This window comes from Chinchilla lanigera, unplaced genomic scaffold, assembly GCF_000276665.1.
Source record: "Chinchilla lanigera isolate Chin_1 unplaced genomic scaffold, ChiLan1.0 scaffold00014, whole genome shotgun sequence".
Taxonomy (NCBI): Eukaryota; Metazoa; Chordata; class Mammalia; order Rodentia; family Chinchillidae; genus Chinchilla; species Chinchilla lanigera.
This window is the reverse complement of record NW_004955415.1, coordinates 14,557,447-14,618,514: the sequence shown is the minus strand read 5'-3', so window position 1 is coordinate 14,618,514 and position 61,068 is coordinate 14,557,447. Positions and strand designations below refer to the sequence as shown.

The window sequence follows — 61,068 nt, the reverse complement described above, 5'->3', positions numbered from 1 at the left end:
AAAAAAAAAAAAAAAAGAAGAAGAAGAAATGAAAATAAAAAGTAGTGATTACTCTTACTGTGGTCTGAGTCTCATCCTTGTGTTAGCCTGATCTTAGGTTAACATTGGCTTCAGCCTGTCCCAATCCATCCTTTTTGTTTTTAAAGATTTTTAAATTTATTAGTATATGTTTGTCATACAAGTAATGTTTACATTCCTTGCATGCAGTTGGTCCATGTACATAACACATTTTAATTTCATTTTTTGTCCCCTCTCCCTCACCTCCTTCCCCTCCTCTATCTTGTGGTCCCCTTCCCCTTTGAGAAAGATCTGTCTCCCTACTTTCCATTGTCTGTCCTTTATTTTGCTCTTTATTTATATTTTGGGTTTCTCATATTGTTGTAGGAAAAGTCCAGATTCAAAAGGAAAACACTCCGCAAGGAGATTTTGGAAGGTGACTTTAATGTAATGCTAGCAGGCTGATAAGAATCAGTTCCAAATCACCAGCCCAGAGTCAGGTTTGAGTTCAGTTTAAAAATGGTTTGCAAGCCAGGTGTGGTGGTGCACGCCTGTAATCCCACCACTTGGGAGGCTGAGGCAGGAGGATTGTTGTGAGTTCGAGGTCAGCCTGGGCTACAAAGTGAGCTCAATGCCAGCCAGAACTGCATAGCAAGACCCTGTCTCAAAAAGACAAAAAAAAAAAAAGGTTTGCAAGTAGGAAGTACAAAGCTGATAGCAGGTTATTACATGATTGGTTACATGGAATACAAGAATTTTTTTTCCTGGCACCAGGAATCGAACTCATGACCTTGTGCTTGCCAGGCAGGCACTGTGCCACTGAGCTAAATCCCCAGGCCCTTGAAATACAAGAATTATGTTATATGTTGTCAGGCAGAATTACACAGGAACATTCTGGGAGTGAGGGGGTCTGAGAAGAGTAGGTAGAGTTGAAAGTGTCCTTGACTGGCCAGTCTTCCCCAAACATGATATCCTTAAAGCAAATTGGAATAAATGCATATTCTTTTAACTAAAGGAAACAGTCAGTTTTGACCCAGCACATTATTAAAGGAGAACAGCTGGGTCCAGACAGTCAAGACTTTAGCTGAATTTAGCAAGTTAGCTGGGGACAAGCAGCAGGAGCCTGTGGTCACAGGCCTCTAATTGATTTCTAACCTTTGCTATAATATGTCTACAAGTCTGCTATTCTATAAATGTGCCCTTACAGTATGAGAGACCATGCAATATTTAAGCTTGTGTGTCTGAATTTTTTCACTAAACATTATGGCCTCAAGGTGCATCCATTTTTCTGCAAACAACTGACCTAACCTTTAGTACCTCACACACAGCTGTAACACCATTATCTCCTGTTCTTACTGAGGCAAGTGCTCTACCACTAAGCTACATACCCAGCCCGCCCTTATTTCTTTGTAGCCTCCAGTCGGTCTCCAGAGTTCTATTCTCTGAAAATTTCATCCACTTGACCATAACTGTAGGCTACTCCGAATGGCTTATGGAGGACCTTGGGGACCAGCCAGTGAGCTAGAGTATGGTTCTGCCTGGCAGAAGCATAGTGGACCCGGGATACAGGTCCAGTGGCTGGGGTCATCCTCCAAGAAACTATTGGCCACTCGGTGGCAGAGGCTGGGCTGGGTCCTAGAGCTTCTTGAGCCTTCTCCACTTCTGATATCCAGGTACACTTGGCTACTCCAACCCACAATCATATCCCCCAAACCTACAAATCAAACCCCCAAAGCAATTGGAGAATTTTATTGGATGTTTCTTGGGAATATGAAGAAGGGTTACATCACACATTCTAACTGGGTATCTCTTCCTTAGACATTTCTTTTGTTCCTCAAGATTCTCCTTGGATAGCCACTGTCATATTTCTCCATGTCCATCTTTTTTTTTTTTTTTTTTGTCTTTTTGAGACAGGGTCTTGCCATGCAGTTCAGGCTGGCCTTGAGCTCACTTTGTAGCCCAGGCTGGTCTCAAACTGGCAATGATCCTCCTGCCTCAGCCTCCAAAGTACTGGAATTACAGGCATGCACTGCCATGTCCAGCCAGTGGTGGATTTTTAAAAAATAAAAAAATAAGAACAAATATAAGCAAACAGGCACACTTAACTGTTATCCTACCATTTCCCACCTTTTTACATAAAGGGCATACTATATATTCTGTTCTGCATCTTCATGTTCTCCTTAAGAAAATCTCCTATAGATCTGGTGTGATTAATTTTATGTGTCAACTTGATTGGGCCTCAGGGTTCCTAGTTACTTGGTCAAACATTATTCTGGGTGTTTCTATAAGTGTGTTTTGGGATGACTTTCACTTTTTTTTTTTTTTTTGCTTTGTTTTGTTTTCCGGTACTGGGAACCGAACTCACAACCTTGCACAGGCGCTGTGCCACTGAGCTAAATCCCCAACCCCTGACATTCACATTTAAATCACAGATAAGTAAAGAAGATTGCCATCCTTTATGTGGGTGGGCCTCATCCAATCAGATGCTGGCCCTCCCCCAAATAAGGGAGAATTCCTACTTCCTGAAGTTGGATATCAGCTTTTTTCCTGCCTTTAAACTCAAATTGAAACATTGGCTCTTGCTCAAGTCTGGCAATCTATGGATGAGAATTATACTATCAGCTATCCTGGTTTTTAGGCCTTTGGACTGGACTGGAACTGAATCATTGGCCTTCCCAGGTCTCTAACTTACAACTCACCCTGCAGATCTTGGGACTTGGCAGCCTCCACAACTGTGGGAGCCAATTCAATAACTGTGTGAGACAATTTAGCCTTTCCTCTGGTTCTTTTTGGAGAACCTTAATACAAGATATTTCCAAATCAGTACATTGCAAACATTCTCTTTTCCTTTTTCCTGCTTTTGCTTTGGAGAGAGAGAGAGAGAGAGAGAGAGAGAGAGAGAGAGAGAGAGAGAGTGTGTGTGTGTGTGTGTATGTGTGTTTGAGACAGGGTTAAACAGGGTCTGTTTGTAGCCCAGGTAGTCCACAAATTTATAATCCTTCTGTCTCATTCTCTTGTGTTTGTAGATTATAGGAGTGCACTACCATACCCAGCTGTTTTTTAGTACCCTAAAATTCTATTTTATCAAATTTATTTAATCAGTCCTCTTTAAACATTTAAGTCTTTTATATTAATAAGAATGGAACAATTAATAACTTCAGGCTATATATTAATAATTTAGTATTATGTACAAATATATCTGTATGATAAATTCTAGAACTAGAGTTGCTAGGTTAAATAATATATGCCTTTGTAATCTTTTTTTTTCTTTATTAAATTTTTTTATTTTAAAGAGTAAAAGAAGGATAACATAATAATGGGGGGGCTTACCAAATTACAGACAAAGTGGTAGGAAATTGTCAATGGTTATTGTTTTACATATTGTTTATCTACAAGATAGTTTCTCAGGAAAACAAATAGACAAATGATAGTGAGTTACAGACAAAAGAGGTAGGAGATTATCAATAGTTGTTGTACTATACTTAGGTATCTTCAAAGTGGCTTCTAAAGAATATAATAGAACTATACATGAGTGACCTACTGAAAATCATTCAATAATTCTCAATGGTTGTTGTAGGAAACACATAATAATAAACATTGATCCATTTATGAAATAGGATAGGAACAATACAAACATTACAGAGTTATGGATAGATTAGTAGGAAAATATCAATGACTGCTGTAATACATGGTGGTATCTTCAAAGTGGTTTCTCAGGAAGACAGAGATACACAAGAAGGATCTAACAAGTAGTTACAGCCTAAGGGTTGTCAAAAATCAAGTGAGCCGTCTGGGGCGAAAGCCATTTTTTTGTAGCGTTTTCTCTCCAGCCTCCCATCGCATTGGGACCCCATGCCTTTGTAATCTTTTGATACTGGGAAATTGTCCTAGCCACAGCCATGGTCCATAGCAGAGGCTAAGACTAATGGCCTGTTGCTTTGCTTTGTTTGGTTTACACCTTGGGTTATTTTTATATTGTTGCTGATTTTTATATTGGTGAGGGTGTGAAGCAACTGCAACTGTTACACGCAGCTAATGGGAATGTAAATGAGAACAAACAGTTCAGAAAAGCTTGGCAGTTTCTTGTAAAATTAAATGCATGCTTATGCTATCAGTATCAGGAAAGGTTCAATCAGAAAAGTTGAAGGGATTTCTGCCAGCGATTTGACTGCAGGTAATTATCAGAGCTGGTTCAAGAGTCTCTGTAAGGTTATAGATTTTTAATCTAAGGGTAGAGCTTCAAGTTTGTAGGTCAGGGAGTTGGGAAGATGGACATAAGATAGGGGACAGAATAGACTAGAATTATGAACATGGACTGGAAGCATCAAGGACAAACTGGAACTCATGTCAGCACTCACCGCCTCCAATCTCAGTGACTGCAGGAGAGCTGCCCCTTGTCATTGGACCCAGGAGGAAGAGAAGTGAAGAGGGCTCCAGGGAGAGGCAGAGCATTTACAGGCCTCGCTGCTACCCCAAGTCAGTGAGGTGTGTGTGGGCTGCAAAGCTCCTGCTTGGAGCTCACAAATGTCAAATCCAGTATTGCTGCTGCTTTTCCTCAGATCTCACACAAAATGTCTGCTGTGACCCCTCCTAATTGGAAACACACATGAAAGGGAATTTGGGACATGCAGTTCAGATTATAAAGCTACCATGGCTGTGTCCCAGCAATTCCATTTATAGATATATTCTTAAATGAATACATATGTTTACCAAAAAAACATGTACTATATTATTTTTGTGTCTGGCTTCTTTTGCTTGACACTGAGAATCATCTGTGTTGTTCCATGTAGTCAAGAGGTCTTTGTCATTGACCCACAATATTGTACAAACACACTGCATTTAATATCCTCAAAGGCATGGTCCCCTCACCAGGGTTATTAGGAGGTGGTAGACACCTTAAGAGGGAAGTCTTCTTGTCACTGGGGTTGTGTCCCCTTTATGGTTTGTGTCTAGATGTCCCCCCAAAGCCTCATGCAGTCATGGAGTGGGTTTCTAGAGGTTTTGATTGATTCATGGTCCAATGCTGGATTCTGGGTGTGAGTGCTACACCCACCCTGGGGCAGGTAGCCTACATACAATATAAGGGAGGGAAAGAGGCTTGCTCTTATTCCTCCCTTTTTGCTCTTGTTGCTTTTGCTGTTTTCCGCCGCCATGAACTGTTGCCCTCTGCCATGTGCCACCCTGCCTTGGAGCCAGCCGAATATGGACTGAATCCTTCCCAAACTGTGAGCTTAAGTAAACCTTTCCTTCCTTAATTCAGGGCATCAGATATTTTGTCTCAGTAACAAGAGAAAAGTAACCGAGACAGTCCCTAAAGAGGACAGTGAGACCCCAGCTCCTTTCTCTCTTTAGCATCCTGGCCACGAGGTGATGGCTTTACCACACACTGCTGTGATACAGTGCTGCTCATACCAGGCCCCAAAGCAGTGAGGCTCAACAGTCATGGGCCAAAACTTTCAGTCAAAAAAAAAAAAACCCAAAAAACACATTTATTTTTTTATTTTTGTCTTTTTGAGACAAGGTCTCACTATATAGTTCAGGCTGGCCTTGAGCTCACGTTATAGCCCAGGCTGGTCTTGAACTTGCAATGATCCTCCTGCCTTAGCCTCCTGAGTGCTGGGATTATAGGCTATTTATTTATTTTTGGTTTTTTGAGACAGTTTAAAGTGGCCTTGACCTCGAGGTTATCCTTTTGTCTCTGCACCACCATGCCCAGCTTACTCTTTAAGAACACTGCATTCTATTTGTTTTATTGTTGATGTACATTTAGTTTATTTTCAGTTCATCTATTATAAATGCTGCCACAAATATTTACATACATGTCTTGTGAAAAATAATTGAGAGTTATTACTCTGTAATAAGTTTGGCATTTATCAGTCTTATTAGATACTCCAAGCAGTTTTCCAGGGAGTTTGTAGTTTAATTTTTATTAAATAGAGTCCAAACCAGGTGTGGTGGTGTAGGCCTATAATGCCAGCACTTGGGAAGCTGAGGCAGGCAAATCAGTACAAGTTCAAGGCCCGCCTGAACTACACAGTGAGACCCAGTCAAAAAAGAAGAAAATTAGCAGAGTCCAGAATACTATGTGTTTGGAGCTGGAGTGGGCGTTTGCCTTGTGCTCCATCTGTTCTAACTTAAAGTTACTCTTCTTTCCCCGGCTGCCTCCATCTCCAGGGAAGCAGGCAGGGGCCCAGGGCTTTCCTTACTACAGGCTTCTAGGTTTGGTAAGGCCTTTTGTGCTGCTAGCCTGGGCATCTCTGGTGATGCTCACAGCATACCCTCTTCTTGGTGCACAGGCCTACTGAACAGCAGTGGGGCAGCCATAGAACTTTTACCCAGACTTTCTCCTGGTACTATCTGTTGCCTTCCCTGGGAACATGTGGTATCAGCAGCATGGGAACCTCTGTACTGTAGGTCCTCCCAGGTAGCCAGACTGCCCAGGGTCTAGGAGTATGAGGAATCTTTTGCAGGGCCAGGAGACCACAGTTTTTTTGTGTGGTGTCCCCCTCACACGCTTGTGGGTGTCTTCTCCACAGAGCCTAGCACAGTAACATTTGCTGAAAGGAGTGAACAATTAGGAAATGACCGTAGGCAGTGGACAATTAGCTAGTTTGTGTTTAAAACACACTACACTAGAGAAAGTTTTTCCAGGTGGGAAGGTAGCATAAAGATACATGAAATCAAATACGTGTCTGCAGAGCCAGATGATAAAATAAACATAAAAAATAGGGCTTGGTAGGGACTATGGTAAATTGATGTGCTTCTAAAAAGGCAACTACCATTTAGCGAAAGCCTTTGGTGCTAGGCTGAAATGTGAGTCCATGTCGTTAGATCTGGTATTTCAAAAGAAACCTGGAAATCGGATGAAGGGGTGGGGTGGGATTGAAAAGCCTCATGCGGGGGTAAAAGCCTTATGTGGGCTAAACAAAATACATCTGCAGGCTACTTTGGGTCCACTGTCTACCAACGTGGACAAGAACAGATATGAAATACATGGGGGATGGTAGATAATGGGGTGCCTGGAATGGTGGGAGCGAACAACGAGTGGGCAGGGATGGGTGACTGGGGAACAGAACGTGGAAAGCTTTCAATATCCTCGCCACAGGGCAGGCTCTTCTCAAAACACCAGAGAGCGCACAATTCACCCGAAACGCCGTTAAAGTTTTCAAAACGTTGGAGACTGTCCTGTAGCAGAGAGCTTTGGAGCAAGGGGCGGAAGCAATGGAGACAGTTCAGAAAGATTTAATCTGTCAAGTGCACAGACCGGAGACAGGAGACGGGCCGGGGGCCACAGGGATCCAGCGGAGAGTGAACGCCTAGACGCGGCGTTCTGTGTCTGCGACCCCAGCGCTCTGGAAGAGCAGCGGGTCCCCGGCCGCCCAAGCCCTCTCTCCCCTGATTCTGTCGGAGGGCGCCGCGCGCTCGGGAGCCCTCCCTCTCGGCACTTCGGGGAGACTGTCCCCACCAGCAGAGATGGGGGTGGGATGTACCTCGACCGGCTGGCGGAGCTGTGGCACGAACCTCTGAGGACACGCGGCCATGCCTCTCTGCTCCTAGGTTACGTGGAAGAGCCCACATCCCACCGGGAGGGGCTGCACTAGGCGCATCCCGCTGCCTTGACGACCGCCTCCATGGAGACCGGGGGCAGAGGCTGCGGTCCCCGGGGTCGACCGCACAAGCTCTCCCAACCCCCATCACGCATGCCTTCTTTGTTCTGATGCTTATCTGGGCCGGGCTGGGCTCCCAGGACGCGTCCTGGTCCGCGTAGGCGCACTTTCTCTGACGCAGGGTGTTGGGGTGGAAAAGGGAGAAGTCGAAACCCAAGGGTCGCAGAGAGGGAGGATGTTTGGTCAGTTATTAGGACTAGCGTGGCTCGACGCTGGCGTGGAAGCCTAGGCAGAAAGGCCAACTTCCCAGCTCCGCCTATCTCCCGCAGTCCCATTTTAGGGCCAAGCGAGGGGGCTAGGCCCAAAGGAGGCCCCTCCCAAATTAAGGCGGAGGCCGGAGGTTCAATCCCCCTCCACCCCCCGCTCAAAAGCGGGGTTGGGCGGGACCTATCCGAAACACTCCTATCGCTCCTGTCTGTCGGACTCTGGCCCCAGACTAAAACCGGAGACCGGCAGCCTTCATCGCGAGAACTCCCAAGGCCGGGGGAAGTTATGGGCTTGCAGTGCGCAGCCGCAGCCGCGGTGCCCTGCACGTGACGCAGGTACTTCGTAGCTGGTTGGCGGTTCTCTGGATCCAGCTCATTCGTCCGAAGCAGCCCTGGCCCCACCCCCCGATCTACCAATGGGCGGAGGCGGGGGCGTGCCTTGAGGCGGGTGGCCGTGGCGTGGGGCTCCTTTCCCGGTGCTCGGCGTTGAACCCCGGCTGCCACCGCCGCCGCTGCCACCGTCGCGGTGGTCCCTGCCCTGCCCGGTCCCAGGGTGCGCCCGCAAGGTGAGACTGCTTTTCCTCTCACCGCCTCCCGGTGCCCCCTCCTCCGCTCACCGAGGTTCCGCTCCTCACCGCGTCCCCCTTTTAAGCAGTCGGTGCCTGGGACCCCACCCGCTGTGACAGGCGACTTGGGCTGGGGGCTCCGCTGTCGGGCCCAGGCCTGGAGGACTGCCCAGTACTGGATGAGGGATGTCAAGTTCTGGGGACCTGGGTGACCGTTAGCTGGTGCAGCAGGGGTGTTTCCCGCTGGGCGCTGTCGCGGGGCACGAGTGACACAATGAAGGGGGCGTAATGGGAGCAGTGTCGCTTCCCCTGCATCCCCGCTCTTTGCTCCGCTTCGCTGTGTGACCTTGGACGAGTATCTTTGCGCCTCTGGTGCCTCAGCACCCTCGCTGCGGAAGGCGGTGGATGTCTGGTTGTGCGGGCTCAGGAGGCTCCTGCGTCAGCCGAGGTGAAGGCAAGGGGGCGCAGGGGCGCAGGGGATTATCTCGGAGGAACAGCAGCAGCCTTGCTGCTCGGGATGGGTATGGCGGGGCACGTCCTCCGAGTACACGAGTATAGAGTGGGGATTAAAATGCCACACCCACGGGGATGTGGGCAAGAAAGGGCACAGAATTCCTCACCTGGGCCTCTGAGAACTTGGCTGCCGCCTCCTCACTGTCACGCTGCAGAAATGATTTGATTTAGGTTCCGGACCAGTGCACCTATTAGTGAGCAGGGCTCTGTTAGACTGAAAAGGGCGCCTCAGCTTGCCTTTCCTCCTGAATCTTGGCATTGGGAAGTGGTTATAGTACATTACTGCGGGAAGCTGAAGAAGGTTGGGGCAGCTGTCACCCCCTGAATCCAGATTGACTTCTGCTTCTTAGGCGTGCCGGCCCAGGGTGGGGTCGGTTGGGGCAGGCCATCTGGAGGCTAGAGGACTCTCAGGACCCTCGAGCTGAGGGCAGGCGGAGTGTGGGGACAGGATGCTGAGCGGGCAGCACTAGTTGGGGAGACCGCAGAGGTGGAAGGGGCCTTTTCCCCACTTCACCTGGCTGCCCAGCACACACTGTTTCTGAGGGAAAAAACACCCATACCTATCCTCGGCCCTTTGCTGGAGGCAGGAAGAAATGAAGCCAGGTCAAGGCTGAGTTGCTGCTCCCAGACCTGACTGCCAGCCTTATCCTGCTGTAAGTATGTGGTCCTGCTGTGTGTCCAGTCCCAAGTCAGGTTCTGGGTGGCAGCTGGCAAGCGTGGCCCTATCTCGAGCGTCAGAGGGTGTTCTTTTTACAGGCTTGGGATTTAATGAGAGGCTGGGGTGGTTTCTGCTGAACTGAGTGTTTTGAGCCCTGGGATGGGCGTAGGGGAAGGAAGTGGGAGGAAGAGTAAAATGTTGTTTTTCTGGCCTCACACAGAGAAAGGTTTCTAGCCAGGCTGAGAATGGGAATTGAAGAGTAATTGAGAAATGAGTCTCTAAGAGGTTGGGGACATGACCCCAGCCAAATAGCAGAGGAAGCTGATGGAGCTGGCCCCATGATGCCTATGGGGTTTGAGGGCTGCCTCTGAGATAGAGAGGTGGTGTGGACTGGGTGGCAAGGGAGTGGCAGGTTCAGGAGCAACGCTTTGCCGTGCATCAAGTGTTTTTGGCCTTTGTGTAGTATGGAGGTTGGGATCTTCTTAGAGCAGCCTGGAGTAGCATCCAGCACTCTGGGGGGCAGGACTCTAGGGTGCTGAGAATGCTGGGTCCCTGGGTTGCCATCTAGCTGCCTCTCCACGTGCGAGGCCTTGGGTAGGGTAGCCTCAAAGCGGCCTTTTCCAAAGCCAAGAGGAGCCTGAGCCATCAGCTTTCTGTTTCCTGGAGAGAAGGTCCCCCAGTTTCTCCGAGAGCAACCAAATGCCAAAGAAGTCCTCAAGGCCCTGTCCTAGCTTTTCAGCCTTCTTCCCGCTGTGATGTTCCAGGGGCTCCCCCTGACTTATTGATAGCCATCTAAGGTAGAGAGGGAGACAAGATACGTTTTTCCACACTTTTGAGCCCTTCTGGTTGGGGGAGGGGGTGGGCAGAGAGCTCCCCACAGTCTGCTCTCTGTTCCTCCCTCAGGGCCTAGCTGCCCTGGGAGTAAAAGGAGGGGGGTGAGTAGGACAGAGATCCTCTTAGCCCTTGAGCTATTTTCTCAGAAGCTGAAGTCCCTAGAGCTTACTCTGAGGGCCACTCCTGGCTCCTCCAGGGCTGACCTGAAGTGGCTCTCCTTCTGTGCCTCTCTTCCAGTGAAATTGCTGTTGCTTTAGAAACCAGGCCCTTGGGGCTCTGCTTGCGGGGGTCATGGTAGGAGGGTAGAGGGGTGCACACATTTTCGAAGATCCTCAGGCACAGCTGCACCAAAACTTGGGAAGACAAGGCCACTGCTTACTCTGGAGTGTCAAGAAGTGACAGCAAGGGCAGAATCTGGATTTGAACCAGGACTGCTACCCCTTGGGGGGTACCTTGTAGCTTGGGCCATAGTGAGGACTTGGCTGGTGCAGGAGCAGGGGAGAGGTAGGGCCGCGCTAGGCTTGCAAGGTGGCGAGGCAGCTCTCTGTGAGTGTGCTGCAGCAGAGGAGGCCTGGTGCCCTCTTTTCCTGCTTATAATGAAGATTTTGTATGGATGAGAATCTGGCTCCCCCAGGAGAGCCACAAGCAGATTCTCTGTTGCAAAACGAGTTTTGGTTTTTCCACCTTCCTGTGGGCCCCTGCAGTCACTTGCGTCCCCATTCTGTGTTCTCACAGAGGGTTGCAACAGTTCCTGAGTGATTGCTCTGTCCTGAGTTCCGGGCACTGCAGGAGACATGGTCCTGCCTTCAGTAGCCTTTTCCATCTCAAGATGGGTACAGGCAGGCAGAGAGATCTTGAGAATTGCGGGTGCTGACCACATCTGCCTGGGAGGCTCTTTTAGGGGTGGTCACTCATTCACTCAACAAGTATAAAAATGCTGTCAGGTGCTATGCTGGGTGCTAGGGACGCAGGGTTTGGGAAAACCACAACCACTGTGCTCTTAAAGTAGGGAAGATAATCAACAAATGGTCCCAGAAGGTGAAAAAGGGGATCCTTTAAAGAATTTCAGGACTTTCCTGGGATTTGGAGTGGGATGGGAGCACTTCTCTGAAAAGGAGATGTCAGGGCTAAGACTGAGATGTGTGGCTTGGGGGGACAGAGGATGGGCTGGGTGGAGCTGACAGGGGCCAGGTAGTGTGTGTGGGGAGACAAGGAGAGACCTTGGAGGTACTGGGTGGAGTGTTTTGTGAAAAGAGCCCTAAGAGCCTTTGCTGCCCAGCCACTAGTTAAGAGTTTCACCTTAGCATCCAGGAAGTATCCTGGGGGCTGGGGAACCTTGGGGCCACTGAGCTACCACTGATCCCTGGCTGCATAAGTGTGGTATAGCAGCCTCTGCAGGGAAAGAAGAAGGCCTGGCACCCTTGCATTTGGCCATCTGTCACATGTCCCAAGTGCATAGCTTCAGGGGATGTTTAGGGTGGGCGGCTTTCCAAGGCCGAACTTCCTCTAGATAAGCTACTCAGAACAGCCGTAGGCAGAGGTAAAGAGGGTACATTTTGCCTTCTTGAATCATGGGGCCTGGGAGCTGGCCTCTGGGGAAGCCACTCCTGTGTTCCAAGGCTTGCTCTTCTGCCAGGTCCCTAGGCCTTTTACCAGAGGCCCCAGGACTCACACTGTCAGTGCCTTGTCCAGGAAGCAGATTGGGCCTAGGTAGACTTGTCTGGCTTAGGGAAGTTGGGAGGGAGATGAGATCACACGTGTTCCTAAGGCTACTCGGCATCCAGAGGATTTGAGGTCATGTCCTGGAAAGGCTGAGCCCCTGACTGAGGCCACTCTGTGGTTTCTCTTCATTCTCAGGACTGGCCAGGGTCCCTTATGGGTCACTTATCTCTAAACACTTTAATGTGTTTCTCTGAAAAACTAAGAACATAACTTCTTAGTATAATCCCATTACTTCAGCTAACAAAACTCACTTCTTCGTGTCATCTATTCAGGCCACTCACATATCCCAGTATCCCTAAAAGGTGTTTTTATAGGGAGTTAGAAACCTCCTCTTCCACTTCTTTGTCTTCTTGCAGATATGGTTAAAAAACACCAAAAAACCAAAAACTCCCCAAAACTAACAGGTCAGTTTTCCCCTAGATTTTCTTGCCTTCTTGTCCCTTAAGTGTGTGTTAATCTAGAATAGGATTTGGCAAACTTTCTGAGAGGGCTGGATGGTAAATATTTTAGATTTTGCAGGCCATATGGTCTCTGTTACAACTACTCTGAGTAGTTTTGTTTTAGTGCAAAAGGTGTCAGAGACAACTTATAAATGAATGAACAGTTGTGTTCCAGTGAAACTTTATTCAGAAAAAAAACAGGCAGTGGCCCACAGACTGCGTAGTTTGCTGATTATCTATCTAGAACACTCTCCCTTCCTTTTCTTTCTTTTTTTCTTGCATTTTGAAAAAAGCGGGTCAGCTGTCCTGTGGCATCCCCTGACTTCCTGGTTTCTCTCATTGCTTGCTTGCAGTCATTTAGTTGGTTCTACTACCCTCTGTAACTTTCCGTAAATGAGAAGCTGGGTTGGAGGCTTGGTGAGATCCTGGTTAAGCGTCTTTGGCAGGGATGCCTGGTCGGTGATATGGAGACTTTGGGCTGCCTCCCCTCAGGAGGCATCAGTGTATCGGGTCATCTTACAGTGAGGGAGAGGGGGTCGGCCACTGTGGCCACGTAATGTCACCTCCATGCATTGCAAGCTTGTGCTGTTCAAGCACACCAGGTCAGCAGATACTGTGGAACACACCTGAAAAGAGCCCTGAAAACAGCACTGTGGGAGGCTGAAGTAGGAGGATCATAAGCTCAAGCCCAGCCTACGCAATTCAGTGACATAGGGAAGCTGTCTCAAAATAAAGAAATAAGACTAGGGTTGTGGTGCATCCCTGTAATCCCAGCAGTCTGGGAAGCAGAGGCAGGAGAAGCATGAATTTGAGTCCAGGCCAGGCAGTTTATCAAGATCCTGTCTCTAGGGGGCTGGGGATTTAGCTCAGCGGCAAAAGCGCCTGCCTGGCAAGCGCAAGGTCGTGAGTTCTGTTCCCGGTACCAGAGAAAAACGAAAAAAAAAAAAAAAAAAAAAAAGATCCTGTCTCTAAGATAAAAAGGCTGGGGGCCAGGTGAGGTAGTGCATGCCTGGGTTGGTAGGGTATAATCCTAGTACTTGTAAGGCTGAGGCAGGAGGATTGCCACACATTCAAGGCTAGCCTGGGCTACATAATGAGTTCAAGACCAGCTTGGGGTTGCGGGAAGACCAGCCTGGGTTACATAAGAGACCCTCTCACAAACAAAACAAAGCAAACAAAAGGGCTAGGGATCTAGCTCATTGTGAAGGTCCTGGGTTCAATCCACCATACCATAAAAGCAAAACCAAACCCCAGGTCATGTCACTGGCACTGGGTATCTACTTCCTGTCAACCTTTTGTCATGGTTCAGCATCCACCTACTATTGTTGCCTCCGGCCTTTGTTTCTTTGAGGGGATGCGGAATGACTTGGTATTCATTTTGTTGTTTACTACCAAGAAATATTCTGTAAAGAAGAGCTTTCTGTCATACACCAGGGCAGTTCACTTAGAAGAAAGGGAGAGATAGGCTGAATTATCTTCCTTTAATTGCCACTTTTCAGAGCAAAGAGTTAGGGCACTGCTGCTGTCAGTGGTGACACATGAGGCCTGGGTTGGTTTGTTTTGCTTTCCCTCTTCTGTTTCTGTCCCCTGCAATGCTCTGGTTTTATGTATTCCGTCTGTGTCCATTGGTTGTGCTTATCATTGTTTTGGATGCTGAGATGGGCCCGGCTCAGCCCGTTGCAGGCTTCTAGGGCGCCTCATATGCACTCCTGCACTGAGGCGGCCCTGGGACTCGGGCTCAGGCCTGGGCCTGAATGGGGCTCTGGTGGGAGCTGTGGTCTGTCTTCAGCCCTGACCAGCCACCAGGAGGGAAAGCTTCAGGGATAAGCTTATGGCATGTGGTCCCCTCCTCTCGCCCACCCCCACGCACACTGTTGACCTGCACCCAGCTGTATGAGGTGTATAAAACATACCTGTAAGGTCCCTCTTCTTTCCAGGCTGCTCTTCCTGCCAGCCTTAAGTGGGCTGGGCATAGGAGTCCTATGCTGCCACTTTGGTCCCCAGAAGCTCGGCGTGTGCTGGCAGAGCCCCGATCAGTAGAGTGTTGGGCAGGCTCGAGCATTCTTGGTGACATGGGCAGAAGCCCCTGTGCTACAAGATGTAGGCCCCACTTGGGCTGCTGAGGGTCATCCTAAAGGGAGCCTCTCTGCTGACCACAAGCTCTGGGTGATCCTGGACCCTGCTCTCCTCACCCCCTGTCCTTCAGGCTCCTGCTGGTGTCCTGGAGCATGGGAGGCTGCTGAGCTTGAGCGGCGGCGTCCGGAAGGAGCTGTGTGTCTCACTCCGTGGCAGGGAGGGCGTCCATGGCTGCAGCCAACAAGGGTGAGTGCCTTCCTGGTGCGCCGGTCACACAGCTCCTCCAGTGGGTGGGGGAGGGGTACTGTCACATGTGTGGCAGGCTTTAGCTCTTGTGTGCCTGTGTGTGTGTGTGTGCACATGCATGCATATAAAATTTGGAATATGCCAGTATTTGTACCAGGTCCTTGGGGGAGTTCCTCAGGCCCTAGCAGGGACTCTGACTGGCTCCTCGATATGCTGATCTCTGGAGGTGTCTGCATATGCCAGCCTCCTTTCCATGTGGTAAGCACTGAGGCTGGGGAGGTGGGCACAGCAGGCTATGGAGGAAATCTGACTTCATTTAGGCTCCAAAGGACTTAATGAATGAATCTGGCTCCAAAGGACTTAATGAATGAATCTGGACTTCATCCAGGGTTATAGGCAAGGGAGACATGGTGAGAATTGAAGGTTAGTCTGTGGGGCTTAACGGAGTTCCTGGGCCTCTGCAGAGTATCCAAGGACTCAAGCCTAGGGGTCAGAGGGTCCAAGAAGTCTCAAGTCGTGCCTGTGGCCTCCCCCAGCTGAGTGTCCATTCAGCCCAGGCCTCAAGCCTGCCATCCCCTGCTATGTTAGTCAGCTTTCTGTTCCTGTAACAGAATACCTGAGAGAAATCAACTTAAAAGAAGGAAAGATATAATTTGGCTCACAGTGTCTGAGATTTCGGTTATTGGCCCATCTTAGTTACTTTCCTTGTCATTGGGACACAATACGCAACACGCACAAGTTAAAGGAAGAAAGGTTTATTCTGCCTCATAGTTTGTAGAAGCTTCAGTCTATAGTCAGCTGGCTCCTATGGTGGCATGGCAGCGGGACATGGCAGAGGAGAAAGAGCTCATGGCCTGGCAGTAGGAAGCAGAGAGAGATGGGGGTGGTGAGGGGAGATCCTTCCAGGCCATGCCCTCAGGGACCAACCTCTTCTATCCATCTGTACCTCCCAAATCACATTTAGCTGTAAACTTAACAGTGGACGACTAATCCACTGATGAGTGTCACACCCCTGTGCCCCCAAAGCCCCACCTATGGAGCATATGAGGCTTTGGGGGGGCATCTAGATATAAACCATAACCGGCTCTGTTGTTTGGCTTGTGGTGAGGCAGAACATCATGGCAGGCAGTGCACGGTAGAGAAGCTGCCCACCTCATGGCAGCCAGGAAACAGAGATAGGAGGAGGTGGGGGCTCCAGTGTACCCGTCGGGGGCTCAGCGACTTACAGGACCTCTAGTTTCATCACTTCCCACTGGTGCTGTCACCTGGCGATCAGTCCTGCGACACATGAGCCTGTGGGGGACATTTGGGATCCAGACCATAACACTACCACTCTGACTGCCTCAATCCCCTCAGAGAGCCAAACTGAGCTCATGGACAGCCCAGCTGCAGGACAGCTGAGAGCCAGGGTGGAGGCCAAACAAATGGAGAGAGTGCAGGGAGGGGCTGAGAGGCTCCCAGCTTCTTCCTTCTTCCCTCCCAGTGATGGGTGAGCCCCACTGGCAGCTGCAGCCTCGCCTGGGTAGGCTGAGTGACCATCTTGACCCCCTTTATTTCTCCGGTTCCAAGCAGGTCCCCTAGAGCCTGTCCCCATCCCTGCCCAGGTTGTTTGGGGCCATCAGGAAGCATGGCCCGGTGCCTCGTGCACTGATAGATGTGCCAGGGATGGCAGCTTGGCAGTGTGCAGGAGAGCTGGGGGCAGGGCGTGGGCTTGGAGAGATCTGTCTGGAGGCAGTGTCTTCCTGTCTGGCGCCACCTCCCCGCCTCCCAACGAGGGCTCAGATCACTCAGTCTCTGAGTACCCCCATGCCCACACTTGAGTGGGCTCTTTTGTGTAGGACTGGGCAGGTAGGGGCATGGGGAACCTCAGGCTTCCTGATTGCCATTGTCCACCTAGGCCTGAGAGTGCGGGTGATGTTAAAGGATAGTTTGGGGACAGGGAAAGGGTGAGGGAGTGTGGCTTCTTGTGGGAGGGAGAAGCCAGCAGCCCCTAGATTCTTCTCCCACTCTTCCCAGGCAACAAACCCAGAGTCCGGAATATCCGCTTTGCGGCAGGCCATGACTCAGAAGGCTCCCACAGCCATGTCCACTTTGATGAGAAGCTGCACGACTCAGTGGTCATGGTCACCCAGGAGAGTGACAGCAGCTTTCTGGTCAAGGTATGTGCCTAGCTCCTCCATCATCAACCTCACTCTCGCCTCCTCTTCTCTGCACCTGCCTGGCCTCCCAGGCTGGTCTGTCCCCTTTTCTTGGCTGGGTTCATGGGCACATCTTTGCCCTTTCCTGAGCTTTCCCCATCTGTAAAATGGGAGAATCAGTTCAGAACCCTTGTTGTCATTGGCCTCACCTAGACAGTATTAGTGGAAGGCTGGTGTTGAGGTTGTGGTGCTACAGGCCAGGGTTCAGGTCTAGGCAGACCGTTATGGCCTTGGGCAGGTCACCTCAGTTTCTCTTCTCTCCAGTTGACAATTCATACCCGTAAAGCTGGTGTGAGAACGGGAGGGTATATGTAGGTACAGATATGAAGCTAATTATGGTGATAACATGCTATGACTTTTTACTCTTTGCCAAATCTCCAGCTCATATAGTTTCTTTGTAGTGGTATTTATCCCCCCACATTTTCTATTTTGGTGCTGAGGATCGAATCCAGGGCTTTGCACATGGATTTTTTTTTTTTTTGTACCTGTTGTGTCATAGAGCTATACCCCTAGCTCTTACCCCATTTCTGTTTGGTGGAGCATTTCCGTCTCCTCCTAGTCATACCCCAGACACCTGCTGGTGTGGCTCGTCCAACTGTTAGGGTTCTCTTAGTCCCATATGCACATGGAAGAGGCAGGAGGGGCTCTTTGGAGGAGCTGGATTAGAACAGGGGTTAAGGCCTTCAGCTTGGTCAATAAGCCAGGGGTCCACAAAGTTGGAGTAGAGTAACCTGTAGTCGGGAACAGAGGTGTAGTCCATGGAGACTGCCCTGAAGAGGGACTTGCTGCCTGCCCAAAGAGAGACCCAAGATGGGTGTAGTAGCACGTACCTATAATCTTAGCACTCTGGGAGACTGAGGCAGGAGGATTACAAGTTCGAGCCCAGGGTGGGCAACTTAGTGACTCAGTGAGATGCTGTCTCAGAACAAAAAATAGAAACAGGCTGGGGATATAGTTCAATGTGAAGGCCTGGGTTCAAGCCCCAGTAGTGGAAAAGGTGGGAGGGAGAGAAAGGCGGGGAAGGAGAGGAGTGGAAAGAAAGGGGCTCAAGTTTGTATCCATTTCTGTCTAACTCTAAAATCTTCGTTCTTTCTGTACAGCTGACAGATTTCCCAAAGGGAAAATGGAATGAACCAAAACTTGAAAAAATAGGTCCCTCCTCACTTGCAGAATCTATTCTTGTCAGTTACGGAAAATTTGGGAGACAGAGAAAAACATAAAGGTGCCGAGGATGTAGTTCAGTGGTAGAGCACCTGCCAAGCATGCATGAAGCCCTAGACTTTTATTTCTAGCAAAAAATAAGTAAAAGAAAAATTGGAAAGAAGAAAAAAATTAAAAGTAGCCACAGTTATACTATCCAGGCATATCGATGGTTAAAATTTTGATGTGTGGCATTTCAGATTTCTTTTTTTTCTTTCTTTCTTTATGTATTTTTAATTTTGTTTCTAAAACATTGGGCACATTTATTTTGTTTTGTTTTTTGACATAGGGTCTCACAGTATAGTTCAGGCTGGCCTTAAACTCACTATACAGCCCAGGCTAGCCTCAAACTCAGGGTGATCCTCCTGCCTCAGCCTCCAAGTGCTGGGATTACAGGCATGTGCCACTATGCCTGGCTGGACACATTGGGTTTTTTTGCTTGCTTCTATTGTGAACTGTCTCCTACTCCTGTCAGAAAATAATTTTCCACACACATCTGCACCTGCCTGGTATTCCATCACATGTATCATCATTGACTTGGCTGCTTCCTTAGTCCTGGATGTTACAGTTGTTTCTGTTTCTCTGTCAGGGTGCTGATGAGTACTGTTTTGCACATCTCTGAGTATTTCCTATGGCAAATCCTACAAGCAGTCCAGCTGGGCCATAGGGTCACAGTGGGCAGGTACAACCAGAAAGCCTTCTTGAGAGGTGTCCCTCACCAGAGCATGGATAGAGTTTATCATGTGGTGACATCGCCCTGGTCCAATTGGAAGGCTAAAAGCTCCACACCGCCATTCCCAACCTGCCCCCCACAGGGAGGGGTGCACTTTAGCTCCTATAACTGAGCAAGAATCTATGTGCCCATGAAAGGTGGCATATAGCAGTACCCCATGCCTGCTGGACCAGCAGTCACCCACCAGCAGCCACCTCAACTTGTGACCCTTCACACCACTGAAGTTTCCAAGGATGGCATCTATGCCAGAGGGACAGTGTTGATTGCCAGGCACTGTGAATGAACAACAGAAATTCCTCGGGCAGGGGCTGCTGGGCATGGAGCCTCTGAGTGGGAAGGCAGGCATCCATCATGACGTGCCAGCAGGCAGGCGAGAGTCCAGGTTCAGTGGCTGTTGAGAGGCTTGTGGGCAGCTATGGACTGACACAGCTGGTCTAGTGTCTGGTTTTTTTTCTTCAGTGTTTCTTTAGCGTATTCACATATGCTGAGCACAAGCTCTGTCACTGAGCTATAGCTCAGCCTGTCGTCCATTTATCTAATTCCATCCAGTCTCATCCTATGCTGTGTTGCCTGATGTCTCCATATAAGTGATGAAGGACCAGTGTCCCTGACTCTGTCCCTGGGTTACTGGCTCTGACAGGTGCTCGTAGTGGTGGGAGCAGGTGGATGACCTGCACCGTGGGACTGTGAGCTTCCCTGTGGGCTGTGGTGAGCTGCTGGGTGTCACACATGGCAGGAATGGCCAGGGGGTCTAGGGAAGACTTCTCCCTGGTCACACGATGTGGCCTACAGCCAGTTATTTCCCGGCTCCCATGTTTTTATCTATGAAGTAGTCCTCTGTGGACCATGGGGCCCCTGAACCAGGTGCTGAGGATTGGGCGGCCTTCAGGGGAAGGGCCACCATCAGGCTGGAGCCATCAGCTACGGGTATGGGTCAGCTGGAGTGACTCCCAGGGAAACAGGTTCTGGGCCAACAAGGCGCATAGGTGGCATGGCCCACATGGCCCTGGGTGAAGCAGTAAGTGAAGGTGCCTCTCCCTTCCCCTTCCTTCTGCAGGTTGGCTTCCTGAAGATCCTGCACAAATACGAGATTACCTTCACTCTGCCCCCGGTGCGCAGGCTGAGCAAGGACATCCGGGAGGCACCCATTCCCAGCCTGCACCTCAAGCTCCTCAGTGTCGTGCCCGTCCCTGAAGGTGCGTGCCTGTCTGGGGTGCTGGAGGCCAGCCCTCCTCCAGCAGGTCCCAGGTGTGAGTGGGAGGGAGAGGGTGGGATGCTCTCATTCAGGGACATGGCACCTCTTTATGAGCTTGCAGTGTGGCAGCTTGGCTGCTCCATGCCCCAGCCTGCTTTCCTGGGCAGAAGTCCGTGAACTCCTGTCTGCACAGTGTCTGATGGTCTCCTCAGCAGAGGACACTATGATGGGAGCCACAGAGGAACTCCCTTCCACCTGCCCAAGAAAACCTACTGTGGCCCCTGGACTTCAGGCTGCTTCTGCTTACCCAGCTGGCTGCAGGGCCTACCCTGGCCCCAGCCGGCAGAGCCTGTGGTGTCACTTCGGAGGCAGGCAGCCCCAGCCTCAGTTTCATGTTCCCACCCCACCTCTCATGATCTTCACTGGACTGAGCAAGACCCCTGAGGGCTTCGCCTTGCCTCTTGCCACCTGATCCACTCAAAGCCTGGCCTGCTTGCTCCCTTGTTCTCCATCACCCTTCTCCCTGTTTTCCTGTGTGGAGGGAGCTGGCCTTTTCCTTGGAAGCCTGCCTTTGTGCTCGTCTCACGCTTGGCTTCATGCTGGGCTGGCCTAGGGCCTGCGGCACGGTCAGCTCTGTGAAGACGGAGGGTTGCTCAGCCTTACCTTGCGTCCACCTTGCAGGATGGGTCTCTCGAATTCCTTTCTTTAGGAGGGTAGGGCAGGAGCCAATCTGCTGGGTCAGAACTGGGAAGACATGGGGGTTGCTGATCATCTGCAGTTCCTGTTCCTGGCAGGTTACAGTGTCAAGTGTGAGTATTCTGCTCACAAGGAAGGAGTCCTCAAAGAGGAGATGCTGCTGGCCTGTGAGGGCGGCACAGGTGCTTGCGTGCGCGTGACGGTGCAGGCGCGCGTCATGGGTGAGTGAGAGGGCGTGTGGGTCTGGCTGGGGGAAGGATGCTTGCCTGGCTGTGGTCCTAACCTCCTTGTGGAGTTGTCCCCATTCTAAGCCAGTCCCTGGGGCAGCCCTCATGGAGTGCACCTGCAGACGCACCAGGCACACTGACTTGCATCCCCACCTTGCAGACCGGCACCACGGCACCCCCATGCTGCTGGATGGTGTCAAGTGCGTGGGCGCTGAGTTAGAGTACGACTCGGAGCACAGTGACTGGCATGGCTTCGACTGAGCCCCGCGGCTGCCTGGCCCCTCAGCCTTAACCCCGCCGCGTCTCCAACTTGCTGCGTGATGGTGTGGCTTCCTCACCCCTCCTGGGTGTGCGTGGGGTGGAGTGTCCCCTGGCCTCCAAGACCCAGCTGCGCCCACGCCGACACCTCTCACCTCTGCCTTCATTTGTGCCACCACCCTGCCTCTCCTGCGACTTCCTCTCCCACCTCCTCCTCTCCGTGTGCCTCAGTCTCCTGCCGCAAGAAATGGGTTGAGCCCCCAAGGAGGCTATCTGAGGAGGGGAGGGTGAGGGCCTGGGGTGGGTCCTACCTCCTGTCCACCCCAAGCTGCAGGGGCTTCAGCTGGGGTCTGGGAGAGGATGGAGTGGCTTGTGATGCCGTTGCCCCATTGCTGCTGCCGCTCTGCCTCAGCCCTCTCCTGCCCCTCGCGTTCCCCGCTGACCATGTGAGGAGGAGGGGGTGCAGCTCCCAGCCCCTACCCCTCAGGTCTGTGATACTGGGTTTTTAAGCAACTGGTTGGGATAGAAACCTGAAGAAATAAAACTTCAGTGGATACCGGAGGCCAGTGGGTGTTTTCTCTGGGGTCCCTTAGCAGGCGGAGGACTAAGGAAAGACTTAGATAACTTGTTTTTTCAGGAGGCAAGGGCATGGCATGGAGTTGTAGCGCCTAGCCCAGAAGAGGTATGCACAGGCGTGACATGAGGTGTGGGACTTGGCGCTGCAGCAGTTGGTGTGGATGGAGAGGGGCCTCCTGCCTGGCCAGGGAGGGAGTCTCAAAGAGTGGGGAGTTAGTTGTTTGGGATCCTTGACAGGGAGGCAGTAGCACCCCCTTCTGGCGGGTTCCCAGCCCTGTGCCACTGAACATTTTTTCCTTTCTCCAGCTGTGTTCCTCCGATAGGACGGGCACTACTGAGGGCTCCACTTGTGCAAGCCAGCAGGCCATGGCTTCCCCTTGAGCGTACATACTTTATTGTCACCTTAGGATGAGTTTTCAGGAAGGTGGGGCTGACACTTTGGAGGAGAGTGACATTTCACATTTGGGGAAACTGAGGCCCACAGGTGGTCAGGGACCCTCCTGAGAGCACATGGAGTCAGTGGCAGAGCTGGGGCCATCCCCCAGTGCTCCCTCTGCCCCGCCTGCTCTCCCCCAGCAGCCCTTGAGTGGCTCGGCTGAGGGGCAAGGGGGTGGCTCATAGGCTGCCCTTGGGGCATGCTCCGCCTGAGTCCTCTCCAAACCGCCTTCACCAAGGTAACACACCCTCCCCATTAGTCAGGTGCTGCCCTTCTGCAGTTAAAAGTCATCCTCATGTCGCCAGCACCACATCCAGGAAAGTGCTCCTACCCTTGTCCTAGTTTCCACTTGCTGTTTCCCTGCGACATGCAGTTGCGCTTCTTGGCTTCTTTATGACAGGAGCCCATCCATCCGAGCTCAGCTCTTCAGGTCCACGCCCTAGACAACCTCGGTTCCGCAGCCTGCTTCGCTTGGCTTGGCCCTACAACCCTCAGTTTAGGGTTCTCTTCTGCTGTCTTCTCCCTCCGGTGTCACACACCCTCCACCAGGCTGAGTGTGCCCTCTTGCAAAACTCTTCACAGAATTCTCCCTTTCCGGTGGTTCTTGGCGGGAGCCCTTCCGGTCTATAGACCAAGGCCCAATCCCAAAGCGAGTCTCCATGTGTGCCCACCCTCCCTCCCTTGACCTCATCTCTCTCCGGCTGGACGACTCAAAAGGGCTGACATTTGAACTAGTGCATCGTCCATCCCTATCCGGCTTCCCAGGCCCGAACTCCGGAAGAGGGCGGGGCCCGGCCGAGGGTGGTTTGGCACTGCTCCGCCGCGCCGTCAGTGGGAAAGAAAGTCAATAGCGGCGCGCACAGAGCGATTGGTGCTGACATCGATGGCGGTGACCTTAATCTCAGTGTCACCAAACTGCATGGCGGCACGGATCTCGCGGCGGCTGGGGGATGCACCGGTGCCGTCCGAGCCGCCCTCGGCAGGCTCGAGCTCCAGGCTGAGCGCGCCGCACTTGCGCACGCCCGGGTCGGTGATGAAGCGCGCGTCCTCGGCCGCGCAGCAGTACAGGTTGATGAGCACGCGCCGCTGGCCCGGGCGCGCTGGGCAGTAGCTGCGGCGCACCTCTTCGCCCAGGGCCACTGACTGCTCGGCGGCTACGAAGCGTTCGAAGACATCGGTGCACCAGCGACGGCCATCGCGCACGAGCAGCTTGTCTGGCGGATGGCGCCCGGCCACAAAGCGGTTGAGCACGCCCACGCCGTAGGTGAGCGGCGAGCGGCGCACCCGCACCACGCCGGGCGCCTGGCCGAAGAGCACTGCGCCCTTGAGAATGGTGAGGCTGACGTCGTGTGGGACCACAACGCGCAGGCCGCGGGGGCCCAGAGCCGCCTGCACTGCGTGCTGCAGCACGGCCGACTCTGCGAAGCCGCCCACCAGGAACAGCAGCTTCACGCCCTGCACCTCGGGCCGCTCCAGCAGCGCCTCTGCGGGCCGGGCAGGGAGTGGGGGGATGAGAAGGGTAGGAGAGAGGAGTGATTGGTGAGTCTACTTCCCCCACACGTATTTTTTTGGCAACTAACACCTCGCCACGTGAACCACTTCCTGATACGGAATACAGACTGAGGGTCACCTCGCAGTCCTCACCACCAACACTCCATTCCCTAAACCCCTTATTTCCCACCACCCCATGGAGTGCATTTACAGTATCAACCGCCTACACACTATGCAAGACAGCATGCCCACTAGACAGGTCAGCTCATTCACCCTCATGATAGCATCTGGGGGAACCCATTGCTATCACCCCATTTAACTAATGGGGAACGGAGGCACTAGAGGTTTTGTAACCTGGCAAGACTTCCCATTATCCTTGTAGCTCTTAATCACAGCCACACTGCATGCTCCCGGCGCTTCAGATGACGCTGAGTCTCATCCTAGTGGACGGATGTGTGGCTGTGTTCCAGCCCTGACAAGAGGAATTATTCTCTAGTGGGGCAACCAGAGAACCTGAGCCCAGGCACTCACCTATGTGCTGGATGATCCCACTGACCGTGGGCTGAAAAAGCTCGTTCATGGCCTCACAAGACATCCGAAGCATCCCCTGGGAGGACCACTTCACGAAGTTCACACTGCAGGTGGCAAAGGGGACACAGGTGTCTGTAGGTCGGGGTCTAGCTGTTTGCCGCAGCTTGGAGTCTGCTCATTTCCTGCCCCTGCCTTGAGGTATGCTCAGTGCTGCCTGTGCGCTGTGTGCAGGGTGGACTAGCTGCATGTTGACCCTTATCCCCACCCGATTCCACAGCCTGCTCCAGTCCTAGCATGAGGTCGCAGGAGAGGAGCTTCCCCTTTCCTTGGCTCAGAGGACCCAAGAAGCACTGGCGGGCAGGGTGGCCTGGTGCGGCAGGGAGAAGATACACATCCCGAGATTGGCTTTGTCCAGGTTAGACTCGAACCTGCCTCCTGGGCACTCCCCACAACCACGTTGTATGTCTGTGTGTGTAACCGATCAGGTGGACCTCCACCGCCCCCTGGGGGGCCCTCCTTGCCCTGACGTTTCCCATCCACAAACCCAGCCTCAAGCCCTGAACCCCGGCTCTGGGCCCACCTGCTCCTGCGCAGAGCCGTCTCCACGTTGTGGCCTCGCTGCTTGCGGTAGAAGTCAATGAAGGAGAAAGGCAGCGAGATGTTGAGCGCCCCCGCCCGGTGCGGGCCAGCTGTGCGTTTGCGGGCCTCGAAGGCGATGGTCAGATCCACCCAGGCTGCTGGTCGTTGCCTTTTGAAGGTGGAGATGAAGTCCTCACCGAAGATGCGGCAGAGTAACTGCTCAAAGGCCAAGTCCACGCCCACCGCGCCGTAGGGGCCTCCTGCAGTGGGGTGGGAGGTGGAGAGGGGGGTGGGAAGTGGAGAGGGAGTCGGGACACTCGGCCGCCAGGGGGCGCTGCGGGGCTGGACTGCGCCGGGTAACAAGGCTGCTGCCCGGCTACTCACCAGATGCCTTGTAGAGCTCCTTCAGGGTGCCATGGGGCTGCTCCAGCTGGTGCACGGTCAGGTCCACAGTGCCTCCCCCACAGTCTGCCACCATGTAGCGGTCCCCTGCGGCGGCCAGCTCAGGCACTCAGGGCCTGCTCGAGCTCTCCACCCTGCGTCCTTTCTACCCTCGCCCAGCCTCCCGCCCTGCCCCAGATCCCAAACCCTATGCGTGCGCACGCGCACACGCGTGCCGTGTGTGTGTGTGTGTGTGTGTGTGTGTGTGTGCGCGCGCGCGCGCGCGTGCTCGCGCGTGCCTTTGGGTGCTTGATTCTCAGGCCCCCAAACAGGTACACCATGGCTGCAGAGGTTCTGCAATGTCTTTCCCGTGTCTAGAGAATCCCTCGGAGGAGTAGGAGTTAGGGGAGCGGCTCTGAGTGAAGTGGGGAGGCAGGTGACTGTGAGGGGACTTCCAGGTTAGATACAGCGATGGAAGAGGAAGGGGTGGGTTTAGGCAGTGTGCCCTTCCCCCATCAGTATATGGTTATCAGCAGGGCCAGAGAAAAATGCCTCCACCTTCTCTCCCACCTGCTTGCATCTCGGCCCACAGCTCTCCCACGCCGGACTCCACCAGGAATGTGCGGCTGTGGCGGGACCTTCGCAGTTGCTCACGGGCTGGAATTGGGGACAGCAGGACAGTGAGGTCAGGAGCTACCATGTTCAACTCCATCCTCCCCGCCAAAGCCTCCCAGGGCGCCTAGAGTAGCCAGTGCTCCTGAAACTCCTATACCAGTTGAGAAGGCAGTGGTCACCCCAAAGCCCAGGCACTGTATCTAACAGCTAGGAAGAGGTACTTCTGGACACAGGACCTTAACCCAGGAGAGAGCAGGCCTCAGCAAAATCAGGCTTAGAAGGGTTTGGTGGAGCTGGGTTGGGTGGGGGAGGCTCGGCGGGCGGGGTGGGACAGCTCCTGCCTGTCATGGGAGACGGCATTTGGGAAGATGGTCCAGGTTGTTCATAGATGTCTTTGGCCTGTATACCTAGTTCTGGCAGCAGGAGCGCAGGGATGGTGGGGACAGAAGGGCTGGTGGGGACAACAGCTGAGGCAGCCACTGTTTAAGGGAAGATGGAGTGCACCCTCATTTCCTCCTTTGTCAGTGCTCACCTCAGCACCACATGCTAGGGCAGGCTGAGGCTGCCCCACCCTCCGATGGGGCTCCCCTAGGCAAAATCTCTGCCCTAGGGTGGGGCGTCTCAGGTCAAGGCTGTGTTGTGGCCCCCTCATCCCAGGGTCCCCCTGACCAGGGCTGTGCCTCCCTCCACCAGAGACTTGCTGCCCCCTCGATGGGGCCTTCTCCCCTGCACCCTGGACATGGCTGAGCCTTCAGCCCCCCTGCCTCTCTGACCCTGCAAGGGTCAGAGCTGATGGAGTTGAACATGGTAGCTCTTGACCTCACTGTCCTGCCTCCAAGCCCCACTCCGGACAGCACCCCTGGGGCAGCTCACCCTGCCGGAAGCTGGAGTCGATGGACCGGCGCTCGCCCAGTCGCCCACCACTTGGGGCTCTGCTACTCAGGTCCATAAGCTGGTGCAGCCGCAGCTTCCGGCAGTACACGGAGGCAGCCTCGGGTTCCAGCGCGATGAGTAGCTGTTCTGCATTCTCTCGAGACACCAGGCCAGCCTGGGCATAGGTGGTGGGCAGCACCAGAGGTTGTCACATCTAAGATGACACCCTGAGGCCTGGGGGCTCCCGCTTCCTCCCCTGTCACTTGTCACACCCCACCCATGCTAGGTCTCTCAGGGCCCTTCATGCTGTGCAAATTTGGAGCAGCCTCACAGCCTCCCTGTGACCAGGCAGGAGAAGGCCGTGGCATAGACATTGACAGCAGGAAGAGACGATGGGGCTGCAGCAAGGTCTTCTCACAGGAGCAGGGCTGGCCAGCTATGCACTGACTGCAGTGTTAGCAGAGACTCAAGCACAGTGTGGGGTGTGGTGGATCAGAGGAGGTGGCAGGGGCCTCACTGGGCTCACCAAGCTGGTGTCAGACACTGGCCACAGGCCGCCCCACTCCCAGGGGAACTTTGTTCCTGAGAATCTGCTATAGCAGGAAGGAAACAGTGAAATTCCAGGCACCAACACAGGCCAGTTGTGGGTCGGGGCAGGGAGGGGAACCTCTTGGGAGCTGGTATATCCTGAACCAGGGCAGGGGATGCCTTTGGGAAGTACTTTAGGGTTTGTGGGGTTTCCTAGAGTCTGATCAGTGGGGCAGGGGGAGAAGGGTGGTGATGGAGACTTCCTGTCCATAGTCAGTCCTTCTGGAGCTAACAGCGGAGAATAGTGTGGGAGGAAGCAGAGTAGGTAAACAGGCCAGGGGACACTAGATGGGTGGTGTTTGTTCCAGCTGGGACAGCTCTGCTTTTGCCCTGGGCTCTGCAGGGGGCCAGCTCCTTCCAGGAACAAGCAATATACTGTTCAGACCTGGCTCCTGGGTCATGCCTGGCCCATAGGTATGTAGGTGTTGGGGGCCCTAGAATCCCCAGGGGGCCACAGGCAGGCTGGGGATGTCCTGGGCAATGATGGTGAACCTTTTAGCTTTCAACGATACAAACAGCCTGCTGTGGCATGTGTGCAGTAGATTCGCCACCACTGAGCTAGGCTGTGTCAGGGGTAGGGCCAAGAAATGAATGATTCTTCCTCTCTGAGGCTGTGCCAGTGCAGTGGGTAGTGCCTGAGTTCCACCCCTCTCCTTCCAGACCTTCATGCGTCTTGGGTAGGAAGACAGCACACACTGGCCAGAATCCTTTCCCTCCGTTCAGCAATCCACAACAGTGGGGGCAGAGGTGGGGGTGTCGTTAAAGCACTGATGTCAGTCACCATGGTGTTCTCAGTGCTCTGCCTGCTGCTGTGTTGGCTGCTCTTGGCTCACAGCTGCTCCTTCTTCAGACAGCTGCCCTCAGCTGACGGGGACCCACCCCGCTTGGACAGGCATCCCTCCCACTCGTCCTGCCACCAGTGACAGACTAATGCAGACCCTTGCCTCAGCGTAGCCAACTCAGTGCTACACAGTTCTCCCTCAGGAGCTCCCCGAGGGACCAGGTAGAGGCAACATTCCGAGGGACCACATCTTGCTCGGCTGTCTCTCCTGTCTTGATTCCTCCTTCCCCTTTCTCCTGAGACCCATCTCATGCTTGTAAGACTGAATGTTGGGTTGTGCTTCTAAGAAACCCCACTTAAGATGTCGCCCCACCGGTGTAGGCTATGCCCTTGTCCATCTGATAAGACCCACTTCCTCCCTGGTGGCAACAATCCTCCAGAATTCAAGTGGGGGGCAGAGGAACTGGAGGCCTTTATGCAAGGACTGTGGTCCCAGGGTGGTCAGAGGTGTGGGTATGGCCATCCCCAGGCCCTCACCAGCGTGTGCTCACCAGGTAGGCAGCCTCCCTCATGAACTGCTTGGCTGGCTGTTTCCAGATGGCGGGCACCGTCAACACCCAGCGCACAGTGTCCTTCTCTGGCAGTGACGGGCACTGCTCCCTCAGTTCCTGCAGCAGGAGATGGCAGGCAGGTGTAATGGCTTGTGTCTAGATGCCCCCCACCAAAGCCTCACATAGTCATAGATGGGCCTTTTTCAGAGGTGGCTGGATCTACAGTGTGTGGCACTGGGATTGATTCGTCCTGCAATGCTAGGATCAAGGGCACTAGGATTAGGGCTGTGAATGTTACTCACTCTGAGTAGCCTGGGTAAGGCATAAGGGATAGAAAGAGCTGTGGTCACTTGTCACTTGCTTGCTTTGCAACCTTTTGCCTGCCACGAAGTTTTTCTCCTCTGCGGTGCCCCTCTGCCAAGTGCCACCCTGCCTTGGAGCCAGCTGACTATGGATTGAAACCTCCACAAACTGTGAGCTGAATAAACATTTCCTTCCTTAACTGGTGGGTGTTGGGTATTTTGTTCCCTCCAACAAAGCGGGAACAGCTGGCTCAGGGCATCTTCAGCCCTGGAGGGCAGCTAGAGGAGCTAAGCCTCAGGAGAGGATTCCCAGCTTGGCTGGAAGAACCCCTGTAGCCTGGGGCAGGTTTGGGGAGGGGAGGACTAGGAAGATGACCTCTGGCCAAGACTAGAGGCTACCTGCTGATGGACGGGGGTGGGGAGAGGGAGAGGACAGGCGTAGGAGGGGCTGGGAATCTGTCCCAGTGGGCAGGGTTGGGATAGCAGCACACCTGCAGGGCGTGCTCCTTGAAGAAGTGTAGGGCATGGGCAAACACCTCCAGGGCTGGCATCTTCTTTCCATTTACGGCCTCTAGCTGGGTCTTCAAGGTGAGATCCTGGCAGGGACACGGGGTGTCTCTGGAGGAGGCCATAGCTCTGCCCTGATTTCCTGATGACCTCTTCCTTAAAATCACCCCATCTCCTGAACTTTCTCCTCCCCCCCCCCCAGTCTCACAATTTGCATTCCCTAGCTCCAGCGCCTCTCCTCAGCCCCACCTCCCTCTCACCCAGCCTCACTCTGGGTTCCGCCCATTTTAGCCGCGCCCCCACTTCTGAGCCCTGCCCATATCCTAGTCCCTGGCCCAATAGCCTCTTAGCCACGCCGCCACCGCGCCCTTCCTCTCTTCCCTCTTTTGTGCCCCTCCCTCCATTAAGGTGGCTAGGCTTGGTCCCATCCTGGCCCTGGCTCTCTGGACGGAGCCCTGCCCGGAACATTGCTAACAGTGGCACTATGGATCTTCATCTTGAACTTCTCGAAGTAGAGCCAGTCCCGGGCCTCCTCAGGGTCCAGGTCGTGGTAGTAATCTCGAGCAGTATAGCCAAAACTGTGAAAGGTGCCCTCTGGGGTCAGCAGCAGGCAGGTAGGGGTCTTCTGGTGGGCCACGCCGGGATCCCCACCCTCCCATTTCCTGCGGAGACAAGGGAAGTGGGGTCAGTGACAACCATCCCTTCATGAAGATGGACGCTGGCTCTGGGGCTAGCTGTGTGACCTGGGGCGGGGCACAACCTTCCTGCGCTTCAGTCTTTTCACCTATACAGTGGGAATAATAGTAATACCTACCTTTTAGGGTTCTTGTACCAAGCAAATGGCACCCACTTGAATTTTCATAAATGCTAGTCATGGGCTCCTTTTTGTCCATGGGGCCACTGGTCCCATCTGAGCTCTGTCCTTTCCGTGGAAAGGCACCATTTGAACTCTCCTTGAAGCAGCAGAACAGCATCCACTGGCTTGGTCTGGCCTCATGATGCGTCTCTCCAGAATCCCAGGCGCTCCAGCGCTCGCCACTTTGCCCTCCTTGACACAGTCCCCTAAGGCCAAGCTCATTCAGTGTCTTTCATGACCGTTTCTAGCTGACACACCTCAGGAGCTATACCCAAGAAGACTGCCCTTCTGACAGGTGCCCAGCACCTGAAAGAGATTCGCAACCTCCTCTGCAGGGCTTCTGGACGTCCCCCTAGACCTCCCTGCCCACTTCACACCCCGCCAAGTCTTTCCCTCTTTTCTCTGCCTTCTCCGACGCCCGGATGCCTTCAGACCAGCTTCACCACTGCAGCCCGCAGGGGGAAGGAACTGAGAATTCAGGCAGAGGAAGAGCAAGTGCAAAAGGTTAGAGATGGAAGAGCAGGGGGAGCCAGCTCAAGACTGGCTCAATACGCAGCAAGAGAAAACACCAGAACACCAAGGACAGAGAACGAAAAACATCAAACGCCATAGCAGAGCCCTCTACTTTGGTGGATTTCAAGCAGGAGAGTGCAGAGTCAGGACCACATTTGCCTTTGGAAAGGAAGGCTGCTTGGTCCTCATACGGAACAGACTGGGGGAAGAGAGGACAGAGCAGGCAAACCAGGGAGGAGGCTACTGCTGAGGTCCAGATGAGAGGGTGGGGCCGAACTATGGCAGGTTGGTGGTCATGGAGAGAAGAGAATGGGTATTCCAGGGATTTCAGGGAGACACGGAAATGAGGGGGCTTGGTGGCTGGTGGGAAGGAAGGTTTGGGAGGAGGCCAAGATGTTCCCCACTTATTTCCTGTGACTGTCACTTATACAGGACAGAGAAAGTGTCCCTTTATGTGTCCCTGGTCCCACTGTGGGGCCAGCATGGCCACAGCTGTGTGCTGACGGTCATGTCATTTGGGATGGCCTGCAGCTCCTGGAGAGGGCTGAGTGTCCACGACCTTGGTGACCTCTTGTCATGTGGAGGTTGCAACGAAAGGAAAAACTGATCCAAGGGCCTGAAGATTGTGTGCCATGTATCTTTGGGGCAGCGACTTCTGTCTCTGTCCATGCCCTTCCACTCAGCCTCCCAGACCCTGGCGAGGCCCCCCTGTATCTCCTATTCCAGTCTGGGCTGAGAATTTGGGGACTTTCGGTAGCTTCACCTCCTGGATGAAGCCACAGTAAGACGCATACAAAGAATCAGGGACCTGAGGTCCAGTGGGGAGTTGCTACAGTTTGTATAGATATATAGTTTGGGTGCCCCCAAGTCTTCATGTGTGCAAGTTTAATCCCTACTGCAAAGTACTAAGAAGATAGAAACAATTCATTTATAGTGTTTAGAGGTGAGGCCTTTGGAAAGTAATTAGGACTAAAATAAAGTCATTAAGTTGAAGCCTGTATTACTGAATCCCTGGTAGCTTTATAAGAACAGGGAGGTCCTGGCTTCTACTGTTAACATGATCGTTTGTTCCCATTTTAACATAACTAGATTGCTCCTTCTCCCTTTACTGTTGTTTTCTCTCCGTGGCTAATACAACACCCTTAGACAAGGAAAAAAAAAGAAGAGGGAGGCCCTGAGTTAAAGAGATCATATTACAGTGCTCCATGCATACCCTTGTTTATAGCAGCACAACTCACAACAGCTAAAGCTTCGAAGTGGCCGATGTGGCCATCAACAGATGAATGGTATTTATGCACAATGGAATGCTACTCGGCTATAAAGAATAAATTTGAGTCACTTGTAGGAAAATAGATGCACCTTGAGACCATAATATTAAGTGGAAAAAATCAGACACACAAGCTTACATATCACATGGTTTCTCTTATATGAGAAACACAGAATATAAATAAAAAGTAAGGTAAAATATAGGAAATAGGATATAGGGAGACAGATCTTTTGGCAGTGGGAAGGAAACCAAGAGATGGAGGGAGCTGGAAGGGAGGGGAAAGGAACATAACAAGAACTGAGATGTGTGACATGTACCAGCTCCCCACATTATACACAGTGATCATTATGCACCACAAATGTGGGCTAAGAAAAATTTAAATTTTAGAAGAATTTCAAAAAAGGAGAGCAGACAGACATATACAGATACACACATTTCCTGTCTCTTGTCATGTGATCCTGGCATCACTATAGAATTATACTCACAAGAACTGTGAATTAAAGTGAATCTCTTGTTTTTACACAGCAGCCTGCCGCAGGCATTTCATTATAGTAACAATAATGGACTAAAAAAAGGAGAGCTCAAGCAAAACCCAACAACATCAGAATGAAATTTCTCAAACCTCTCTTCATAGTAACCCTGGGTCTTGTCAGTCTTTGCACTTTTATTTCCCTGTTCGTCATTTGACATCACAACTGCAAATCTCCATCTAGAAATCGACCCTACAGAGACCCCAGCATAAATTTTCAGAGGACATTAACTGTAGCACTTTTCGTACAGTGAAAATGAGAGGAAAACAAACCTGAGACACTGCCAAGAGGGGAGGGGATACACTAAGACTCGTCTGTGCTGAGGAGCACTGGGGAACAGTCCGAGGAAAGAGGGAGCTGTGTATGTCCGGACACAAAGCATCTGCCAAACAGCACTGCAAGTTGTGTGAGCCCTTTGGCAGCACGGACACTAAAACTGGAACAATACAGGGATTACCAAAGCCTCGGAGTCTTGGCCAAGGCCTTTTATTAAAAAATAAAAAAGCAAGTTGTACGATAGGTCACTTTGTTTTCAAAACACATATATGCACACGTATGTGTGTATGTTTGTGTGTAACCCCCCAAAGATATTTATGTATTTTATTGCATGTTTGTTATATTCCAACAAAAATTTAAAATAAATAAAACCATGGGGTCGGTGTGTAGCTCAGTAGTAGAACAGCTGCCTGGCATGCTTGAGGCCCTGGGTTTGAGCCACAGCATCACAAACAAATAAATAAAGGATAAAAATAAAGCTTGATGTTGTCTATGGAGGGAAGGAGCACTCCAGCTGAGGTGAGGGGCTCAGACCTGCGGCCCACCCTCCAACCTTTTGTCCCGGTGGGGGGCCCCAGATTGGGGATGGAAGGTACTCTGAGGAGACCCTATGCCTCGCCTCTGTGACTATTTCTGGGACCAGTCTGTCCCACCCCAAATCTTCCAGCCCAGCTGTCATCACCTCATCATGTGGATGGACTCCGGGTCACTGGCAAAGCTGAAGGCATAGCCACTGGATGTGGTACCGAAGTCAATGGCGACCACCACAGAGAAGGAGGCCTGCTGAGGAACTCGGGCCTCTGGCTTCTGCAAATCCAAGACCTGGAGTCAGCAAGCAGCCAGCAGGAAGTGGCCAACCCCCAGCAGGGCACCATTCCTCTCTCCCTCTCTTGGCCCAGGCCCGCCACCCTGGGCTCCCCTCTCCATCCCTCCCAGGCTCCAGGACAGGCCAACTGTTCAGAAGGCCCCAGCCGTCTGGGTCACCCAGGCAGTTTCAGGCTCTCATAGTTGCTTTCCTGCTTCCGGTTCTCTGCCCACCTCTGCCCAGACTGCCTAGCCCAGCCTTCCCACCCCCAACTTCACAGCATCCTCCAGCCTGGACCCAGCTGGGAGCAATTGTGTCTTCTGGGTAGCTTTACAGCATGTGGACCGGTGTGTACTTTGCCCTCTGCTCTTTGTGGCCACAGTGACACAAATCAGACTGTCTGATGCTGTGGCAGACAGGAGAGGCCCCGGTACAGGCAGTGGTCCCTGCCTTCTCCCAGGGCAGCCCTGGGCTTCCGGAGAACAACCGTGTCCAGGCTGGATCCCCAGGGCAAGGCCATCCCAGTGCGGTGGCCCAGGAGGCGGGGCTATGTCCTGGAAACATCAAGCCAGTAGTTTCCTAAGTGCTTTTAACAGTGCACCTCCCTTCCCCCAGATATGGCTTGAATTAAGGTGGGCTGTGGTTGGCAGAAGGGGAAGCAACTCTAGGAGGCCCCAGGGCTCTAAAGACCTAAGGAAACCACATGCTCCCCTCACCACTTGCCCCAGCCGGGCCAGCTGCTCTGGCCCTGGGATGTCATTCTGCAGAGCTGGAGGGTGGGGAGGCAGTTATGTAGGGCTTTTTACCTTCTCAGTAGAACTGTCACCCTATGGTCAAAGCCACCTAAGGCTAACCCTTTAGGTGGGCATGGGACTTGCAGCATGGTGGCCTGCCCCTGCCCCTGCCCCTGCCCCTGCCCCTGCTGTTTCCTCCTTCCCAGCCCAGGCCCAGCACTCTCTGCAAGGCACAACCCTCCTCCACATCACCTAGGTCACCCACCACCCCAGCCCCTCACCCAGCTTACTGGTGACTGTGAGGGTGTGAGGGGGGCAATGCCACAGCTTTCCTGGGTCCTCGGGGAGCTGGGTGGGCTGGGCACCGGGGAGCGCTCTGGGCTGGAGCCTGCAGAGAAGAGAGGGCAGGTCACCCTGGCATGATCAGGGCAGCTGGGCTCCTCACCTGGCATTAGGAGGTTCCCCATTGGTCCTGCTGGGGCAGGGGGACCAGCACAGTGGGAAGGACATGCGGAGGGAGGGACAGGGCACAGACTGAGGGCCCATCATTAGGTTGAGGCCACCTTGTCCTGGGCTCACTGCCACCTCAGCAGCCCTCAGACACACACACAGTGGAGGAGGGAGGAGACAAAGAAATGCTGTGTGCTGGGGAGACTGAGTCCGGGGACAGAAGGGCAGGAGGGATGGGCCAGGTGAGCTCCTGGGGTGAGGGTGGGAGGTGAAGACATAGGAGGAGAGTAAGTTATAGATACAATGGCTGGGAGGTGGGAGAGCCAGCCCAGAAGTGGGGCTGCTCCCCGCTACCCTAAAGATGGGCCACATGGTTCTAATCAGCCTTAATGGAGCCTCCCCTCCCCCACCCCTAGAAGGGCCACCAACAGGCCCAGCTGGCTGCCTGGGGAAGTCAGGAGGAGGACGGCTGCGCCTCCTCATCCCAGCTCTGAGGCTAGGATGGCCAAGCACTAGGAAGTCTGGTTCCCTGCGTCCCAACACACGTACACCTCAGCTAGTGTGTGACCCTAGGCAGGTCCTCAGCTCTCGCTGGCCTTGGGGTAACCCAGGAACATATTCGAGGGTTCTGGGAAGTACACGGCCAGCGCTGTAATCTGCCTGGATGCCAGTGGGGCAGGGACATGGTGGTCACATTCTGAGGGCTCCCCTTTACTACTCAGCCAGCACAGGCTCAGCACTGCCACCAGTTCCAGCCTGAAGGCCATGTTGCTGTGACTTGAGCCTGGGAAGGGAGGCAGGAAGGAAGGGCCAGCCCGCCAGGTCTTTGTGAATGGACTTCCTGAGGAGTGTCCCTCCTGCCAAGCAGCCTCCCTCCCCTGTCAGGCCCAGAGCCACTCCCAGGCCAGGCCAGATGCGCATGCGCAGAGGTTATACACAGGAGGTCCACCTGCAGGCCATATCCTCCAGTGTGTCCACAGACACACACACACACACTCATCCAGGGTCCTGTGCACACAGCCCTGCACAAAATACACACATACGCATATAGTCCTGTGCACACAGACCCTGCCTACACACATGCATGTACACAAACCCACTCATATACAGAGAGAGGTCCTGTGATCAGATCCAGCTTGTGCATGCAGACCCTGTACATATACACACTCCCATACATACACTTAATACACAGACCTGCGCACAAGACCCTCCCTGCAAGTATGCACACACCTACATTCACAACCCTGAGCACACAAACCACCCTGCACATGCGAGCATGCGTTTCCAGAACGGCTCCCAGCAGCCACAGCCTGTGGTGGGTCCTGGTGCAGGGGAGCGGGGTGGCGGTCAGGACAGGGTGGCAGGGTCTTACCTATGTACAGCCCCTGCAGACCCATCTCTGGGACAGCCAGCATCCTTGCAGGCCCTAGAGCGATCAACAGGAACAGACAAGCAGAATGGAGTTTATTTATTTCTTTGTTCCTTCTCTGAATGCTTATTTCAGTTTATTTATTTAATTTTGGCTGGAGTCTTTTGAAGCAAATCATCACAATGTTTCACCTATGAAGTCCTCAGTATGTCTCTCCAGCATATAAAGACATTTTGAAAAACAACATTACAATGCCATTATCATGTCTAACTCTAACTTTACAGCAATTCCTTTGTCTTATCTGAAGCTCAGCCCCACAGGCCCAGCTTATGTCAAAAATGGCTTTGCTTTGTCCAATCAGTAGGCTCCTCGATGCTTTCCGATGCCAGGTGCAGGTGAGGAACATCAGTAATCTAGAGACACTGTCCCTGCCCCAGTGACCCACAGATAGGTGAGTGAGCTGACTGTCGTCACATAATCATGGAAGTGACTTTTGGGCTACAAACAGTACTGAGGGCAGAGAAGGAGACAACAGGTGGAGAGAGGGGCTGGGCCCATAGGACCTTCATTAGACTTGCTTCTGTGTGAAGGGCAACAACAAATCTTGAATGGTTTAAAGTGGCAGGTTAGGGGGAGAGCATGACTCAATTTGCTTTTTTGGGGGAGCAGGTACTGGAGATTGAACTCAGGGCCTCAGACACGCTAAGCAAATGTTCTACCATGAGCTACAACCCCAGCCCTTAAAAAATGTTTTTTGTATTTTTAAAAATTCAGACAAGGTCTTGCTAAATTGCTATGTTGCCCAGGCTGGGCTTGAACTTGCAATCCTCCTGCCTCAGCTTCCCAGAGCACTGGGATTATAGGTGGGTGCCACCATACCCAGCTTCGATGTGCATGTTGAGATGTCCTCTGACTACCAGGGAGAGCAGATCACAAGAAGCAGGAGCCCAACTGGTGATGGTGGTGGCGGTGGGGCTTCAGACAAAAGTGGAGACATCGGAGGCCCAGTAGTTAGTATCCGCAGAGCTCATCAGATGGGACATGGGGGCTGAGGAAGATGTCAAGGTGGAGTCCTCTGGCTCAAAGGAGGACGTGGATGGGGAGAGGAAAAATACTGGAGAAGGCGCAGGCAGGCAGGGGCACAGTGCACAGTTTGGAGTTGGAACTAAGAGAATATTCCAAGCAGCCAGATGGTAGGTGATCTAGAGGTCAGGGAGAAAGCTGAATCGGAGCTGTGCATTTGGGAGTCACTGTCATGGGGCGCTTGGAAAAGAGCAAAAGGGGGAAGGTGGGCTATCGAAGGGTCAAAGCCCCCTGTGGTTTTCTGAAGACCATGATAAGAGAATTCAGAGTAGCTAGATGTTTTAAGAGGTCCTTAGATGACGCAGGCATGGTGGCCCAACCCTCTAATCCCAGCTACTCACAAGCTGAGGCAGGAGAATCACAAGACTGAAGTCAGCTTGGGCAACTAGCAAGACCCTGTGTCAAGATAAACTTTTAAAAGGACTGGGGATGTAGTGCAGTGGTAGCGCACCTGCCTAACACATGAGAGGCCCTGGGTTCAATTCTCAGTACCATCAAAAAGGGGGGTTGCTCTCAGATGAGCCTGAAAACAGCAGTCTTAAAAGCCCAAGACAGGTAAGCCCAGGTGAGGAGTCAGCAAGGAGTGAGAAAACAGAGCTAGACTTTTGGAGAAACTTGATCAGGAACAGATGTGAAGACAGCAGCGGGAGGGAGAGCTTGTATCTCTGAAGCTCTGGGGCCCAAGCTACAGGCGGGATCCTGCAAACCCTGACAGCTTTGTTACTTGAATCAAATTGTGGTCTCAGGCCACAGCACTGGCTCTTGGGAATGCACAACCTGAGCTCCCTGACCCACCCACTGAATCAGAACTCCTAAGTGGGAGAAGTGCTGCTCAAATGTCCCTGCATTCAACGGTGGGTAGATCACGGGTGTTATTGTCCTTTTATCTATGGGCCTGGTCGCTTCTCTAAACAAAGGCAGGGGCTGCCCAGGACCCACTCCCACTCCCGATAGCCTGATCAGGAAACTTTGCTAACAACACAGGCAGACACAGAGCTGGGCACTGGCATGCACGTACACACGTGTACACGCCCTTGTCCCTGCCTGGTTTACACAAACCCAACCTAGACATGGTCAGACACCCAGACTCCCACATGTTCCTGTAAGCCTACAGCATCCCTGCGAGCCCCATGGAAATTTCCAGATGCATGCAGTCCTGCTGTCCCTCATGTCACTGGAGGTACACAGTTGGATGCCCAGGAATTACAATCAGGAGAAGGGCAGGGGCTGGCTGTGGGCCCTTGTGCAACAGCCAGAAGATGCTGAGAAAAAGAGAAATCAAACAGAGGGAGTGAGTAGGGACCTTGAGAGCCAGGGACAGGCGCTCAGCTCAGAGTGACAGAGTGCGTAGTGCAGCTGAGTGCCCCCAGCACCGTAGAACCAGTACTGTCTCTTTTTCCAGTTCTACATTCACTGACCACTGTTGGTAGCTTGAAACCAGCCACAGTGGGAGTATTTACACCACGGAACTTGACAAGGCTAAAATCCATGTTTTTTCCCTCTCAGACAGTTGCTTATAAAACATTTACCAGCATACCACTGATCCAGGCCGGTAGGAAGGGGATGGCAGCTCTATTTGTATGTCTTAATTCCCTACCACACAAGGACTGGACATTTCTTTTGTGCTAGCCTCTGTGCTAAGTGCGGAAACCAGTTTGTTGAGTGAATAAATGAAAGCATGAATAGATCTTTAAGGGCCAAGGCTACTGGACCTGCAAGAGAAACAACCTAGCACTGCCAGGTAAAGAAAACTAAGCCATCATTGGATTCCTCATCCCAGCTATGTGCCTGCAGTCGCCCCAGCTCTCTGCAGCTTGTCACCTTAGCTCCTGAGAGTGTGATCCAAGGAGGCCTGTACAGGGGGTCTCTGGGATGTCAAGGACTTATTAGGACCTCAGTATGAGTGTGTCATGTTACCTCTCCACACCTCAATGCCTCTTCCTATAAAATGGGTGCCACCGGGGACATGAGAGTATCAACTCCAGATGCAGAAGGCATTGATAAAGGCAAGGTGAGCAGTGTTTTTTCTTTCATGATATTGATTCTGAATTTTTGCCCGTTAGGAGTTTTCAGTCTTATGGAGGATTTTATTGTACACATCTCGAGTTCTTTCAGAAGTTGGAATCAATTTGTGTTACAGAAGGAATTTCTCACTGATTCCTGGAGAGGTGGAGGTAGAAGAGGGTGACAGTGAAGCAAGCATACCCACACACCCATGGGACCCTGCTCACCCCAGCGTGTACCACACTCAAAACCACTGAAGCAGAAGCCAAACATAGTGGGGCACACCTGTAATCCCAGCAGTCGGGAGGCTGAGCCAGAAGGATCACTGCAAGTTTGAGGCCAGCCTGGGCTACACAGTGAGTCCAAGGCCAGCCTGAACTGCATAGCAAGATCCTGTCTCAAAAAACAAACAAACAAAACAAAAACCCACTGAAGGACAGTGCTGCCCATGGGGCTCAGGACAACCTCACTCCCCAAATCTCGGTCTGGGCAGGGTCCACAGCTGGAAATGGGGGAGGCGGATGTGCACCTAGAGGTCCATTAGTTTCAGAATGCTGATGCCTATGGGCTTGATTTACACGGAAAGCAACTCCATTTCCTGGCTGCAGGAGCTTGCCAAACTGTGCCTCCATCCTGACCCCAACCCTACCCACAGGCAGCCCCTTAATCCCGCCTGTGGACTGACCCCTAACCCTTGGCTTCAAACTGACCTCTAGTCTTCAGATTCATCTGACCCTTGGCCTTGACTTCTATCCACAAGGCACAGGGGACCAGGAGAAGGTGTGGCCAACTAGGCCACTCGCAGCCAAAGACTTGTCAGTGCTCTCCCCGGGTTCACAATAGCCTAGGACTTTTGCCTGACAGAATTCTCTGAGGATCTCTCACAGAATTGTTGAGGCTGGGCACCTGGCTCTGCACATGTGTGGTGGTGCTGGATTTCAGGGCTTCGCCTGATGCCAGTGGGGACAAAGAGTCCACCTGGATCATTATAGTTCACCTTCTGCCTCGGACCCTGCCTCTCTGGTCCACCGCTGCCTGCAGCACCCTGCCAGGCCTCTGATGAACAGGACTATAAGCTGGCTAAGTAAGACCACAAACATTTCTTCCCAGGAAAGAACAACAGATTGGGCCAACAACTGGGACCCAAGGGCCAGATCAGAAACGGCACCCAAAGGGCTGCCCCACCTTGTAGAGAGGACAGCAGGGGAATGTCTTCCTGTGCTAGTGCAGAGATGACAGAAAATGCCACCCATGGTCCTTCCCTGTCCTCAACTTTGCTTTCCATACATCCTGCCCCACGCCCTTGGGTCTTCCCCACCAGCAGTCAGTTCACAAACAACCTCTGTCCCACAGGGTGGTGAGGCCCTTTCGCCTCTGCCACAGACCTCTGCGACCTCCCTGCCCACCCTGGCTCCTAGGCCATCTGCTGTCCCTGGGTCCTGGGTCAGTGTGCCTTGCCTCCCTCCCAGCTCTCCTCAAAAAGTTTGCTCCCTGTGGCAGCCCAGACCCCACCCAACATGAACCCCCCAAGCTGGCCTCATGGAGAGAAACCTGGGTCCCTGGCACCATAGCCACCCAGGCCACTCTCTCCCATCCCGGACCATAGGGTCTGGGGCCTTGGAGCCACCTTCCAGCACGCCCCTGCATTCAAGCCCCCGGTCTCCACCTCAGGCCTAGGCACCGGTCCTCACAGCTAGCTTCTCCAGGCCAGAGCCCAGCCCACACTGCTCTCCCGCCAGCCAGCCAGCCACCAACCTGAGCTCCGCGCAGCGCGTGTGGGGTCCCAAAGCCCGTGTAGGAGCCCAAGCACTGCCACAGCTGCCTTCCCCCTGCAAACTCACTGGAGAGCGGGGTTTGCAGATCTGGCGGGGAGCTCAGCCGATGGCAGTGATGGCCCACCTCGGCGCCCCTCTCACCTCCAGAGCTCACCTCTGCCTTTAGACAGCTCGACCCGTCCGGTTGCCTGGATCCCGGTCAGCAGCCCGCAACCCGCGGCCCTGGACGTGCGCCTCCCCCCACCCCGCTAGCCGGCCCCGCCCGCAGCCCCTCCCCCTCCCTCCCCTTCTCCCTCCCCGGCGGATGGCCGCGCGCCCGGCCCAGATGTGCGGGAGGGGAGGCGGGGCTTGCACGCCTCCTGGGGGCCCAGCGGGGCCCGGCCTCAGCGCCCCTCCCGCGCCAGCCAGGGTCGGGAAAGCAGAGGGCTGGGGAGGAAGGGTGGGGAGGAGCGGCGGAGGAATTCCAGACCCTCGCCGGCCTCCGGCCGCTCCCCCGCCGCCCCTTCCTTCCTACGGCCCACCTTGGGGCTCAGCCTGGGCGGCCCACCTGCGACCTGCCGCAGCCCCTCCAGGCTCGCAGCCTTGTCCCCAGCCTCTTCCCCCGACTTCCCCCGCTGGGGACCGAAGGTCGGGAGGTGAGGCAGCCTTGCGGCCGGCGCAGACCGGGACGTGGCCTGTCCTTGACCAGGTTCCCTTCTTCCAGGCTGGGCCCCACTCCTGGCCGGTCAGAGCCGCGCCTGCCTCTGCGACAAGGAGCACGCAGCCTCTTTCACGTGGGGCTGCCAGCCGTCTTCTGCTCCTAACCCAGGCTCCCTTGGGGATCCCAAGACATGGCCTCCAAATATGGGGTGTGCGGAGTGGAGGCTGATTCTGCCAGGCCCTCCTGGAGCTTCCTACCCAACTAACTTACCCTGTCCGCCCTCCTTGGCCCCTTCTGCTTCTGCGCCCTGTACCCCCGTAGAGGCCCCATCTACTTCTCAGGTTTTTTTGTTTTTGTTTTTGTTTTTTTTGTGTGTGACAGGGTCTCACTATGTAGTTCAGGCTGTGTTGAACTCACTCTGTAGCCCAGATTGGCCTCAAATTTACAGTGATCCCTTGAATTAGCCTTTTGAGGGCTAGGATTACACATGTAGGCCACCATGCGGGGCCTGTTTCTCAGTTCTTATCTCTGTGTCTGCTACCCTAGAGAAGGCCCTTGCACTACCAGGGAACCACATTTGCCCTACTTATTTTGGGTTTTTTTTGGAGACAAGGTCTCACTGTGTAATCCAGGCTGGCCTCGAATTTGAGGCAATCTTCCTGCCTCAGCTTCCTTAGTGCTGGGATTACAGGCCCTCAGCTCCACATTTGTAGGGGCCTTTTTCCCTCTTGGGCTGTTTTCCCTTCTTCTCTGCTAAATATAATGTCATCTCCCCTAGGCTTGCTGCCCTTATTCTCAGGGACACCACCCCAGAGGGTCTTCTCAACCAGGTCGTGGCTGGGGTACGTGCTGTACTGGCACTTTCGGCTGTAGGTACCTTGTTGGGAGCCAATAAAGCATCCAATTAATGATCTCCACAGGCTGCCCCTGGTGGCATGTCTGTCTTTGTGTTATATGTGTGTCGCTGTGTCTTGTATCTGTGTCTGTGAATGTGTTTGCACTTGTCTGTGCATACGTGACAGGGATCCCTGGCCTCCACCTCCTTAGGGGCTAAGCCAAGCCAGGGAGGGCGCGGTGTGGATATGAGACATAGGGCAGCTCTGACCCCTCACACGGGCTTGCCTCTTGTTTATCTCTTCCCCTTCCACTCCCTCCATCCACCCCCCCACTGGTTCATCTCTGGGGCCGAAGCAGCAGGAATGAAGGCTTTAGGATGTCCCCACCCCGTACTTGGCACCCCCTTCAGGCCCCTTCTGTCTGAGTTGGGAGCCACAGGCCCCACCCTTGGGCAGCTTCCAGTCTGACACAGCGAAGGACGGCAGATACCCCCAGGGAATCTTTGACGGAGTCCATTGGTGCCATAGAAACTCTGGGCACAGGATGATGAACAGGGGTCCTGCAGAGCCCTGGCCCCTCACCCTGCTGTGTCCTTTTGCCTTCCTCCCGCTCCTGTCCAGCACCATGCTGGACCCACCCACTGACCTCACCAGCTTCCTGCTTCTCCCCAGTGGAGGGCGGACGAGGAAGGCTTGGTGGAGCAGCTGCTCCCCAGGCCAGATCTCCCGTCCTGGGCCTCTGCCCAGCTCTTCCCATCCCAGCCAGTGCTCTCAATCCCAGCCCTGCCCTCGTCCATCTCTAGCCTGCAACCAGAGGAGCCTTTCAGAGGTGTAAATCTGGCGCTCGCTCGACTTCAGCACCACCACACTCTCCCGGTCTCCCGGTCTCCCCAGGACCTACAGGAGCAGACCCAAATGACCCAAAGCATGGTCTCCCCCCTGGCTGAGCCCTCAAGCTCCCTCCCCAGCCCTGAGCTCCAGGTCCTCTCCTGGCCTGCTCTGCGCAGCCCACCTTCTGAGCTTCCAGCCCTGGCTGCTTCAGGAGCCTTCGTTCGCGGGCCCTGCTGTGGGTGCTGTGTCTGCTCAGAGCACACCTGGCTCTTGGCACCACCAGGAGGGCCTTCCAGGGAGTGGTTGGGAGGCGGGGGCCCACAATAGGGTAGAGCAGCAGGCAGCTTTAGTTTCTTTCTTTCTTTTTTTTTTTTGGTGCCAGGAATCGAACTCAGGACCTTGCGCTTGCCAGGCAGGTGCTTGTGCCTCTGAGCTATATCTCCGGCCCTTGGCAGGCAGCTTTAGGACAGAAAGTAAAGTCTGTTTTAGAGCATGCCACCCCCCACCTAAGCCTCTTAGTGCTGAGGGGCTGTGGAGAGAACTTCCAGTCTCCCCATCAACAGCCCCACCCGCAACTCCTGCCCAAGTCTGGCTCTGACCCAGAGCTTGGAACAGATGCACAGACACACACGTGCCATAGGCGGGCAAATGGAACCTCACAGGGTGCAACAGAGGGGGCCTTGGGGTGTGCTGGGGCCTTACTGGGGACCTGACTCTGAGCCTCAGGTCCACACCCAAGGAAAGAGGGCTTTTTGTGTCATGGTGTGGTGAGAACTCAGGGGCTGAGAGAGAACGGAGTCTTACCAATCCCGTCCATGGCCTGAGCTGCGCCCTACCCCAGCTGCAGGGGCTCAGCACCCCCAGCTCAGGCGCTGTGCTCCCCACTGCCTGCCTGGGCCTAGGGATATAAAGGGGGAAGCTCCCAGGACAAGCCCACTGGAGTGTTTCTTTACCAGATTCCTGAGGTGTGAGCTTCCTTCCAGGAATTACTCTGCCTGCCCCCACCCAGAGGGACTTCCTCTAGGGCCACAACCTCAGGCAGCATCATTTTCCTCGCTGGGGACCCAGCCCCTCTCCAGTATCCGAGCAGCCTGGTGGCCAGGAGCTCCACACTAGCTTTGTGGCTCCAGCTGTCACAGCTCTGCTCATGTAAGGAACATTTGGGGTCCCACCTTGCAACTGCACCTTCCCACTACCCTGCCCCAGATGCACCCCAACCCGAACTCCGTACTGACAGCACCCATGGGCAGCCCCTTCTCTCACTGCTACACAAGTGTCCTGGCTGGACACTGAGGGCTTCTTAGAGGAGGTGACCCTGACCTGAGCTCTGTAGGATGACAGAGTGCACCACAGAGGAACAGGGCAGGCAGAACAGGTGGAAACTGGGTATGGAGTGGCATCGAGTACTTGGCCGCCAGCCAGATGAAGTGCTGGGCTCTTTGTCCCTGCTGCTTTCAGTTTCAAACCCCACCTTGCGTTTGGCCCCACAGGCCACCTGCTCCTTTGCTCAGGAGCCCCCAACTCCACCTGTTCTAGTTGGGTGGCTTGTGTTTGGGTCTTTGCTGTCTGTTCCTGGCCCCTGGTGTTTCCAGCCAGCCCCTGCCCACAGAGGGAAGAGGGGGCAAAAGGAACAAAACTAAGGGAGAAGAAAGCACCGAGAAATTGTGCTTTCCGCCTCAGCTGTGCCAAGCTAGCAGGAGGAGACCATGGGCTCCCGGCTGCTGGACAGTGTGGTGGCCCACACCTAATGTCCCCTTCCTTCCCCCATTCCTTCTTTCTTTCTTCTCTCCTTTCTCCTCCTCCACTTCACTTCTCCTCCTCCTCCTCTTTTTCTTCCCTCTTTCAGTGCTAGGGATTAAACCCAGAGCTTCCAGCATCTCGGCAAGCAAAATTCTATATTGAGCTATGTCCCTAGTTCTACTCTCATTTTCCTTTTTTGATTTTCTGTTTGTTTTTGTTGTTGTTATTTTGCTTGTGTGGTTTTGTTTTATTTTTGTCAGGCGGGGTCTTGCCATGTTGCTGTGTTATCCAAGCTAGACTTGAAGTTGCTGTGTAGCCCAGGCTGGCCTTGAACTCATGATCTTCCTGCCTCTGTTTATAGCTGTGCACCACCACACCTGGCTTGAACCTCATTTTCTTGACAACAGAATCCCCCATTTTGTCATGCACATGGTCACTTTGTAAAGAACATACCTCCCGGCCCACCTTGCTGCTGACTGGCCATCTAACCAGTCTGGCTAAGGAGACAGAAGCGAAGGTTCTGTGGCATTGTAGTGGATTGATAACTGGTGGTCAACTTATAACCCCCAGCTGAACTGAGTGAGTGTGGTGCTGGGTGTGGGAGGCCCACCTGAGGACTGTTGCCTTCAGTATAAGAGGCAGATCTGGAGAAGAAGGAACAAGCTGTTGGAAGCTGAGAGAGACTGTAGGGAGCTGGCTTTCCTGATAAACTTGGCTGTTTTCATCCTCCGAGGAGCTCAGGACCTCGCTGGCACTGAGAATGGCTTCAGTTCATTTTGGAGAGCTCTGGTCCTCACTTTGAGCATCGCTTCCTAGTTCTGGAGGGGAAGATGGTGTACTGCCGGCCTCCAGGAAAAGCTTGCTGCGTTGGCTTCCCTGATGGGAACTCTGGCATCCTGATCATCGGAGGAGCTAGGGACCTCACTGTTGCTGACAATGGCTGTGGTACCTTTTGGGGGAGCTCTGGTTCTTCTGAGCATCACTTCCTGGCTCCAGTGCAGATCCCTCAGCCTGCTAGCACAGGTCCTTCATCCTGCTGGCACAGACTTTGTAGATTCCACCACTGACCTTTGGGCCTTTCCAGAAGATCCATGAAACAGGTCTGCATGAGACGTTGTCATGGGCTCTGGGCCTCCAGTTGGATTCATGGGAGGCATTATTATGAGCTCTGGGTATTCAGCTCGACGCATGTAGGACATTGTTGTGGGATCCAGGCCCTCAGCTGGATTCCTTGGTCTTAGTGTGTGGACAGATTTCCTGCACTCTTTTGTATACTGTTCTTTGGGTGACTTATAAATAATCATATAAAGTGTGTGTCCTGTATTATGTTGTTCCCCTTGCAAAATAAGCCCCAAATCAACACGGGCATCTTCTTGAAACAGCTGGTGGAAGCCCATTGCTCCTCATCCCACGCTGCTTCATCCTGTGGCTTGGATGTCCATGCGATGACTGGAACTTCAAGCTCCACTTGAGACTAGGAGGTCACACACCTGAGTAATAGCAGAGCAGTGGCCAGCAAGGACGCCATGCTCCGGAGCAGGATCCCTGTGCCAGCCCCAGGCTGGGTATTTTATTTCCAGAGTTTTAAATGTTAGAGAAAGAAGCCCTTTTGTTTAGGTATTTTATAGCGTCTGGTACTTACAGCAGGATGTAATCCTATCCTACCCGACCCCACAGGGAAATGTTGACGAGGCATTTGGTACATGGGTCTGGAGCCGACAGCAGAGCTTTGGGCTGCGGGCAGGAATCTGGCAGTCATTCCGGGGAGGTGGAAACTGAAGCCGTGCGGATGGATGAGCTCACACCGGCGGAGTGCGGTGGGATAGAGACCAGAAGGGCTGCCCAAGAGGCCACCCGCTCCCCTCCAGTCACCACAGCAGGAAGGATGCCAGCCTTCCCACTCCGTTTCACCCAGCCTCTTCCACCGAGGCCCACAGAGGCTTCCTGCTCCCCAAACACATTTGGTTTTTATGCAGGCTTCCTGCTCCCCAAACACATTTGGTTTTTATGCTTTAGAATCAGACCCAGGGAAGGTTGGGGAGAGGACAAGAAGTGCATGACCAGGGCGGGGGAAGATTTCTGAAGTTCTTAGAGGGAAAATTGCAAGAGCAGCTATGGTGTGTGGCCAAATGGGTAGAAGGGAAGAAGGGGCTTTGTTAATGTTTTACTATAATGTGAGGAGTGCTTCGTGGTATTCAAGAGAACACCCGGAGCTTGAAGTTTGTGGAAATTACCTTTGGGGAAGAGCATGGACCACTTTTGTCACAGCAGGACTCTGAGCCTGGTCTACTTGGATGGTGGCTTTAATAAAGTCACATGTGACAAAATTTATGGGGTGGCTAAGTCCAGAAGAAGTTGCTGTCAAGGACACAGGGCTTGGATGTCATGGAATTAAGAGTGGGCTGCATTTGGGGTTCCTTTGCTGCTGCTGCAGATGGTTCCCCACCCCCACCCAGGATCAACCCAAGGCCTGTGCGTGCTAGGCAGGTGCGCTCTACTGCTGAGCTACATTCTCAGGTCTACAGATCCCATTCTTTTTTCTCTTAACAGACTTTATTTTTAAAAACAGTTTTAGATTTACAAAATTTCTGAGCAGAGAGTTCCCATGTATTCCTTCTCTCACATGCTGTTTCCCCTGGTATTAGTATCTCAGATTAATGTGATATAATTGTTATAATTAATGACCCAATATTGATTCAGTACATTGCTATGGCTTGTGTCTAGATGTCCCCCAAAGCCTCATGCAGTCATACGTAGGCTTTTTGGAGGTGGCTGAATCTAGGGTGTGAGAGGCTGAGATCAAGAGTGTGGCACTGGGATTGATTCATGATGCAATGCTAGGATTATGGGTGTGAGTGTTACCTGCCTTAAGGATGTGTAGCCTGGATAAAATATAAGACACAGAAAGAGAGCTGCTGTTGTCATTGCTGGTTGTTTCTCGCTTGCTGCTTGCTGCTTTTGCTGCTTTCTGCCTTCCATGAGCAATTTTTCCTCTGTGATGCCCCTCTGCCCTGCCACTCTGCCTTGGAGCCAGACAACTATAAACTCAGACCTCTACAGGCTGCAAGCTACAATAAATCTTTCCTCCTTAACTTTGGGTGTCAGGTATTTTGTCTCAGCAACAAGAAAAGTAAGACATACATTATTAACTAAAGTCTATAGTTTACATCAAGATTTGTGTGTGTGCATGTGTTTTGTTGTTTGTTTGTTTTTTAGAGCCTTACTCACTGTGTGCTTCAGACTGGTAGACCGGTCTCAAATTTCTTGGCTCAAGTCATCCTCCTGTCTCAGCCTCTTGATTAGTAGGGATTATAGCACATATGGCTCACTCTTTGAGTTTTACTTTCTATGGGTTTTGACAAGTACATAATATCATGTGCCCACCTGGCTGAAAGGTGTTATATAGAATGATCTCACTACCCCCAAATCACCTGTGCCCTACCTTGTCATCCTGTCTCCTGCTTCCTGCAACCACTGATATTTTCCTTTCTCTCTTTCTCTTTCTTTCTTTCTTTCTTTCTTTCTTTCTTTCTTTCTTTCTTTCTTTCTTTCTTTCTCTTTCTTTCTCTATCTTCCTTCCTTTCTCACTTTTCCCCTTCCTTGTTCTATACTAGGGATTGAACCCAGGACCTTCACATTGAGCTACATCCCTGCCCCTTTTTTGTTTTAGGTTTCAAGACAGTCTCACTAAATTGCTACATTTGCCCAGACTGGGATTGAATTTGTGATCTTACTGCCTCAGCCTCCCAGAGTGCTGGGATTACAGGCATGAGCTACTGTGCCAGGCTGCTTTTTACTGTCTCCATAGTTTTTCCCTTTCCAAAACGTCACATAGTTGGAGCTATGTAGCAGATAGCCATTTCAGACTGTCTTCTTTCGCTTAGTAGTGTGCATTTTAGGTTCCTCCATGGCTTTTCATGGCTTGATGGCTCTCTTTTTTATTGCAGAATACTATTCCTGTCTTAGTTACTTTTCTCATTGCTGAGACAAATATCTGACACCCAAAGATAAAGGAGCAAAGGTTTATTTAACTCACAGTTTGTAGAGGTTTCAGTCTGTAATAGGCTGGCTCCAAGGCATAGTGGCATGGCAGAAGGGCACCATTCACAGCAGAGGAAGCCAGCAAAAGCAATAAGAAGGAAGGGGGAGACATGGCTTTTTCTGCCTCTTTTATCTTATCCAGATTGCTGGGAGTAGGGCAGTGCTAATCCAATCAGTGGATGGATCCAGCAATCAACCACCCTTAATCCCAGCACCCTTAATCGTAGCATTGGACTATGAATCAATCACAAACTCTAGATTCGGCTACCTCTGAAAAAGCCCCATCTAGAAGTGCCTCTGAGCTGGATGTGGCACACGCCTGTAATCCCAGCACTCGGGAGGCTGAGGTAGGATCATTTTTAGTTCAAGGCTCACCTGAACTGCATACTGAGACTCTCTCTCAAAAAGACAAAAAGAAAAAAAAAGTGCATGTTGGTCTTTCGGGGACATCCAGACACAAGCCATAACAATTCCATGTGTAAATGCACCAGTTTGTTCATCTGTCCTCTCACTAGAGGTCATCTTTGTTCCTTACAGTTTGGGACAATTATGGATAAGGCTTCTATAAACACTCATGTGCAGGGTTTTGCATGGATGTACATTTTCATCTCAAGCGGATGAATACCTAAGAGCAGGATTGCTAGATTATATGCTGGCCGGGGATATAGCTCAGTAGCAGAAGTACCTGCCTGGAAAGTGCAAGGTCCTGAGTTTGATTTCCAGTACCCCTCCCCCAAGAAAGATGATATGTGAAGGTTATGCTTAGTTTTGGAAGAAACTGTCAAACTGTCTTCAAAAGTGGCTGTACCCCCTTGACAGCCCCAGCAGCCAGCAATCAAAGTTCCTGTTGCTCCATAATCCTGTCAGCATTTGCTGCTGTCAGTCCTCTGGCTTTGGCCATTCTCACAGAGGTCAATGGCATCTCACCGTTTTAATTTGCAATTCTCTAATGACACGTGACATGGAGCATCTTTTCATATGGTTATCTGCCATGTGCACTTCTTATTTGGGGAGCTGTCTGTCCACATCTTATCCCATATTTTAATGAAGTTGTTTGATTTATTATTGTTGAGTTTGCTTGGTTTTTTTTATTGTTTGTTTGTTTGTTTTGGTGTTTTGGAGACAGGGTCTCCCTATGTAGCCCAAGCTGGCTTTGAACTTCTGCACTTCTCCTGCCTCAGCCTCCTGAGTGCTGGGGTTACATGGTTGCCACCATGTCCAGCTTCAGATTTTTTGACTCTTCTTTGACCATGTAAGTGAAGTAGGAAATTAATTATGCTGGGCATCGTGGTGGCATTAGGCAGCTGGAAGGGAGGGAAGCAGGGAGGCAGAAATCTGGTTTTCCAGCTCTTCAGCTCAGGAAGACAAACCAGAAAGGCTGGAATGTGTGTATTGAGCCACCCTCCCTATAAACACAGGGGTACAGCTGAGTGTGGGGGATATGTGGGGGATGAGAAGATTATGCAGGACCTGTAGCAAAAAATCCAACCAGTACCAAATGGGATGAAATGAAAAGCAAATGTTCCTACCCCCGGTTCCACTCCTTTAGATATTCTAGACTTGTAACCTCAATTTTAAATAATGTGCTATACGTTTGTTTCTCAATTTAATAATTCAAGAATGTCTACTAAAACTTCATCATTTATGAAAGGAATTTATTTATTTATTTATTTTATTAGGCGATGGGTCTTGCCATGCTGTCCAGGCTGGCTTCAAATTCCTTGACTCGAGTGATCCTCCTGCCTCAGCCTCCCAGAGTGGCTGGGGTTACAGGCATGTGCACTACAAACACCATGCCTGGCTAATCAGGAATTTAAATCACATTCTCTTCTCCTCCCAGGTCTACTTTCTCAGTTTCATTTTCTCTGATAGTACTGCACTCCTATATTGTTTCTATGTATGGCACAAAACAGAATGTACACTTGAAATTTAGTTCCTCACCCATCAACTTCAGACAGAATTTCTTGAGCCCATGGCTATGTATGACAAGCAGGCCGCCCTCCCCTACCTCATGGGCCACTTGTGCCCTCTTTCCCCACCTTCTGATTTCTGTTGTTTTCTCTTTACATTTTCATGGTGAAAATTGTAATGTTTCTATTCCGTTCCATTCCATTCTATTCTATTCTGTAATTACAATTAAATCATCCACACTTAACCTTCAAGCTGTTTCAGCAATTGAAAACCAGCCGCTGCTGCAATGATATAAACATGATTTGCTGCAGGGCCAGGTAATGAGATCGCTCCTCGGAGAAGGAAACATGATGCCGTCCCCACCCTGTGCTGCCGGAGGAGGAACATTTGCCGGTTCAAAGCCAAGGTCAAGCAGATTCTCTCTGCTCCACTGATTGCTCAAAACCCAGCCTCTCGTATGTGGCTTCATATTTGGTCCTTAGACTCGACTGTGCTGTGCCCAGCTTTCTAGTTGCCTTCTGACCTCTTTTGGAGAGAAGAAACAATGCCATCTCCTATGTCACCAGAAGGCCGCTCGCCATGACTGCCTTCCCTTTGGGGGCCAAGAAAAACAGGGCAGTTGTGCTTTCCATTCTTTCTTTCTTGTCCTCTCCTCCCTTCCCTTCTTTGCTTTTGTGCTGGGGCCTGCACCCAGGACCTGACAGAATCTGAGCGCTCTTCCACTGAGCCACACCCACGCCTCCCCTCCCTGTTCTTTCATGAACTGCTGCTCTCCTATGGCAAATTTCCCCTGAGGGATGAGCCACAAACACAGCTGGCAGTTTACCCTGATGGTGGTCAGCGGAGGGCGAGGGCAGGACACCCCACCCAGGCAAGGAGGAGTGGAGTCATATGGGATTGGATCAGAGGATGTAGGGAGAGGGAAGCAACTGTTCACCCTTTTAGCTTCAGGTAAGGTTTGATCCAGATGCTCACTGATGGCCTCAAGAACCTAGGGTCTCTGCTGCAGTGCTGTCTCCTCTCCATCCTGGCTTCTCTCAGTGGCCTGTCAGGGGGAGAAATGAGGCAGGGCTCCCTACCATCCACCCGTCCATGGAAATTTGGGAAGGGAATCAAATTTTGTTTGTTGCTTCCCAGTACTGAGGACTGAACCTATGGGGGCCACACACCCAATCCTATTTACTTATTTATTTATTTATTTTTGAGACAAGTTCTTAATAAGTTTCCCAGGCTGGCCTCAAACCTGCAACCCTCCTGCCTCAGCCTCCTGAGCAATTGCCATCACAGATGTGAGCCACCACATCCCCCCCCCCGCTTTTTTTTGAGACACAGTTTTACTATGCAGTCCAGATTGGCCTTGAACTCACTTTGTAGCCCAGGCTGGCCTGGAACTCTCAGTGATCCTCCTGCCTCAGCCTCCTGAGAGGTGGGATCACAGGTGTGCACCACCACACCTGGCCTTTTTTTTTTTTTTTTTTTTTTTTCTAAACAAAACTATGAGTTAATTTTGGAAACCCAAACTACAGATGTTCACACGCCCTCTTTGTATCTCAGCAATTCCATTTTAAACTTCCAAGAATTATTCCTTACTTTCTTTTCATAGCTGTCTCTGTTTTATGAATGAAATACTCTTAAGAGTTTTTTTTTATAAATTCTCCCTGTTCCTTGAATTGTTTCCTCTTGGATCAGTTTTTTCACCTTTTGTTTGGTTTATTAAAGTCAGCGTAGAGGGGTTCAGAGCCCAGCACAGGAAATGGGCTGCCTGCAGTCAAAGTCCATCTCTGCCCCAACTCAGGTTACTCTGCCTCCTTGTGACTCAGTTTCCTGTAAGTGAAGATAACTGTGGCACCTAGCTTGAGGGCTGTGGAGTATAAGTGGCAAATGCCCGGCACTACTGCCCACAGCTGTGTCCTCAGTCGGCTTTGCTATTCTTGTTTTTCAGCACTAGGAATCAAACTCAACGCCTTCACACTGGGTTACACCATATTTTGAGACAGGGTCTCACTGAGTTGCTCAGGCTGTGCTGGAACTTTTGATCCTCCTGCTTCAGCCTCTCAAAGTGCTGAAAGTACAGGTGTGTACCGTCATGCCCAGTTTATTCATTTCTCAATCCTCTTCATGTTGCTTTTCCTCAACTATCTGGTAATTCCCTGGTGATGGCATCATCTTTTTGAACCCAGGGCAGAGCGGGCTGCCCCAGGCATTTGTATGGGGCGCTCCCTTGCCCCAGCAGCACACGCGGTGGGTGGAGAGGGCCCTGTGCTGACTGCAGTCCTTTGGGGTGTGCTGACCGCCCCAGAGAGCCTCACCCTGCTTTGGCTCTGATCTCCTGGGTCCCCATTTGCCCCTCCCTGCAAGCCTCCATCTGCTGTTCTTCTAGAAGTGAATCAGGATTCGTGCACAGTGGGGCCCCCGATCCCCACCCGAGCCGTCCTGTTCCAGAGGGGCCACTATGGATTGATTTCCTTTGCCCTCTCCTTACTGCACTTGCAGTGGGACTGGAGCGGTCAGGAGTGCTGGAGACTTGGTCGCCACCACCACCCAGAACCAGAAGCTGGTGGGTTTTGTTCGCTGTGTCTTTGCGGTGCTGGGGATAGAATTTCTGGCCTCGAGAACGGCTCTGCACCCCAGCCCTGTGTGGGGAGGTGCAGATGTTCCTGCCTCCATGCAGCTCTGCACAGAGGGTGCCAGCACCCGCCCCCAGGAGGAGAAGGACAAGAGCAGTGAACTTGAGGCCTCCTCTTCTCTGAGAACCGCTGCGTGCAAGCCTGTCCTGGGAGGGCTTCCCACTGGGCCTGAGGCTGTCAGGGAGGAGATGGCCCTCAGTCTCCCTCTCACGCAGGGACAGAGCGGTGAGGGCCTCTGCATGAGCGGGCAGCAGAGCCAGGGGGACGGGGACAGGCTGAGGTGACTGAATGAGTGGGGGTCACTTTGGGTAGGTGGGGAGAGGACAGAACCACAGCGGAGGCAGCATTCACGGCTCTTCCCACAGTCCAGGCCCTGGGAAGCGCTTCTCACCAGCTTTCTGGAGGACTGTGGGTTCTGGATGGTAGGGCAGCTACTCCATGGCCACATGGTGGGTGAGTGATGTGTCTGGATTTGAACCCAGCTCTGTACGGGTCCCAGGCTCTTAACCACAGAGCTACTTGGCTGCAGGCTGACCAGAGTACAGATCTTTGCACCACGGTGGCCAGAGCTGTCCACACTGCAGATGCACCAGCAGGGCCTGAGGCCTGAGGGTGAGAGAAGCAGAGGGCTCTGGCACCCTCTGGGGGAGACGGGAGGCACTGCAGAGGCACCGACAAGCTGGCGGCAGGGCCTGGGCTAGGGCCTGGGCTGGAACCTGCGGAGGGCTGAGGAATGAATGATTGAACTAGAGCCTGTTCACCCCAGCTCCCCACGCTGACACCTCAGAATTTACCTGGGCACATCCTCTATCAGAATAGAGACATGAGACCTTGTGACTAACTTCTGGCTAATTAGATATAAGCAAACATGTAAGGTGTGATTTAAAGAATTATCATAAAGCAGGGTCCATGATCCGTCCTCCTTCCATGCTGCTTTCTGGAAAGTGGGGATAACGGCGGAGCTGAAGCAGCCATCTTGGAGCGTGAGTACAAGCAGTCTATTGAAGACAGCTGACTAAGCGGGGGAGGGTCTAGTTTGATAGAGATTGTGGAGTTGCTGTTATGGTTTAGATCTAAAATGTCTCCCTAAAGTCTCATGCTTTGGGAGGGTGATTGGATCATGGGGCTGTTACACTCACCAGTGTGTGAATCGTAGATGAGTTCAGTAGATGAAAGTTTTTTGTTTTTGAGACAGGGTCTCGCTATGTAGTTCAAGCTGGTCTTGAACTCACTATGTAGCCCAGGTTGGCCTCGAACTCCCAGTGACCCCCCTGCATCAGCCTCCTAGGTACTGGGATTTCAGGCATGCGCTACCGCACCCCACATGTAACTGAAAGTGCTGGTTGGAGGTGGTTGGCTGGGGGTGTGATCTGGAAAAGAGAATCCTAGTCCCTGGCTCCACCTTTTCCTCTCTCTGCTTCCTGGCTGCCATGAGATGAGCAGCTTTTCTCTGCCATGCTTTTCCACTGCGCCCTTCGTGCCTGGAGCAAGCTGACTGAGGACGGAAACTGTGAGCTGAAGGGAACCTCTCCTCTGTTAAGTCCTGGGTGCCAGGTACTTTGTCCCGGTTAATATAGTTGCCATATCAATATTGGATAATAAAGCTAAGCATGGTGGGTATATGCTTGTAATCTCGCCTCTTGGGAGGCTGAGGCAGGAGGGTTACAATGAGTTTGAGGTCAGCCTGGGCTACAGAGTGAGTTCAAGGCCAGCCTGGAATATATAGCAAGGCCCTGTCTTAAAAAACCAAAACAAACTCTCTCAATCTGTCTCAGTCTCTCTCTGTCCATATACATGTATGGTTACATATACATGATACCAACACCAACTAGGGAAAGGGAGTGATGCTTGTTATATTATTTTTATCGGTCATGTTTGCACTACATAATAATGGCACTCCTCTTGGAGACCTGGGAATTTACATGACATATCTTAATTCTTTGTTTGTCCCCTTCCCCCTTTATACACTTCTAGTTTGTTTACACTGTTTGGGTCCTAGTACTTGTAACAAATTGATTTATTTATCTATTTTGTAGCCAGAAATGTTTGCCTTGGGCAAGTTCCCTAGCATCCCCATGCCCGGTTCTTGTATCGGGAGTGAGAGTCACGGTCCCACTGCAGAGTGTGTGGAGGCTCCATGTCTTTACCTATTGGCAAATTATCTTGTAATTTTTATTTAGGCGGCTGTAGACGCACAGAAATGATGGTAAGTAGTGCTCCCCGACAGGGTGAGGATCAGTCTTGCTCTTCTACCCTAAGGCGGGTAAGCAAGTTGGATATGTCGTGGGTTGTGTCTGGATGTCCCCCTCACAGCCTTGTGTGCTCACAGATGGGGCTTTCAGAGGTGGCCGGATCTGGAGTGTATAATGCTGGGATGAAGGATGTAATGCTAGGATTCAGGGGACAAGTGCTGCCTGCCCTGAGGGTGAGTAGCCTGGATAAGACATAAGGCTCAGAAAGAGGCTTGTCGCTTGTCGCGTGCTGCTTGCTGTTTGGATGCTTCTGCTGCCTTCTGGCTGCCATGGACTGTTTTTCCCCTGCGATCCCCTCTGCCATTCACCTTGCCTTGGAGCCAGCAACTATAGACTGAAATCTCTTAGAACTGAGCCAAAATAAACCTTTCCTCCTTTTACTTTGGGTGTCAGATATTTTGTCTTAACAACTAGAAAAAGCAACTAAGACAGGTGTGTTGCGGTTGTGATAGGCTTCAGGTGGCTAATGTAGCTAAACAAACAGCCATACGATTCCCTGAAGCACCCCGCCAGGAGCCCACAGAGGCTCCGTGGGGCTGAGGAGGCTGGGCACTGCTGGGCTCCACTCCAGCCCAGAGGGCTGCTGTCTACGTGCCCATCTTTCACGCTCTTTGGACCAGAGGGCTGGCTGGAGTCTGCCCTTTGCACAGTGGTGATGCAAATGTTCACGTAGCACGAGGACATTTTGAAACCTTGCTCATGTCACATCCACTCACATCCACTGGCCAGGATGAGTCATGTGGCTAAGATAGACTCAAAGGCAGGGGTAGGGTGGGGAAGCAGTATGAGAGAAGGTATCTGCAGAGGGAAGCTTGGTACCAGTATGTCACCGTCCCACAGTCATAGAGCCACTGAGGAAGGAGGCAATGAGAGCAAAGCCCTTGGGTTTGGTCAGAAGAGAAAATGACCCAAGTTTAGAGTGCCCAGAGGGGTGACAATGAAGGACAGAGTGATAGAAAGCTGATCTCTTGGGCCCTGAGGATGTCAGGATAGGATGTTGCCAGACATGTGCTTTGGGCCACTGTGACCAGAATCCTGGATCCACCCTGATTTAAGGTTTTACCCGCTTTAGATCTGCACATATGGGCTGGCCCACAGGGCCCCGGGGGCCTGATCTGCCATCTCAGGTTCTCACCAAGACAGGCAGGGGCTGAGTTGAGTTGAATTTGAGTTGCAGAAAAAATTTTTAAAAATGTGTTATCACTTGTATCTGGGGTTGTTTGGAACAATTAACATCTGTCTAATGTGTCAAGTACATGTAGTAGCCCCTCAAAAAAATGAGCTCCAGAACTGTAATTATCTCCACTGTGTGGGGACTCTCCTCTTCTGCCTTTAGAATAAGGGACAGTGAGGAAGGGACATTCTACCTGGCCTGAGGAGTGTCCTGGATATTGGAGCCCCTGGATTCCTACAAGTAGGACCTGCTTCTTGAAAGTTTGTAGAGGCAGCAGTCAGGCACACAGAGGCCCTGTGGGAGGACCTGGAGAATAAGGCAGCTTTGGTCTGGGTACCCTGATGTCCCCCACCAACATTGGGCTCCACTTGTTCCCTATCAGCAGAAGTCTCCCAGTCTCCTGCCACAGTGGCCCAGAGAGAGGGGGTGAACATGGCTGGTGAGTGGGTACCTCATCCCCTTTTTCATTTGCCTGGGAGGAGGCTTTGCCCCCCCATCTCACTTCTGCTTGCTCACATTCTAAAGAGTCCCAGGCTGGCCTGCATCGATCCTTCCTGTGTTGGTGTTGTGCAAGTCTGCAGCTGCCTCCCTGACCCAGGAGCTCTGGGCTAGGCAGAGAACGAAGGCACTGGGAAAGAGGAAGCAGAGCTGAGTCCTGATCCTCATCGCTTGCGGTGCAGAGACAAGGAGCCAGCTGCATGCTCCAGGAGCTCCAGCTGCTCCTGGGGCTACTTCCTTCTCGAGCAGGTACTGCTGACCCGGGGCCTGGGGCTGGGGGAATGGAGGGGATGTGGCTGGGACTTGTGGAGGGCATATGGATGTGAATGCTGGACCCCAAAGAAACTCAAGCCTGAAACACTAATCAAAGCTGTACTCTGAACCCAAATCCCCCCACCACTCTAAATCCTCCTAAACCACAGCCCTGATCCCAGCCTCCCCTCACCTACATGGCATTGGCAACCACTTACTAATCACCTTCCCCATGCAACCCCAGTGGATCCGTCCCCCGCACTGCCCAACCCCCACCCCCTTCTCCCAGCCAGGCCTCCACTTGTCCTGAGCATCACCCGCAGCCAACTCCTGCTGTCACTCACACTGTCTCCCGGCCACCCCAATCCCAGCCTGAATTCCATCCCAAACTCCATGCTGCCATGCCCATTGGCTGCCCTCGCTCTGACCTACCCCATTCCACTTGGTCCTTCACCTCTGTGCCTGTCTGCACAGGACCCCATCCTGCCCCACACAGCTCAGGGAGTGGGTGCTCTGGCCAGGGCCATGCAGAGCCCCGCTAAGGAGCCAAATGTGAGCTTTCTGCTGTTCCGGTCAAAGCCATGCACAGTCTTCATGGATTCTATGGCTTGCAGAATGAATTTTGGGCCTGCGTTTTGGGGCTTTCCTCTATTTTGAAGACAATCTACTCCTGGAATGGCCTGTCTATACCCTGACTTCCTGTCTCCGGTCAGAGCCCTCCAGCTGGCTCTATCACCCCATGTCCCCATGTCCCTCCTTCTCCAGCCAGATAGGGAAGTTGGGGAGAAGCCCTGGTGTCGGGAAACAGAAACTGAATTCTATACCCAGACACAGCTGGCTACAGTGAAATGACCTCTGCCCTATCCCGCCTGGCTGGATTCAGTCTCAGGGTCAGAGGCTAGGGACTTGGGGCCTCAGCCTGCCCAGATATCCTGGGACAATTGGTCTCACGTGCAGCAAACGCAGGCCTCCCTGGACTACCAGGCCATCCCAACCCATCCCGATTCCAATTGCAAGAGTGGAGATTAAAACCCTGTCATTGGAGCACCCAAGATTTGGGAACACAAGAATGAATGTCAGGAACTTCTGTTTGGGGACAGTGCTGTTCCGAAGAGTCACTGTTTGAGGGAGGACCACAGGGATCCCTGCCCTGAAGTATCTTCATTCTTCACTCCTTTCCCAGGACTGGAATCATCACCACCACGGGGCAGTGCGCACCCACTAGGCCCAGCCGCCCCCAACCCAAGCTCAGGGGCACCTTCCCCTCCACACCAGGTTTCATGCAGGCAGGAGAGGCTCTCTTTCTGCGTTCGTGCCTGCTTTTTCTTTCTGCGTGGGTCTGGGCTGCCCCCTGAGGCCAGAGACTGGGGCCAAGCTGGGGGCGGGTACAGATCCCTAGGAACAGAGCAGGCCTAGAACTGCCCCCAGATGAGGTCAGGTCCTGGTTGCCCGCCGAGCAGAGTTCTTCCGGTCCTGCCTGTGCCCTTGCTCCACTCCCTGCTAGGACATCCCTTCTGCCTTCTGTACCAGGCTCAGCACTGCTCAGGCATCAAAGTACTTCGGTCCCACCCATGCCTGGTCTCTGCCCCTTCCCAGGTGTGCCCTAGGGTAGCCAGCAGTCAGCTGAGGCGGATGGGCTGGGGCCTGGGAGATGTCATGCATTTCCTGTCCCCACTTCCAGCCTCCCAGGCCTTCCTATCGTCTGCTGAGTCAGCAGGCACCAGGCAGGCTTGCAAAGTTCGCTGTGCGCACGTGTGTGTAGATGGTGCCATGTGCATTTTATGTGATTTCCCGCTTAAACTGTCTTATGTGCTCTTGGTAGCAATATGTGTATCCGCAATATTGTGTAACCATCTCACTGTCTCTTTCCAGAACTTGCTCAGCAGCCACACAGAGACTCTGTACTCATTAAACCCTAACTCTCCACTCTGTCCTCCCCGCAGCTGCTAGTAACCTCTATTCTACGTCTTGTCTCTAGGAATTTATATATTGTAGAAGTTTCATGTAAGCGGAATTATATACTATTCACCCTTTTGTGTCTGACTGATTACACCTGATGTGTTCAGCTGGGTATCGTATCTCGGCTATTTTGGATGCTGAGGCAGGAGGACTGCAAGTTCAAAGCCAGTCTAGGCAACTGAGCAAGATCCTGTCTGAAAATTTAAAATGCATAAAAGGGCTGGGGATGTAGCTGAGCAAACCCTGGGTTCAGTCTCCAGTACTACAAAGCAAAACCATAATGCTTTTAAGGTTCCTGTGTCATAAGCAGCTTCTGGATGTCATTCCCCTTGAGACTGATCACTGTTCCACTGCACATACATAGAGTATCTTCTGGTCCATTCTTCTGATGTGGACACTGCTGCTGTTTCACCTTTTGGCTATTGTGAAAATGCTACTATGAACTCTGGCAAACGAATGCCTGCCTGAGTCTGTGCTTTCTATACTTGTCCATATATGCCTGGGAGTGGGATTGCTGGGTCATTTCATGATGTTATATTGAATTTTTCTTTCCTTTGCCGTACTGGGGACTTAACCAGGGCCTTCACACTGAGCTACCCACTCCCTAATTCATACCTGTGGGTCCCACCAGAGGCACTGCATGGCCCAGGGCCTGCCTTCAGTGCATGGTATACAGTAGGCATTTAACTTAAATATGAAGGGTATGTGCTGGGCAGGGCCCTTGTGCTACCTGGCACGCCTAGACTTGCCTTGCCACCTCTCGGCTTCTACTCTGAACCCCAGAGGGCCTCAGGGGCCCACACCCCTTTCTCACTACCAAGCAAGTCCGAGTATGCCTGGAGCTCTGTACTGCTGGAGGCTGCATGTCCGTAGTGCCAGGTCCTGCCAAGGCCAAGGCAAACAGGTAGCTCTAAGGTGACTACCAGGACTCTGATGGGGAAGTTCCAGCTGAAAGTGCCATCTGTGCTTACCTTGAAGTATGGATACGATCTTTGTAGACAA

The 61,068-nt window shown here is 52.4% G+C and overlaps 3 protein-coding genes across 6 annotated transcripts in view; 2 read left to right on the top strand and 1 right to left on the bottom strand.

Moving 5' to 3' along the window:
* The first annotated feature begins 8,333 nt into the window (after positions 1-8,333).
* Positions 8,334-21,993, top strand: LOC102029737 (chromosome unknown open reading frame, human C20orf27). Its single transcript, XM_005380801.2, has 6 exons — positions 8,334-8,436; positions 14,810-14,925; positions 16,942-17,084; positions 20,114-20,252; positions 21,046-21,168; positions 21,335-21,993. The coding sequence occupies exons 2-6, from the start codon at positions 14,907-14,909 to the stop codon at positions 21,433-21,435; spliced, it is 525 nt and encodes a 174-aa protein (XP_005380858.1). The 5' UTR covers positions 8,334-8,436; positions 14,810-14,906; the 3' UTR covers positions 21,436-21,993.
* A 386-nt stretch (positions 21,994-22,379) lies between these two features.
* Positions 22,380-41,559, bottom strand: Hspa12b (heat shock 70kD protein 12B). Of its 3 annotated transcripts, none has more exons than XM_005380798.2 (13): positions 41,460-41,559; positions 36,447-36,500; positions 34,915-35,012; positions 33,768-33,892; positions 30,119-30,305; positions 29,628-29,732; positions 28,835-28,951; positions 26,915-27,089; positions 25,997-26,083; positions 25,430-25,534; positions 25,047-25,305; positions 24,467-24,570; positions 22,380-23,928 (listed from the first exon to the last, which is right to left on the bottom strand). In XM_005380798.2, the coding sequence occupies exons 2-13, from the start codon at positions 36,487-36,489 to the stop codon at positions 23,273-23,275; spliced, it is 2,061 nt and encodes a 686-aa protein (XP_005380855.1). In that variant the 5' UTR covers positions 36,490-36,500; positions 41,460-41,559; the 3' UTR covers positions 22,380-23,272. The 3 variants fall into 3 exon arrangements, with proteins under 3 accessions (XP_005380855.1, XP_005380857.1, XP_005380856.1); XM_005380800.2 differs by having other exon boundaries at positions 23,273-23,928; positions 41,447-41,559; XM_005380799.2 differs by lacking the exon at positions 41,460-41,559 and adding an exon at positions 41,286-41,440 and having other exon boundaries at positions 23,273-23,928.
* A 16,341-nt stretch (positions 41,560-57,900) lies between these two features.
* Siglec1 (sialic acid binding Ig-like lectin 1, sialoadhesin) overlaps positions 57,901-61,068 on the top strand; it is a 21,331-nt gene continuing 18,163 nt past the window's right edge. Inside the window, exon 1 of one of the 2 annotated variants that reach the window (XR_001233251.1) lies at positions 57,901-58,104. The gene's annotated coding sequence lies outside the window, so the exon portion shown is untranslated. The remainder of the gene's footprint in view (positions 58,105-61,068) is intronic. The other variant, XM_005380797.2, reaches the window with a different exon arrangement.

What these genes read in the sequence shown, in the direction of transcription:
- Hspa12b (XM_005380798.2), bottom strand. Translation starts at nt 36,489, where the DNA reads ATGCTGGCTGTCCCAGAGATGGGTCTGCAGGGGCTGTACATAG. An exon ending in GTGGGCCGAGATGCAAGCAG is followed by an intron (nt 25,535 to 25,996) that starts GTGGGAGAGAAG and finishes TGGCCGCCGCAG; the next exon opens with GGGACCGCTACATGGTGGCA. An exon ending in GGAGCTCTACAAGGCATCTG is followed by an intron (nt 25,306 to 25,429) that starts GTGAGTAGCCGG and finishes ACCCCACTGCAG; the next exon opens with GAGGCCCCTACGGCGCGGTG.
- LOC102029737 (XM_005380801.2), top strand. An exon ending in ACAGCAGCTTTCTGGTCAAG is followed by an intron (nt 17,085 to 20,113) that starts GTATGTGCCTAG and finishes TTCCTTCTGCAG; the next exon opens with GTTGGCTTCCTGAAGATCCT. An exon ending in GGTGCAGGCGCGCGTCATGG is followed by an intron (nt 21,169 to 21,334) that starts GTGAGTGAGAGG and finishes CCCACCTTGCAG; the next exon opens with ACCGGCACCACGGCACCCCC.